General features: G+C 37.1%; 5 protein-coding genes, 1 long non-coding RNA gene and 3 pseudogenes across 10 annotated transcripts; 8 read left to right on the plus strand and 1 right to left on the minus strand.

The window, feature by feature from the left end:
• Nucleotides 1–7,486: 7,486 nt before the first annotated feature.
• LOC126632642 (probable phosphoribosylformylglycinamidine synthase, chloroplastic/mitochondrial) lies at nt 7,487–8,158 on the plus strand. The gene has a single exon (XM_050303087.1). The coding sequence runs from the start codon at nt 7,487–7,489 to the stop codon at nt 8,156–8,158; it is 672 nt and encodes a 223-aa protein (XP_050159044.1).
• Nucleotides 8,159–8,447: 289 nt separating this feature from the next.
• LOC126633195 (uncharacterized) lies at nt 8,448–10,522 on the plus strand. Of its 2 annotated transcripts, XR_007626979.1 has the most exons (4): nt 8,448–9,108; nt 9,742–9,842; nt 9,926–10,022; nt 10,270–10,522. It is a non-coding gene; the product is annotated as an uncharacterized LOC126633195 (long non-coding RNA). The 2 variants fall into 2 exon arrangements; XR_007626978.1 differs by having other exon boundaries at nt 9,742–10,022.
• A 9,567-nt stretch (nt 10,523–20,089) lies between these two features.
• Nucleotides 20,090–27,089, plus strand: LOC126631593 (branched-chain-amino-acid aminotransferase 2, chloroplastic-like). 2 transcript variants are annotated; one of them, XM_050301713.1, is made up of 10 exons: nt 20,090–20,295; nt 20,743–20,808; nt 24,840–24,916; nt 25,218–25,401; nt 25,527–25,703; nt 25,829–25,960; nt 26,047–26,145; nt 26,234–26,446; nt 26,529–26,641; nt 26,747–27,089. In XM_050301713.1, the coding sequence occupies exons 1-10, from the start codon at nt 20,218–20,220 to the stop codon at nt 26,859–26,861; spliced, it is 1,254 nt and encodes a 417-aa protein (XP_050157670.1). In that variant the 5' UTR covers nt 20,090–20,217; the 3' UTR covers nt 26,862–27,089. The 2 variants fall into 2 exon arrangements, with proteins under 2 accessions (XP_050157670.1, XP_050157671.1); XM_050301714.1 differs by lacking the exon at nt 20,743–20,808 and having other exon boundaries at nt 20,091–20,295; nt 26,747–27,088.
• A 1,678-nt stretch (nt 27,090–28,767) lies between these two features.
• On the plus strand, nt 28,768–35,447 carry LOC126631144 (uncharacterized; annotated as a pseudogene).
• A 1,027-nt stretch (nt 35,448–36,474) lies between these two features.
• Nucleotides 36,475–41,301, plus strand: LOC126631145 (uncharacterized; annotated as a pseudogene).
• A 10,975-nt stretch (nt 41,302–52,276) lies between these two features.
• LOC126631292 (transcription factor MYB87-like) lies at nt 52,277–54,028 on the plus strand. The gene is made up of 3 exons (XM_050301469.1): nt 52,277–52,444; nt 52,592–52,721; nt 52,906–54,028. The coding sequence occupies exons 1-3, from the start codon at nt 52,309–52,311 to the stop codon at nt 53,891–53,893; spliced, it is 1,254 nt and encodes a 417-aa protein (XP_050157426.1). The 5' UTR covers nt 52,277–52,308; the 3' UTR covers nt 53,894–54,028.
• A 6,085-nt stretch (nt 54,029–60,113) lies between these two features.
• LOC126632342 (uncharacterized) lies at nt 60,114–61,120 on the plus strand. Its single transcript, XM_050302719.1, has 2 exons — nt 60,114–60,281; nt 60,389–61,120. The coding sequence occupies exons 1-2, from the start codon at nt 60,228–60,230 to the stop codon at nt 61,025–61,027; spliced, it is 693 nt and encodes a 230-aa protein (XP_050158676.1). The 5' UTR covers nt 60,114–60,227; the 3' UTR covers nt 61,028–61,120.
• An 84-nt stretch (nt 61,121–61,204) lies between these two features.
• On the minus strand, nt 61,205–67,128 carry LOC126632341 (CSC1-like protein RXW8). 3 transcript variants are annotated; one of them, XM_050302716.1, is made up of 12 exons: nt 66,815–67,127; nt 66,500–66,531; nt 66,100–66,464; nt 65,862–66,008; nt 65,588–65,651; nt 65,242–65,451; nt 64,799–64,984; nt 63,562–63,860; nt 63,132–63,408; nt 62,486–62,758; nt 62,036–62,269; nt 61,205–61,923 (listed from the first exon to the last, which is right to left on the minus strand). In XM_050302716.1, the coding sequence occupies exons 3-12, from the start codon at nt 66,375–66,377 to the stop codon at nt 61,591–61,593; spliced, it is 2,301 nt and encodes a 766-aa protein (XP_050158673.1). In that variant the 5' UTR covers nt 66,378–66,464; nt 66,500–66,531; nt 66,815–67,127; the 3' UTR covers nt 61,205–61,590. The 3 variants fall into 3 exon arrangements, with proteins under 3 accessions (XP_050158673.1, XP_050158674.1, XP_050158675.1); XM_050302717.1 differs by having other exon boundaries at nt 61,205–61,653; nt 61,746–61,923; nt 66,100–66,531; nt 66,815–67,126; XM_050302718.1 differs by lacking the exon at nt 65,862–66,008 and having other exon boundaries at nt 66,100–66,531; nt 66,815–67,128.
• LOC126632645 (F-box/kelch-repeat protein At3g23880-like) lies at nt 67,069–69,108 on the plus strand (annotated as a pseudogene).
• Nucleotides 69,109–71,271: the final 2,163 nt, after the last annotated feature.

The following is a 71,271-nucleotide window of genomic DNA, read 5'->3' on the forward strand; positions in this document are numbered from 1 at the left end:
TATTACACACCATAAGTCGTGCCCATATACTCTAGAACAAAACGGTTTGGCTGAGATGAAACACAGGCACATTATTGAAACCACTGTCACACTCCTACAATCTGCAAAATTGCCTTCTCATTTCTGGTCATTTGCCTGTCATGTTGCTGTGTATCTTATAAATCGTATGCCTACTCCTATCTTGAAGAATTGTTCACCTTTTGAGGCTCTCTTTGGAACCCCTCCTATCTTAACTCATCTTCGAGTCTTTGGTTGTTCTTGCTTTCCACTATTGAGACCTTACAACAAAACCAAGTTACAACCTAAAACCACAGAATGTGTTTTCCTTGGGTATGCCTCAAAGTACAAGGGTTTTATATGTTGTGATGTCTTAACAGGTAGAGTTTATATATCTCGACATGTTGTCTTCAATGAGTCTAGATTCCCATATCCTCATTTGACTATGAAACCTCTATCTACATATGTCCAAGTACCTATCTCTTAGTCTTTCCCTTTACATCATGTTCTTGATCTGAATAACACATTAGTTCAGCCTCCAATTACACTCTCACCCTCACCATCTCTGTCATTGAATGATGTTGTCTCTTCATCCTCTATTCCCATGTCTTCTTCACCCAATACTTCTCCTTATGTATCAGTACCATCCCCTAGCACACTGTCATCACCAGAGAATGTTGCTTCTCCGTCCATTACTGCACCTGCAAGTTCTTCACCATTACTCCCTGTGGATCCTATGTTCAATTCTGATCACCTTCAAGTGGTCTTGCCTATAGCACCGCTTAATCTACATCCTATGCAAACAAGAAGTAAGGATGGTGTAATAAAAAAGAAAGTGTTGCTCAGTCAGCTCCATGATTCTAGTTCTGTTGATTTAGCTCAAGTGGAACCTGCTACGTATAAGTCTGCTTTGAAAGCCCCAGTTTGGTTGAATGCTATGAAAGAAGAGTTGACTGCCCTTCACAATCAAAACACATGGAGTCTAGTTCCTTTGCCATATAAAAAGAACCTGGTGGGTTGCAAATGGGTGTTTAAGCTCAAAACGAACTCTGATGGTTCTATTGCTCGACATAAGGCCCGCTTGGTTGCCAAAGGGGTTTAATCAAGAACCTGGCTTAGATTATGGGGAGACTTTTAGTCCAGTGGTCAAGCCAACCACCGTGCATCTTGTTCTAGCTTTGGCAGCCCAATTTAATTGGTCCCTGAGGCAATTGGACGTGAAGAATGCCTTCCTACATGGAGTGTTGAATGAAGAGGTCTACATGGCTCAACCTCCTAGTTTTGAAGATCATTCTCATCCTGAGCTCGTGTGCAGACTTCATAAGTCCCTATATGGATTAAAACAGGCTCCTCGAGCCTGGAATGAGAGGTTCACAGGTTTCCATCTTTGGGATTTCAGTCTACATATTCTGATTCTTCCTTGTTTGTTAAGTTTGTTGGAAGTGATATTGTCATCCTCTTACTTTATGTGGATGACATTATTATCTCTGAGAGTTCTTCTTTTGCTATTCAGCAGGTTATTCAATCCTTGACAACTGAATTTGATATCAAGGACTTGGGAGAGTTGCATTACTTTCTGGGGATTCAGGTTACCAAAACTGCTCAAGGCTTATTCTTGTCATAATCAAAGTATATCCAAGATTTATTGGAAAAGGTTGACATGATGGATTGCAAAGCCTGTGACACTCCATGTCTTCCTTATAATCGACTATTAAAGGATGATGGTCTTCCATACAACAATTCAACAGCGTATAGGAGCATTGTTGGAGCGTTACAGTATCTCACTTTCACTAGGCCTGACATTACTTTCTCAGTTCATCAAGTCTGCCAATTTATGCAGTCTCCAATGATGTCCCATTTCACAGCAGTGAAACGTATTCTGCGATATCTCAAGGGTACTTTATTGGTTGGTCTCTCTTATACTCAGGGTGCTTTGTCATTAAAGGCTTTTAGTGATGCATACTGGGCAGGGGACCCTAATGATCGCCGGTCAACTACTGGCATGGTTGTCTTTTTGGGCAATAATCCTATTTCATGGTCCTCCAATAAGCAAAACACGGTTTCCAGGTCCTCTACAGAGGCTGAGTACAGGGCTATGTCCACTACAACTGCTGAGCTTGACTGGATTTAGCAACTGTTACAATTCCTGCATATTCAAATCTATGATGCTCCTGTGCTCTTCTGTGATAATCTTTCTGCCATTGCATTGTCGTTCAATCCTGTTCAGCATCAACCGACCAAGCATATTGAGATTGATGTGCACTTTGTCCGTGAACGCGTTGCTAAGAAGACACTCCTGGTTCAGTTTGTTTCTTCTCGGGAACAATTTACCGATATACTAACTAAAGGCCTCAGTGCTCATCTATTTCGATCTCATTGCTTTAACCTCATGCTTGGTTCCTCCAAGGCATGAGTTTGAGGGGGCATGTAAGGATATAGATAGTGGCTAGGATTATGCCATGTGTTAAAAAAGAGATTGTGAATGTTTAGTTAGTCAGTTAGAAAGGTAGTCTTTTATATAAATAGATCATTGTAATGGCTTAGAGGTTAAGAAAGATTAATACAACAAGTCTTTGCAGCTTCTCTCTCTAAACCTTACTCTCTCTCTCTAGTTCTTGAATCCTTATCTTCTCATTCGTTCTTCCTCTGTCTACATTAACACCCCACATAGACCCGCACTACATAGCAAGTAAGTACATAACCCATATCATATATGTGCAATTTTGTTCCATGTTGCAAGACTTGTCGTGTTCAAATTGAAGAAACTAGTCTTCATGCGCGCATGCACTACATAGCAAGTAAGTACATAACCCATATCATATATGTGCAATTTTGTTCCATATTGCAAGACTTGTTGTGTTCAAATTGAAGATACTAGCCTTCATGCGCATGCTCATGTGCGCATGAAGACATTTTTTGAATCACGGTGTGCTATGTGCGATTTACACGTTTTAAATGTATTATTATGCGTGTGCGAAAGACCTTTTTTCTTATAACCAGTGAGTGCGTGTAGAAGACATTTTTTGAATCACGATGTGCTACACGTGACTTACACGTTTTAAATGTATTATTATGTGCGTGCGAAAGACCTTTTTTATAACCAGTGAGCGCGTGCAGAAGGCATTTTTTGAATCACGGTGTGTTATGAACGACTTTCACGTTTTAAATGTATTATTATGCACGTGCGAAATACTTTTTTTTTATAACCAGCACTACATGCCTCTTAAGATATTTTGAACGTGTTTAAAAATAGAGAAAATAATATTTAATAAACAACAGATTGAATTACATTATTGCTAGCCCATTGTGAGGTACTAATTAAAAAATTTATATATTATGCGCATGCGAAAGACTTTTTTTTTATAATAAGCACTACACACTTCTTAAGATATTTTGAACGTGTTTAAAAATAGAGAAAATAATATTTAATAAACAACTGATTAAATCATATTATTACTTGACACACCCCGACCGGAGTCGAGACGTGCTGGCCGTCAATTTGGTATCATAGCCAATCCTTGGCTAGAAGTGTGCCGACGAGGACGTCGGGCCCCTAAGGGGGGTGGATTGTAACATCCCACATCGCCCAGGGGAGTGATCCTTAAATGTATATTCCCATCCCTACCTAGTATGAGGCCTTTTGGGAGCTCACTGGCTTCGAGTTCCGTTGGAACTCCGAAGTTAAGTGAGAAGGAGGCCAGAGCACTCTCAAGATGGGTGACCTATTGGGAAGTTGCTTGTGAGTTCTCAAAAACAAAACCGTGAGGAAATGGTAAGCCCAAAGCGGACAATATTGTGCTACGGTGGTGGAACGGGCCCGGGATGTGGTGGACCCAGGCCGAGATATGACATTACTAATCTATTGTGAGATACTAATTAAAAAAAATGTACAAAAAGAATTTAAAAACACTATTTATATGACAAAAATATCCCTGCATTATTTTTGATTGCTTTTGAACCTTTTTGTTTGGTGGGTATTTTTGTCCTAAAATCTTTGGTGAAGCCGGTGACTCAAAAAGGGCCTCTTGGCTTTGTATATATAAAGATATATAGATATAGATGAACGTCTTGCAAAAATGGCCAAAAATAGGTTAAATTTGACTCCTAATGCTACCCCAGTAAGGGCTCTCTAGTATTTTTTTTTTAAAACAAACGATATCATCTACACTAAGTGAGGGGGGTGGGCTTAGCCGCACAATGAGCTAGCAATAATGTGGTTTAAATTCTTTTTTTTTTACGAGAATCGAACCTAAGACCTCTTATTTACAAATGAAAATGAATACCTTTAGATCGCAATACTAAATGACCTCTAGTATTAAGTATTAACTAATATAGTATCATATTACTTATTCCATGCAATCAAAATCATTTAAGGGAGAGCGAGAAAGCGAACCAAAATTCAACTTATTTCTCTCCCTCGACTAGCTAAGAGTGACTAACAACTGTTCAGACAGACAAAATGAGTTGCCATATAGCTAGTATCAAGGGCGGATCCACATCCATGGGGACGAATTCAGTGTTAGCTGGGTTGGGAGGCTATAACCCAACATAAATTTTCCTTCACACCACCTTCATCACTGTAACTTCTCTAGCCTTTTTATATTGGAAGTTTTAACGAAACACTCCTGATACTGTTCACTTTTAACGAAAATAACATTTTTACTCTAAAAAGTCACTCATGATACTATTCACTTACAACATATTTTTGTCCCTTTGATTAAAATTACTCAAAATTTTCAAGTCATTTTCATTAGTTTTCCTTTTTATATTCCCTTAGCGCCCTAAACTTTAGCCCACCCAATTTTAAAATCCCGACAAATGATTTAGCTAGTCTGTTGGAGATGCTATCCATATGCTTGTAAGGCATGTCATGTGAAATAATGTTTTTTTTTTTTTGGTAAAATGCATGTGAAATAAAGTTGATATGCCTCTTCATATATCATCATGACCAGATAATCTAGATTTTACAACTTTGAAATGAAATAATAGATGGATGATGGATCCACACAGTTGGGGACTTTGGGCTTCAATGCCAAATCCAATTAACACAAAAAGCAAACATTTAAGGACTCAAACCCAAACATATCAACCCGGTCATTGGGTTTTAATCAGCTGAAGTGCGTGTCTGGCGGGTATTCGGTATGCGTCGGAGCATTTTTCCTCACCACAGTAACTATGTTGTATGCACATCATAAATCATAAACGTATTGATGTAATCATCTGTGTAATTTATGGTGATAAGCAAAAATACGGCTGCAGCCGGGCTTCCCACACCATGACAGCAAAGGTGTCGACTGTATAGCGATCCAAGCGATGTGATGGGAGTGTTTGTCCCGAAAAGCCAAAAGCGATTTCCGATCAAAACTTTCAGAAAAAGCTCCGCAATATGCATGCCTAGGTGAGAAGAAGAAGAGAGATCAGAGATGGCAATTTCCAGTTCTACCCTCTCAGTGGCTTCCCCATTCCCAACAACTCCCAGTTCACGTTCCTCGCCTCAGTCCCTCTAGGCATGCAACTGCAGCAATCGCACTGGTGCACTTCTTGTTTGTGTAACATTTTGTCTTCCTTTTTGCCGCCTTTTTTCCCGCATTATATATACCCATTAATTAATTTGGTGATTAATTACTTAAGTAATTAAATAATAGCTTTTCCTTTGCATGCGTTTGATGCGGAGCAGTATGCGCTTCTACTCGTGCCTTCTTCGCTCCGCCCGGCGGCTCCGATCATCGCCTCCGCCACAAGCCTCAGAGCCATCACTCAATCTGGTGTCGCTCATGGGTACGTAGGGACCACCTTTGATTCATTACGAAAACTTACACTTTCACTGTTTGATTTCATAAGCTGCCCAATTTTGTTTCTAAAAGAACAGCCAAACCACTGAATTGCCTGATACAACTTGTAACTGTTAGAATATGAGCATGAGTATGAATTGGTAAACTTGGTTGTAGGATTAGAGATTGAGTAGGAAGTCTTGTTGGGAATGGATTTGTAAATCCATGTTGTAACTGGACTGCTATTTGGGATGAATTGGTATTCTATATGGATTTTAATAGAGGAATCTTTATAGAATTTGACTAAGATTGTATAGTATATATATGGTGGCCTCTGCTCTCATAGTGAGTACTCAATGAAAGACTAAGACCTATTATTAGTTGAGAGTCTCATTCACTGAAGAGAGGAGAAGGTGCACCACGACTTTGCTGCAGAAATCAAACATGGCAGCAACCTCGAACTCTTATGCAGGTATGTTTTCTCTCTATGCATTGCTTTATGGTTTATGGTTTTGTGTTTTGATCACGGTAACTTGCTTTGCATGATCCTGGTGTTGTGTTTATGCTAACATGTGGTATCAGAGACCTTAGGTTCATAAATTATAAGTTCTGTGATTAAAACCAGTAGGTTCCAAAACATAAATAATTTTGAGGAAAATATATCTTCGTTGCCGCTTTGGGGAATCGAACACAGGTTCTAGTATAATGCCTTGCGAATAACGACAAAACATGTTTGAAAAATATAACTGTTTGAATTTCGAAGGATGTTACGGTTGGATTTTCTGCAAATCCAAGGGAAGGGGTTTTCTTTCCGATTGGGTCTTTTCGATTAAGAACATTAACCAACAAAACATGCTTCTAGGTTATAATTTCATCAATCTTGCAATTGATATGATCAATTTGAATGGTTATTTCGATGCGCTGTTTCATAAAATTGGATATGTGCAAGGTATGTTTGATAAATTGCAAAGTTTTATTCTTGCCTGCTTAAAAGTCCTTCTCCATATTGAGTCGAGGGTTTATGTTAGGTCTTAAAGGATAAGACTTTGAAATAACAAAAACTATATGGATTCAATCGAATTGAAACTATTATGCAGTAATTTAGACTTTGGGTGTTCGATTATGTGTTATCTGCAGTTATTTTGTAATATGCGGAATGCTAATGCACCTTTATGTTTTCTGTTAAACCATGAATGATGGTTATCATGCATGAGACATCTCTTCACTGTCTGTTGTGCACACTTTGATCTAAAGTTTCGTCAAATGGATGTTAAAACGGCTTTCCTCAATGGTGATCTTCGAGAAGACATTTACATGGTTCAACCCCCTGGATTTATTGAAAGGGGGGAAGAAGAATATGGTTTGCAAATTAAGGAAATTATATGCACTAAGGGCGGCCAGATTGATATCCGGGCAATTGTAGTTGGCGATCACACAATGTTTGTCTTGGAGATATGGGGTGCAGAATACCAGGAGCTAGATGGAATCTTGGTGAAGCCTGAAAGTCGCCACCTCTTGCAAACAATATGTGAAAGAGAAAGGGTTTCTATGGCTGTTATTGGAACAATAAATGGTGAGGGACGTGCTGTTTTAATTGATAGCTTAGTTATTAAAAAAAATGCGAATCTAGTGGAATCCATTCCCCTCCCCCTGCCGTTGATTTGGAGCTTGAGAAAGTACTTGGTGATATGCCATAGAAAAGTTTTGAATTCCACAGGATGACTGATGTACAAGAACCACTTGATATTGCTCCAGGAATGACAGTGATGGATTCACTTAAGAGGGTATTGAGACTTCTATCTGTTTGTTCAAAGCGCTTCTTGACATCCAAAGTAGACAGGTGTGTTACAGGCCTTGTAGCACAACAACAAACTGTTGGGCCCTTGCAAATTCCTCTCTCTGTTGTTGCAGTAATAGTGCAGACTTTTACCGACGTGACTGGAGGTGCATATGCCATTGGGGAGCAACCAATCAAAGGTTTGTTGGATCTAAAAGCAATGGTGAGATTGGCTGTTGGAGAAGCACTCACAAATCTTGTTTGGGTAAATGTCACTTCTCTATCTGATGCTAAAAATAGCGGGAATTGGATGTATGCAGCCAAGCTTGATGAGGAAAGAGCAGTTATGTATGATGCTGCTGCAACTCTTTCAGTGGCAATGATTGAACTAGGTATTGCAATTGATGGTGGGAAGGATAGTCTTTCCATGGCAGCCCATGTTGCAGGCAAGGTTGTTAAGGCACCTGGCAATCTTGTAATGAGTGTTTATTGCACTTGTCCTGACATTAGGGATGTTCCTTATCTAAAACGAGTTTTTGATGGAGTTCAGAACCTTTATGACGAATTGATCTCTAGAATGGGTGTGCTTAAGTCTTTTGATCAGTGGGAGTAGTGTTAGTTTATTAGAGACAGTTGCAATAATAAAGTTGAGAAGTGCTGTTATTGTGAAGTTGAAAGAGCTGGTATAGTAGTGAAGTTTTTCTCTTGAGTTAAGTTTTTTTTTTATGAGCTAGTTGTGTTCAGAAATTCAATTTTTGTAGTTGTTTAATCTGATATATATATATATATATATATATATATATATGTGTGTGTGTGTGTGTGTGTGTGTGTGTGTGTGTAATTTTTGAATTCAGTTTGATGCTTTGAGAAGTCTTTGTGATTTGACTCAAGCAGTTGTTTTGAATTCATGAGAATTGCAAGAAGACAGTTTTACTATCTGTGATAAGCTTGATTGATTTCGAATTAAGTTGAGAAATAGTGGGAGTGGATATTTAGGTCCACTAAAATTTTCAATTTGATCATAATGTTATATGTGCGGATTGGACATAAGTATTCTAGAAGCATTGGTTGCATATTGGTTGTGACTAAAAGTTTTTAGATTATGTGTTTTGAAATGCATGGATAGATTGTTTATGATGTTACTCACAAGACTTTGTGATCACCCTATTATAGTCTTAATCGAACTAGTTTTCTTGGTTCATACTTGCTCAAGTGGGAGAATGTTAGAATATGAGCATGAGTATGAATTGGTAAACTTAGTTGTAGGATTAGAGATTGAGTAGGAAGTCTTGTTGGGAATGGATTTGTAAATCCATGTTGTAACTGGACTGCTATTTGGGATGAATTGGTATTCTATATGGATTTTAATAGGGGAATCCTTATAGAATTTAGCTAAGATTGTATAATATATATATATGGTGGCCTCTGCTCTCGCAGTGAGTACTCAATAAAAGACTAAGACCTATTACTAGTTGAGAGTCTCGTTCACTGAAGAGAGGAGAAGGTGCACCACGACTTTGCTGCAGAAATCAAACATGGCAGCAGCTTCGAACTCTTCTGCAGGTATGTTTTCTCTCTGTGCATTGCTTTATAGTTTATGGTTTTGTGTTTTGATCACGGTAACTTGCTTTGCATGATCCTGGTGTTGTGTTTATGCTAACAGTAACAACTTCAGATTCAACGAACTCATGTCGACAGATTACATGTTTGATATGAAAAGTTCCAAAGATGGAAACTTTTCGGATGCATGGCGGGCTACAGTGTTTTGAAAAAATTGAATTTAAGCTAGCTGCCTATGTTTTGAACTATGGACAAGTTAGTCCTCTGTGTAAATGTTATCGAAGGACTTATATGTGAAAAGCCCAAATTTGGCATCATTAGCATCTTGATGTTTATGTGTTTTACATTGTGCATTGTATTAGGGTTTTGTTTTTTCACTGACTATGCATTTATCTTTAAAATCAAAACTTTTGAAGAGAATTTCTCTTTCTTTTAAGTCAAGGTAAACGTTTTGTCTACTTTTTTTTCGAGGTCACATTTTGTGATCTTGCCACTTTTTGTGCTTAATGACCTTTCAAGAAACTTCTCTTTGTTCGGGTTCATATTATTTTCTAAAGTCATGGTCTCGTAGATGTATTTCAACTTGTCAAAGACTGATATGAAACCTGCGATTTCTTTGAATATATTTTGACACAGGTGGACGCTCAAGCAAATGGTATAACTGATGTTTTGTACCTTGATTCTGTTCACAACAAACACATCGAAGAGACTCGACTGCTAACATTTTTCTAATGAAGGTGTTGTTGAAGCTCTAGCTTTTGGTGGTTATCAAGAAATAAATGGTTGTGTGATTGTGAGGCTATGGAAATGTAACTTACAGGATAATGTAATCTCCACTCCGGCACTGCACGAAGGGACAATTTTGCCTGGCATTACCCGTAACTCTAATTGAAATTGCTCGCATCAAAGGGTGCCAGGTGTGTGTTTGGGGTGACAATCTGTGGTGGTGATTAATTTACTTGTCATATTGCTTGCTTTCTTCTACAATCTTTAATTATCATTTGAATAAATTTTCTCCATTCCCAATTGAGAAATGTTCAATTGCAATATAAGAAAGAAGAACTTTTATCTGTATAAATAGAATATATAGAGCTAAATAATCGTTGGCATGCTCCCGTTGCAAACTGGTTTTATACTTGGCAGTAAACCTTGGTGTTTGGGCAGGAAATCTGGCATAACGAGGTCCCTGGCTCGAGCACACAGCTCTCCGATGAGTTGGCACTTTGGTTGATTGTGGGGATCCGGCTAGCCGAGATGCTGCAAGAGGAGGGCAAAGTTAGTTTATAAGGGTGCCTTGTGGGGTCTTAGGTGTAAGCCTTGAGGCTCACAATCAAAACTAACTAATTGCTAAGGCGTGCCACTGTCATCTCTGTATAGCAGATGTAGAACAAGTGTATTTAAGTCGATTACTTGCGCTCCAAGTTATTCTGACTTCTTGTTATCAAAGGATTGTCGTAGATGAGTTAAGTCTACATTAAGTTCTTTTATATGCCTTAAGATCAAGGAATTTTAGTTCTTTATCTTGTATGCTTAAAGGGTGGAGATCCAGATCTAATCAAGTCATCAGTTTTAACTCACTTTTAATCTTCTTATGACAATAAAACCATTAAGTGAAACATATCTGAGAACTGATGGAACTTTGGATCATCAAAAGATTGGAAATGATTTGAAGATATACTAGGGAATACATTATAACACCAGATCTATTAATTGAAAGACAAAACAAAGAGAGGCGAGCAAGATTTCACCTTGTCGGGTAAGGTTAAACGTCTTGCAATCTCTTCTTTGTTGTAGTTCTAAAAGGTTAGGTACTGAAAGAAGGATGAGTAGTAAATGAGTTTACACAAGAGAATTGATACTACATCATTTGGAAAAGGTAGCAGAGCTTTTACATAGACAAAAGATGTCTTTCTAAAGAAAGTTTAAGGCTAAAAGGGTGCAGAATCTGGACAAATCATAGCTTTCTGGATATTTGCTTGACTGAGAGGCAAGTTGTATGTTTGTTTGTTTGATTGGTTGTGTGTCCTTGTCTCTGGGCCCTCTTCCCCTATTTATAGGCGAATTAGCCCGACTGCACCATTTCTGCTCTTGTCCGAAAGCAACTGAATGGTAGTGAGTCATCAACATTTTTACATGTTTTGCCATTCGGAAAAGTGCTTTTAGGCCGAGAGTTGGTTGATTTCCATCGGTTGTCACTTCCCATGTAAGCACCTAACCTTTGCATTTAATGAGGAGCCGTCATATTGTCTAGAGATGGGTATCTGGGCTTGGTGCTGGACTTCGGGTAAAATCTCCTTTATTGAGCTTTTTTGGGTTTTTCTCTGATGAATGATGAAGCCTGGGTTAAGTGGATAAACAAGCTTGAGCTTATCTTCAAAAGGAAATTGATGAACACTGGCTTCTATGAACTGATAATGTTATCAAAGACCACCGTGGTTGCTAAGCCAGAGTTATTGACCACTGCTCTCTTTTCTGGAACTCGGGCACCAACACCTTTGATTTCAAGATGGGCCCTATGTCTCTAACTATCCTGGATATAGCACAAGTCTTCGGACTAAGACCATCGGGCCGAATTATGGATGTGACTCATGACTGGGCTCCCTCTTCTCGTCCGATTGCTGAGTGTTCGGGCACTTCGGCTTCCCCGCTTCAACTGAAATATAATTCCGTAACTTTTAAGAATTATTGGACCTCTTTCAAGGGCTTCATCCCTTTTGTGAAAAAGAATTTTGGTGCAGACCCCTTTAATGCCAACTTGGATCAAGAGCACATGTACTTCCTTCTGTACTGACTCAATAAGCATGTCTTCCCCAATAAATCCAAGGGAGTGAAGGTCGAATGGATCCCTTTAGTATAAGCCCTTCACAATTTTGACGATGTTGCCATGGGCCCTTTCCTTCTTTCTTATCTCTACCATCTTCTCTTTGAGATGACTCGGCGTGAACCATTTGAAACCAACCTTAATGGATCAAACTGGATGGTCCAATTATAGTTACAATGGTATTTTCCAGAGTTTCGGGCAGCTAACTTGGAATTTCCAGAAGGTGTGGCTCCTGCCCGAATTCTAGCCGAAGCTTGTCCCACATACCATTCAACGTTTGCCTGCTTTTATTTTTTTAAAGTCTGCAGGGGCATACTTGGAGTGGGGAGCGTCTGTGTTTATGAGGTATCCTTGGTTTTCTGATCAAGCCTTCCAAGATGCATTTGGAGAAGATGTTAATCCTTTTTACAGGGAGAAATTTATCAGTTGTATTCAACCACAAGACTTAGCTTGGGGAGTCCGCAGCGATCGTTATGATCGTGGGTTGGAGGTTTATCATCCCAACTTCTGTAGTAAGCAATATGGCTTTAGACAAGCCATTCCAATCCCATTCTTTGACTCTATTCATTGTGGCACCTCTTATCGCCTCCAATCTCCTCAAGAAGTCATTTTCCAAGCTGCCCGACGTAGCCTTGAGGTTATGAGTAAGGTTGCCCGAAAGCCTTTAGCCCTTAATTTCGAATGTACATCAACTTTCTCTACTTGGTATGAAGCTAAATGGATCAAGAAGTATGGAGGAGATCTACAAGAAGCTCATGATTGTCTCTTTAACCAAATCTTTCTCAAATCTTATCCTAGCTTGGGCAAACTTGAGAATTGGAAGGAAATAGTTAGTTAAAAGAACCAGCTTCTACTAATAGGTAATTTCTGTTCCCTTACTTTATATTTTATGAAAATCTTGTGAATCCGTCTTTCTTTAGCTCTTTATTCATTTTTCTTTAACATTTGCAGCCCAAGGAATACTGAAACCGCATAAATTGGGTCAGATGAAGAATATGCCAATGCAATGATCATTCAGGAAGCTGCCGCTGAGGCTAAGAGGTGAGAGGCCAGAGAATGTGGGGATATCTCTGAGCTATCTGAAGACTCGGGGGTCAAGGAAGAGCCCGAACATTTGAGCATCCAGGTGGGCATAGATAGTTGTGGTAAAAACTTCTGATTCTGAGCCTGAGAAATAGCCTAAACCCAAGCGGGTAACCCCAACCAGGAAGAGTACAAGAACACAAACTTCTAAATCTTCAAAAGTTGCATCTGCTTCAAAGACATCTATTGTTGCTGTTCCCATAGCGGGTAGGCAGAAACAGAAAGCCTCCAGTAAGCACTTCTCGCTTCAATTTTCCATTTATATTTTACGTCTGAAAGCTAACAATTTTGTTTTATTTTCCTTTTAGGCCCCAGGTATCTAATAAGCCTTCTTTTGTTTCAAGGGATGAATCAATGAGCATAGAAATGTAGCGGAAGGCCGAAAAACATCAAAATGCTGCCCTTAAAAAGATAGAGGTATAGCCTACCATTTCTTTGATTTTTTTTCTTTTCCTTTTCTTTTCTTTAATTCTCAGCCTATCTATCTGCAACAGGATCTTCGGGCAAAAAAGATCTCACCGCTCGAGGCTTTTTCTCCTTCATCCCGATTAAGGCAAGCTCCTCCCTCTCGAGCAAAATCAATTCATCTAGAGGTGACTCCCATTTGGCAGTTTGATCTGGGAAGATGATGCATTATGTTAAGGATGACAGTAACCCAGTAAGTGCCTACCTCTAACACTTTCATACTAAGAATCCATTTTCTTTGTATTCATCATCTTTTACTCTTCCCAGCCTTCTCCAGCACAGAAACCCCATCAAACACCAGTTTTCATTTTTGGGGAGCCCATAGTCATTGAGATTCCTGTGGTTTTAGGGGTAACTAACCCATAGGCCTCTCGGACAGCTCCTACTGATGCACCTGAAGCCTCTAAAGTGCATGTTCCTCAACCTCATATTCCCCCTCAGGTACATCATAACTTTAGACATTCTGTTTTTCTTTTCCATAAGTTAATTACTGACTTTGGCCTCTACTTCTGCTATTCGTAGGTTTCTGTTGAAGGTTTGAGCACTGTCTCTCATTCCTTGGTAAGCCATGACAGTCCCTTCCGGCAATCAGAGAAAGTAACTCCCTCTCCATCTCCTTCCAAGGTTCCGGGTTTAACTCAGGTAGATTTACCTTGTCTTCTTTTAACACTTAAATTTTCCTTTTAACACGTCTGTCTTGGTTGCAATAAGGTTCTGGAGAAGGTTCAGGCAAATCTCCACCGCACATAGTGCGCAAGAAAGATCTTCCTCGCCCCCCTCATGGTTCTGGTATCATAGAAATCTTTGTCCCTGAGCCTATGAGTAAGCGAGCCAAGACTTATACAACAGCTACTTTCATTCCTGCTCCTGCAACCCTTCCTATTCCTTTAGCTGAGGCTGCCCCCACTTCTACGGTTGAAGGTGCAAAAGGTGCACCTTCTGCTTCTTCAGCATCATCTTTGCCCGACCTGGTAAAGAAACTCGAGTAAATCAGAACTAAACTGTAGTGACCTCCAACATCTTCCGAGTCTCATTCTTTTCAAAATACTCGTCAAATCTTTAAAGATTGGATGAAACGGAACTTCACAGTTTTTTTCAGCCTTAAGATTTTCCATGACGCGGGCTCAGTACAAGTTTTTTCTGAGTTTCTTAGAGAATTTGCGGGCATTAAGGGATTAGCATCAGAAGGCGGAGTGGGCAGCGCTTAGAGGAACATTTGTCTTTACTCAAAGCCAAGAAGGTGACCCTCACCAACCACTTCTCCCAAAAAGATTTCGCACGAGGTTGAGGATTCCAAAACCCAACTTGTGAACAACAACATGTATTTAGGAGAACCAGGCCGAATTTTTACCATCATGCAAACTTACTTTTCTAGAATAGTTGATCTGGCCGAAGATGTAAAGTTGTTGGACTAAGATTTCTGTAATCCCTTCATGAAATGAAATCTTCTTCTATTTAACTTTCTAGACTTTTAATAGTATAAATCTATCTCCACATTTACCCGATTTTGTTAAGAAAAACTTCTGAACATCTTGGACACGCCCTTTTAGTTGAAAATCCCCTCCCAACCTTGGGAGGACCTTCCCTGAGGTTTCTTTTTTTGGGTGTCCACAAAACACTTATGCAAGCTTCTAGCTTTTTTTCTTTCTTTTCTTGTCTTGATCATCTTCTGATTAAGGATGTCTCTTATTGCTGGTATTTCTAGCTCATACTTATATTGGCGTTAACTGTATAAAGCTACCCCATATATTATGGCTGCTTTGGATTTTTCGGGCATCTTGAGAGTTTCCTTTATGGATCTTTCATTCTGCTTTTACCTCCCAAGTGGCTCTTTCTTTCCCCTTCTTGGCCCATGTTAAGTTGATCATGTTTATTGGGGTTTCAGGGAAGGGATCCGTATCAATCATCATGTTAGCCTGAAGTTTTTCTAATAACAACTTTCCCTTAATGATGAGATCTTGCACCTAGTCTCTAAATTGGACACGGTTGGTGATGAAGTGGTTGAAGGTGTAGTGCAGCTTGCAATACTTTTTCCCTTTTAATTTCTTGGGCTTATGTAGTTTTTTAGTGTTATCGAGCAAAATTACCCTTGCCCGTACCAATTCCTCATAGATTTATGTGACCTTGGTTAAGTCAAAGGAATAGTTATGGTATTTTGGGGGTTTTATGGGAACAAATCCTCCGTCGTTCATCATCACCTTTTGATCTTTGACCGGTTGGACTAATCATTTCACCATCAAAGGTTTAAAGGGAGGGGTCATCTCTACTGTACACATGTCTATTGCTTCTCTTCTATGACCATCATTTTCTTTTAGCTCTCCCTCAAACTCCACTTGGTGGATGGCTGCCTTACTTTTGTAGAAATGTGACGTTTTAGAGAAATGCTTCAATTGCTGCTCTTCGAGCAACAGCTTCTCATACTTAGTGGCCGCAATCACCAGCTCTTGTAACTCATTAAACTGTACGTCATAAAATTTCTTCCTCAAGAGTAGTCTCAAGGCCTTCTGAGTAATAGTTATAAGCTGGACATGGTTGATAGGAAACTAGCATCTTATCATTGTCCTCATAAACCTCATAATGAAGTATTCGGTATATTCATGCTCGTATTGTTTTACCTCGACTAGATTGTTAATGGTCATATCTGGCTCCATTCTGTAAAACTGTTCGTGGAAAGCCATTTCCATTTGCCCCCAGTTAGCGATGGAATTTGGGGGCAACAGAGAATACCATTGAGACGCTAAACCCACCAACGAGTTCTCAAATAACCTCAACTTATAGTTAGGATTGTCTTCAAATGCCACACAATGGTTGAAGAACTTGAAGATGTGATCTCTAGAGGACACATTGTTATCTTCTCCGCTGAATGTTGCGAATACGAGCATTTTAAAGTTAAGAGGAAATGGATTCTGCTCATCAATGAACTCCGAATAGGGATTTTGATAGGCGATTCTAAACAGCGGGCGAGCTTGTGGCTGGGCATTCCTCACCACCATCCTTCTTAACTCAGTTAACTTATCTCTGAGTTGTTGATTAGCTGTATTATTTGGCAGGGTATGATGAAGTGGTTCCCACTCCGGGCTATGATCATTGCCTGAGTTAATCTTTTTTTTTGCATTGGGCTTCCTCTACTTGAACTCTCCTCCTTTATTAGTCATTGGTGGTGACCTATAAAGAGAAGGCTTGTCAGTGTTGGTACGCTGCAATTTCCTACTAGATTCCCCGATCTACTGGGGCATCCTATAGTTTGTTATTTCTTGCCCGCTTTGCCCCCTACTGTTTAATGAAAATAGGGGGTCGGGCAACTCTGCTTCCAGAATTTCTTCTAATACTGGCTGACTAGCTCCAGATTCTTTCTTGTTCTTTCCTTTTTCCCTCTTTTCCTCAAGTGAAGGAAACAGAGGAATAACTGGCTTCTCCACAGGGCTGGCTTCTCTCATCATTTCTCTAGCATGATCATTTCCTGGGGTACAGTATTCTAGATCTAACCTTTTTTGTAGATTTCCTATTAAGAAACGGAGTCTGCTAATTTCCTCTCTTGTCTCTAGAAAGTTTCTCTCCAAGCTTTTAGAGTTTTTCTCCATGCTTTTCAAGACATCTATCATGGTAGCATGCAGGTCTTCATTAATGACCTTCCCTTCTGATTTCTCAGAAGAAGTCGGGCTTTCCGTCAAGATAGGTCCTTGTAAGTCTTCGGGGAGATCTGTTATGCCAGATCTCGGTATATATTGGGGTGGTTTCTGTTTTGCTCCCCTTCTGAAAGTTTGTTCTTTCCTTTGTCTTCTTGGCATACAAGATTTGTGGTCCCATCGAGCATGCTAAAATTATGTTCAGGTAGGAAATCTGGTTGAACGAGGTCTTTGGCTTGAGCACACAACTCCCCGAGGAGTTGGCACTTTGGTTGATTGTCGGGCTCCGGCTTGCCGAGATGCTGCAAGAGGAGAGCAAAGTTAGTTTTGAAAGGTGTCTTTGTAGGGCCTTAAGTATAAGCCTTAAAGCTCGCAATAAAAACTAAGTGCTAAGGCATGCCACTGCCATTTCTATATGGCAAATGTAGAATAAGTGTTTTTAATTCGATTACTTGCGCCCTAAGTTATTATGACTTCTTGTTATCAAAGGATTGTTGTAGATGGGTTAAGTCTACATTAAGTTCTTTTCTATGCCTTGAGATCAAGGACTTTTAGTTCTTTATCTTGTATGCTTAAAGGGTGGAGATCCAAATCTAATCAAGTCATCAGTTTTAACTCACTTTTAATCTTCTTATGACAATAAAACCATTAAGTGAAACAAATCTGAGAACTGATGGAACTTTGGATCATCAAAAGAATGGAAATGACTTGAATATATACTAGGGAATACATTACAACAACATATTTATTAATTGAAAGACAAAACAAAGAGAGGTGGGCAAGATTTCACCTTGTCGGGCAAGGTTAAACGTCTTGCAATCTCTTTGTTGTAGTTCTAAAAGGTTAAGTACTGAAAAATGGATGAGTGGTAAATGAGTTTACACAAGAGAATCGATACTACAACATTTGGAGAAGGTAACATAGCTTTTACATAGACAAAAGATACCTTTTTAAATGAAGCCTAAGGCTAAAAGGGTGCAGAATCTGAACAAAGCACAGCTTTCTGGATATTTGCTTGACTGAGAGGCAAGTTATATGTTTGTTTGTTTGATTGGTTGAGTGTCCTTGTCTCTGGGCCCTCTTCCCCTATTTATAGGCGAATTAGCCCGGCTGCACCATTTCTACTCTTATCCGAAAACAACTGAAGAGTAGTGAGTCATCAACATTTTTACATTTTCTGCCATTCGGAAAAGTGCTTTTGGGCCGATAGTTGGTTGATTTCCATCGGTTGTCACTTCTCTTGCAAGCACCTAACCTTTGCATTTAATGGGGAGCCATCATATTGTTTAGAGATGGGTATTTGGGCTTGGTGCTGGGCTTTGGGCAAAACCTCATTTATTGAGCTTTTTTGGGTTTTTCTTCCCTTGAAGTTTTAAGTTAAATATTAACCCAAACACTTGGTAAATCAGATTACTAGTTGAGGTCCTAATATTGATTATATGACAGGTTGAGGAATGCCTTGTGTCGGTTGAGGAATTTTTTGAAGCCGATGAAGTCCTTTCTACTAGAAATGATGTCTTATTACCTGTGCGCAGCATAACTTATCTATGTGAAAAGTGATTTACTTACTTCTTTTGTCTTACGATCAGTGTAATGTGCTCATAATTTACATATCTTTGACTTGCTACTAGAGTAGAGTTATTACTTCTTCTTTTTAGGGTGTCTTACCTTGAAACTGGACCCGGTGGCGTCGTGTCTTAGAAGATGCACCGGGCGCTTTCAAATATATAGATGGGTCTTATAATTCGGTGGGACAGTAACCTTGAAGTATGAAGGATCCATCATCGACGCAGAAACTTGACAGATTTGTAGAACAAATAGACGCGTAGTTTGTTCACCAAATGTATAAGTCCAACATAATACCTCGTCAATTTGATCTCCGAGCCTCTTCTAACATAATAAATAACGATATTACCAGACGAATAGCTATTCGGTAATGCCTTTCGAGTTTGATAATTTTTGTAATAAGTTACATACATGTGTGACACATATGAGGTGCAATCTTTCATGTTTCATTTTCTGTGCAACTTCTCTCCTCATCTATCCTCTCCCAAGATGAAATCTTCATCTTTCATCTTATGTGGTGGGCATTTTTGGCCATGGACCATGATTGACGAGTTCAAATCTTATGCATCTAAAACTATTTGTGGCCACTCTACGTATCACGAATTGATTTCTATTCACTCTAATTAAATTAGGTTTACTTTTTTCTCATGGTCTAACCTGGCATCCTGAACGTTTCAAACTTTTTTGTCATACATGGTAATTTTAAGTTTTATCAACCTTGTCATGTCCATTTCATTTTAAGTGTGGTTTTCTATTTCAAAACACTAGGGACAACTTTTCTTATTAAAAACATTTTAAATATTGTAAGGAGAAAAACAAAAATAAAACCACACTTAAATTCAAACAAAAAAATTTAATAATAAAAAAATGTCCTCAATAATGACACAAGTTGCTTTTTTTTAATTAAAAAAAATTAATAATAAAAAAATGTCCTCAATAGTGACACAAGTTGCTTTTTTTTAATTAAAAAAATTTAATAATAAAAAAATGTAGACAAAATAATGATAAAGAAAAATATAGTGTCACCCTTATTTTGCATCTCACATATTTCTTGTTAATTTTTGTCGTTTTCAAAAAAAAAAAAAAATTCATGCATTTTATTTTTATTAAGGAGAGGGGAAGGTTTGAACTATAATAATTTAAAAGAGGAAAATTTCTAATATGAGATACATAAATGAAAACCTAAATTCATTCACTCAACTGTTAAAAATTAAATAAGATAATAGATATGAACAATAAAAAAAAAATGTGTAGATAGGGTATAATAGTTTGTTGGTGCGAGTATTTTTTTATTAACTTTTTAGTGTAATAAGTAAGTCAACGGGCACTATGCTGGGATCCCTCCCCCGTCCTTAGCAATTTGGCGTTATATAAATGTCACCCCATCACCCATCCTTCTCTGCACTTTTGGTACTCTGTCTTTGTATAACAATCCCACCTCTCTCTCTCTCTCTCTCTCTCTCTCTCTCTCTCTCTCTCTCAGATTTCTCTCTCTTGCTTAAATTCTGGGTTGTCCGAGATTTCGAGGCAGGCATACAGACAACATCAACCATGATTCAAAAGACAATAGGCTTTCATAAGTTGGTTCGGTCTCTTGGAGTGGGTTCTTCTTTATCTCCATCATTCAAGGTTAATCTTTAGTTAAATTTCTCTGTTTTTTATTTCCTCTGTTTTCGATTTCCCTTGTTTTAGATTCCATGTTTTATTACATTGTTTTAATATCAATTATATATCTTATTAATATTTCATTCAAAAAATATCATCTCTTCTCCTTCCAATCTTTACGTCTTCTCTCATCCCCTTGCCCCATCCCACCCAACTGTTTGAGGAGAAATTTTTAGTTGTGACCGGAAGTACACCACATAGTTTAATAGGAATAATGAGAAATTTTATTTTTTATATTATTAATTTTTTAACACACATATTTCATTATTTATGTAATAACACGTAATATATTATCCGTGTACCGTTCACATTAAAAAATCTCTCATGTTTGAGAGCATAGCAATTGGGTTGATTTGCCTTTTTGCTCAGAAAAATCAGCTTCAGCAGTGAAAATATGAACGGCAATTGCAGGGCTTTGGCAGCTGCCCTGCCAGTTCTTGCAAGGGCATGCGCCTGCTTGGAGAAGCATCAGACAAGGTGGAGGCCCATCCCACTTGAAGGGCCAGAGCAAAAAAATTCCTGTTATTTTTTTATTTTTATTTTTTAAACAAACAATATTATTTATACCAACTGAAAATGAAATAAGTTTAACCTCATAATGGGTTGATAAAAATGTAGTTCAAATTAGATTTTGGTGAAAATCATACTTAAGATTTCTCACTTACAAGTGAAGAGAAATATCACTAAACTGTAGTACTAAATGGTCTCTTAATTTTTTTAGTTGGACTTCCATTGTTAATTTAATAGGAAAACTAATGAAAAGAGCTTGAAAACTTTGAGTTTTAATAATAAGGACAAAATAAAGGGTAAAGTGAATAGTACCAGGATTGACTTTTTAGTGTAAAAATGTGGTTTTTCGTTAAAGTGAACAGTACCGAATGTTTTTCGTTAAATTTCTCTAATTTAATTTGGTGGACAAAAGGTTATAAATATATTATTAAATCGAATATTTTAATCTACAACTTGCATCTTTATCAACGGCCATAATTATTCTAAAAGTATAAAATTTTAAAAAATTACTAAAAAATGTTAATTTAATGTGGTTTACAACTAAATGTAATATAACAGAATATTTTAACGTACGATGTTATATTACATTTAGTTGTATTAGTGAATTCTAATTCTGTTAGACAAGTGGTATACAATGTGGTACTAACTAAGAATGTCCAAAGGAGTTGACAAATTTTTCTTTAAAATTTTTCTTTAAAAATGTATCACTCTTCAACAAACTCTTTAAATTTTTCTTCAAAAATGTATCACACTTCAACAAACTCTTTAAATTTTATGTTTCAACTTAAAATATTAATATTCTAACTTTATTTAATCTTGTGGGGCTGAAATTTTATTTCCAAACTCTTCACTAGATAATAATTTTAAATAAAATATATTGCAGAGCTCAAATTTCAATAGATGTCTTTTATATCTAACCAAAAAACCTTTTTAACTTTTTAATGGCAGTCCCAAAACAGTTTAAAATGTATTTTTCCTACCCGGCGTAACAAAGTTAACTTTACTATCTAAATGCTATTTCTCTTAAATATGCTATAAGACGATCTCCTTAGGATTACTCTTCATTTCATGATTGCCGACACAAGTGTATTTTATTTTGAGTAATGCTAAAGATATTATATTTGTAAATAAAACTTTACAAACAGAATGATATGTCACCATGAATAAAAAATGAACACATTTATTAGTATTTTAGTAATAATTTAATTATTAACTTTCATGTCATGTAACTTATAAATTTCGTTTAAAAATTTAGTTTTCCAAATCACTCATTTGATTAGTCAGAATCACATCGAGTCGTTTCTTTGGTTAAAATACACTTGGTCAGCCGTCCCTTCTGTATCATTAGCTGTCAAAGATGATTATTTTTCTACTTTTAATCCTTTTTTATTCTAATTATTTGTCTTGTCTATAATTAGAAGTCATGGTTCTTATCAAGAATAAAATAAAACAGCTTCCAAAAATAAAAAATAAAAAAAAATAAAACAGAAGCCATTGCATTCCTGCTGTACTTTTTTTTTATAGGATTCTCTTGAACAAGAAAAAAACTATTGTTTTCCAAACGTAAACTCATCTATCTTTAAGCATCCAAATAAAAACAAAAATTGAAATTGTTAGCCCATAATTTTAAATTATTTACAACTTATTTCACATCCCGACTCGGGTCCACCACATTCCGGGCTCGTTCTACCGTCGTAGCACGATATTGTCCGCTTTGGGCCCCGACTACGTCCTCATGGTTTTGTTTCTGGAACTCACACGAGAACTTCTCAGTGGGTCACCCATCATAGGATTGCTTTCGCGCGCTACTCGCTTAACTTCGTAATTCCAATGGAACCCAGCCAGTGAGCTCTCAAAATGCCTCATGCTAGATAGGGATGAGAATATACATTTAAGGATCACTCCCCTGGGCGATGTGAGATGTTATAATCCACCTCCTTAGGGGCCTGACGTCCTCGTCGGCACACTTCCGGCCAGGGATTGGCTCTGATACCAATTTTCACATCCCGACCCGGGTCCACCACATCCCGGGCTCGTTCCACCACCGTAACACGATATTGTCCGCTTTGAGCCGCAACTACGCCCTCACGGTTTTGTTTCTAGGAACTCACACGAGAACTTCCCAGTTGGTCACCCATCATGGGATTGCTCTCGCGCGCTACTTGCTTAACTTCGGAGTTCCGATGGAACCCGAAGCTAGTGAGTTTTCAAAAGACCTCGTGCTAGATAAGGATGAGAATATACATTTAAGGACCACTCCCCTGGGCGATGTGGGATGTTACAACTTATGCCATAATAACCTAATTATGTTAATCAATCATATTATTACCTACAATAATAGTGAATCTGGTTGAATTTTAATAGGCATGATTTCAGGTTTTTTTATTCTTAGAAAATTCTTATTTCCGTCTAGCTTTTTACCTTTTTAAGCAATCTAACTTTTAAAATTCAAATGGTAGGTGCACTATTTGTGGGAGTGAAAATTCTTATTACGAATATTTTTGTATTAATTAATTTACCTTTATAATTTTTTTACGATTACCTAATATGCCTAATATATATACATGTTTTTTATTTTATTTTTTTTATAAAAAATAAAACATGCCTAATATATGTAATGATACATGCTAAATAAGTTACCTACAAAATGAATGAACGTTAAGGAAACATGCCTCTAAATAATACAAGCAGATTATGAAAATTATAAGTTACATATAAATGCAGATAAACACACACACACACATATATATATATATATATTGATTAAAAAAATAAAGCATGCCTAATATATGTAAAAACTTATGCAAAATAATTTAACTACAAAATAAAGAAATGTTATTTGACTTAAAATTAATTTACTTATATTTTACATAAAAATCTAAGTCAACTATTTGCACATAAATTAATAGGCCAATTTTTTTTTGTGATCCTTGTGATGATACCCTACTTTTAAATAGACCCCTGTGGTGAAAAAGCTATTAATTGTAATTTTGTGGTGAAATTCGTTATCAATCATAGTCCAAATTGGATTTTTCCTCATTCTTCTGTCATTTGTAGGGGCAAAATTGTTATTTTCGTTTTTATTGATTCCACTAACCAATCATAAAGCGTCATATGAACATTTTTTTTTTAACTTTTAGAACTACAATAAAAGAATAAATAAATAAAATTACAAGGTTTATATTATCAAACTTTCTCATTTCAAGAGAGCCAAGAGTTCAAATTCAAGATTTAAAAAATCATAAAGCACCTTGTTGCGTTTAGGTTAGAATATAAGTTATTATGCAAACATTGAATTTAGTTTCATTTTGTTATTATGCAAACATTGAATTTAGTTTCATTTTAAGAACAATGGTGGATGGGATGGCTAGGGTTATGTGAGAGAGAGGGGGGAAGGTGGTGGGTGGGCTGTGGCTTACAAGGGTGGGGATTGGGGAGGGATTTCTTCTTTGTTTTTTTTTTCTTCTATGTTTGTTGATTATAAAAAAGTAGAATTACCAAAAAGAAAAGAAAAAAAATGGAATGACATTTTTACCCCTGCATGTGGATGAGATTTTGACATAAATTTCATTTTGGACTACGATTGATAACAAACTTCACTACAGAGTTAAGATTAACACTTTTTTCACCACATGGGTCGATTTAAAAGTAGTGTCTCACCATATTTAGCCAAATTAATAATGCATGCTAAACATGCTTAATATATCTAATAAAGTTATTAGGCATATTAGGCTAAGCCAATTGTTAGGCATATTGAGCATCTCCAAAAGAGATGTCAAAAAGTTCACATCAGGAATAACGATAAAAAAAGACATCACTAGTGTTTTCCAAACGAAATGTCAATTCTTATGTGGAATGACACGGAAGGGCAGCAGAGAAAGTTGTTGTCAAATTTGACGCTCACATTGTAACACAGTATCAAAACAGTCTTATCGATTACAATTGCATGTATCAAGTGTTTAATGTTTTCCTGATATCTATTTTCTCGTGTTAATTAGAATCTTGGAGTTTACCGTTGCTTCGGATCTGTAGCTAAATCGAATGCAGAACAAGCATGTGATCCATTTGAATACAGGTATGATTAGTAATGCCTCAAAATTTGGCCGCTTTAAAATTTCTTGTATACCAAGTTATCGTTCATATATAAATGCTTGAAGTAATTCTGCGATATTATAAAAAGCAACTAGCTACTGGTTACCTTGGTAGGTCGACCCAACATTATATGAACACAAATATGGTTGACGAAAACAATGAACTAAAGAATTGAAGATTACATGCTCGAACACATGGCGGCTTTCGTGTTTTTCTTCAGAACATTTGGTTGTCTATGCAATCTAATTTGTATGTTTTTTTATGTCTCTGCATTATTTGTGCAGCTATGATCTTGACAAGCATGAGTATGCTGATGTAGATTGGGACAATCTCGGATTTGGTTTAGTGCGAACTGATTACATGTACATTATCAAAACTTCCAACGACGGGAAATTTGAAGAAGGCCAACTTAGTCGTTATGGAAATATCGAACTTAACCCTGCTGCAGCAGTTTTAAATTATGGACAGGTAAGATTTTCAATCGAAATTGGTTAAAACACGCTTGAGATATAGGCTTATAAGATGGATTTTTGTTTTGGGGAAAACATAATTAGATTTCGAGAAGTTGAATAAGGCTGACTTAATGTAAACAGGCAATATATGAAGGCACAAAAGCATACAGGAAGAGAGATGGGAAACTCCTCCTCTTTCGTCTAGACCAGAATGCGATGCGGATGAAGATTAGCGCGGAAAGAATGTGCATGCCTTCACTGTCAGTTGATCAATTCATTGATGCTGTAAAGCAAACAGCTCAAGCAAACAAGTGTTGGGTAATTTCCATTTTCATTTTGCATCGGAAACTTTACTTGTTTTCGAGTTAAATCTCTTCTTGGAGAATGGAAATTGTGTATAAATTATTTACAAGTTTACAAATCTGTGCGGTGACTGAAAACAGGTTCCTCCTCCAGGCAAAGGGTCTTTGTATATTAGGCCTCTACTTATAGGAAGTGGCCCCATATTAGGCTTGGCACCATCACCTGAGTACACATTCCTTGTATATGCTTCCCCGGTCAGAAATTATTTCAAGGTTAGTAATACGCTACTTTCATGCAAAAGCGAGCGTTATATTTGTCAATTATAGTAAGATTTATATGCTTGCTATTGTTTTAATAGGAGGGCTCTGCACCCTTGAACGTATTTGTCGAGGAGGAGTATGATCGTGCCTCTCGTGGCGGAGCTGGAGGTGTCAAAAGCAGTACCAATTATGCCCCGGTAGGCAGAATAATTACGACCGTTTTGCATTAGGGTTTTCATGTGTTACTACCTGTTGTAACTTATAACCTGTACTGGATATACGTAGGTTTTGAAGGCACTAACCAGAGCAAAAAGCAGGGGATTTTCGGATGTTCTATATCTCGATTCGGTACACAAGAAAAATCTGGAGGAGGTCTCTTCTTGCAACATTTTTATTGTGAAAGGCAATGTAATTTCAACTCCTGCCACGTCGGGGACTATTCTTTCGGGAGTTACTCGAAAAAGCGTTATTGAAATAGCTCGTGATCATGGTTACCAGGTGACTTTCCGTGCCAGTTGATTACACCATTGCTCATCTCCCTTATGGACTGATTCTAACACTGCCCTCCAAATGCGTTTAGGTCGAGGAACGCGTTATTCCGGTGGACGAATTGAGTGAAGCCGATGAAGTGTTCTGCACTGGAACTGCTGTTGGTGTTGCTCCAGTGGGCAGCATTACTTACAAAGGCCAAAGGTGCTAGTAGACCTACCCTCCGCACCTAAGTTTAAATTCTCATCTCTGTATTTGGATTAGATTAGAATATCGCTCGAAGAAAAATATACTTATACTCATGTGCAGGATGGAGTACAAAACGGGTGCTGAGACTGTATGTCCACAACTTTACTCAACCCTAGTAGGAATTCAAACGGGACAGATTGAGGATAAGAAAGGCTGGGTTATGGAAATCGACTGAGCTCTTTTTTACCCACCACAACATTTCAGATTAAAAATTACCGTGGATCCGTTGTAAAAAGAAAAAATTGCTGTCATGATCCACACTTTGCCAATTGTACAGACTGCAGAACTCTTTTTTTTTTTTGGTTTGCCAGTTTATCAGTTTTTTGTGTTCAATTTATCTTAGATTATCATCTCAATTTTTTTTTTATTATTCATTAAACAAAACCCCATTTGAATAATCTAATTAGGCATTTTTTTTCATCATTCTATGCCATATATTGTATTATTGATAGACTCATATTATAATGTTGTCATATGGTATTATCAATTTATATAGGGAGCTGTTATTAGCATTTTAAAAAATTTATTTTACACTCCGTGCAAGTGTAATTTTTTTACTAATTATAGAACATTTAGAGTGTAAAATGAGATTTTTGGTGTGCCAATAACAATTCCCTTTATATATTATAACTCGCAAATTTATAAATTAATACTATGAGGTCTAGGTTGAGGGATTTGATTGGAACTTATCTCAAACCAATCACTCGACACAATGCGAGAAACTTAAAACACATGAGTAGTGTTGTTGGTTCATAATGCCAGAATACTGTCTCAAAGAATGTATATAAGTCATTATCTAAATCTGTCATCTCAACCTTGTTGTTCACTCATATTGTAACAAGTCAATTATTAGCCTCACGTGATGGTGTTGTTATCAATCACATTCAAAAACTTAAAAACACAAAGTGTCTGGACTCTCAAAGAAACGTTTAACCAAATTGTGTGTTAGTCATATTATATTTAGGTCATCATCTCCATGTTCATATCATATTAACGGTATCGTTCACATGTATTATAATAAGTGGCATGGATTGAGACGAGTCACTCTTAAAAGTGAAATGCTAGGTAAACCATATTTTTGTGAAAAAGATGAATTCAATCATCAAATGTCATCATATGAAATATACTCTAAAAAGATATTATCTCTTGCATAACTCTTTGAGGAAATTGTAGAAATGGTCCATCAACTTTAATCTAATTGGAGTAATGATCCATAAACTAAAAATCCATGACCATTGGTCTTTTAATTCATCAACACGTGCATCTATGGTTTTTTTCGTCAATTCCGTCAGAATTCCGTCAAAATGAGTCATGTTTGAAGGATCGTTGCTACAATTGGGTTAAAGTTGAGGGAGTATTTCTCTAATTAGGTTAAAGTTGAGTGACCACTGCTTAAAAAAAATTCATTTGGTTTTTCATATTTACCCTTTGACTCAACCTCGTGCATAGCATGTGACTTATTTTGAAGGAAGTTTTAAAGGAGTTGGAGAAAAGGACTATAACTACATGTTTTGATGAGTTAAGGGATCAATGATCATGAAATTTTAGTTAGGAGACCATTGCTCCAATTAAGTTAAAATTGAAGGACTGTTGCTACAATTTTCTCCAACTATTTCTTATAAACTTGCTTGCATAGCACACAAGGGGGCTCCAGATTTGTTGTCCCCAAAAGTGTGTCTCGTTTGTGTTTCCTTGCTGATATGTTGACATATGTCATTTAACGTAACTTAAAACTAACTCTGTTAACTTTATTTATTTAACATTTAAATTAAAAAAATCCCAAATAATAAAAAAAAACTGTTGGGTTAACGAGGTGAGCAAACCCAAATCTGGAGCCCAGCCCAGCACTCGCTCCTCCCTCCAAAACCCCATAATCGGCCGTTATTCATATTCTTCGTCCGCCATTAAAACCCATATTCCGAAACGCCGCCAAGACCCACGGCGGCGACGCCCCACAAGTATACTTTATCCTGACCCAATTACCCAATTCGCAGAATCTGCAAGTATGTTTAAAAGTTCATGCCTTTTTTTTTCTTTCTGGAATACGAAATGCATGTTTGATTGTGTAATTAGCTTGAATTGTATGTTGCAGGAGACCCAGCAGTTCAGGGCTGAGCATTCCAGGAGGCTGTTGAAGGAGAAAGAGACTTTTGGGTCTGACCTCCACGGTGTGATAGGCCTTTAACTCTAGGAAAAAACCTGTGATTTTTACAAGGATCAAGACGCCGTTTCGTTTCGAATTTTTACCGCGAGAGTCCAAATAAAACTGTGATTCTTGAAGTTTTACATACATCGTCTTCTTCCTTCTCTCAAAATTTGCCGCCACTTTCTCTCATAAAGGTACCTCCTTTTCTCATCACACAACTCTCTTCCGCTTTGTAAATTGCTAAAAGCCTTTTCCTTTTTCTCAACTTTTTTTTTCAGGCGTTTTCTCTCTCTCCTCCCTGCAGTGTTGAGCGCGCCATTGCAGAGAAGCCATGAAACCCTCCGCTGCAGAAAAAGCCTTGCACTCTGCCAAACTTCACATAGAAGAAATTAGAACCAAAAAGTTCTCCATCGGAAAAACAAGGATAAACCCCTTAACTCTCGACCTCCACCACGCCGTCACTAGCCTCTCTGCTGAGCTCTACCAGAAAGACATCCACTTTCTAATGGAGCTCATACAGGTATATTGCTTAGTTTCTCAGAAAAAAAAAGTGAAAAAGTTTCGATCTTTACGATACTAGCATCGATGAAACTTGACAACAACTTGTGGGTTTCTTATTTTGTCGATTTTAATTTGTGGGTTTGTCTTTTGGTGGATTTTTATTTGTGGGTTTTCGATTTTCAGAATGCGGAAGATAATCAATACAAAAAAGGGGTTGAACCGACGCTGGAATTTGTCCTGACAAAGAAGGACATAACTGGCAGTGGAGCTCCGGCTACTCTGCTTGTTTTTAACAATGAGGTCGGATTTTCCCGGAGCAACATTGATTCCATATGCAGTGTAGGCCGTTCTACTAAGAAGGGGAAAAGACATCTCGGGTTTATTGGAGAAAAAGGTAAATTTATGAGCAAACTAAATGTGGAGATTCTTGATGATGAGATTATAGGGTAGTGTAGTGATTTTCGCACTTCTTGTGTTCTCTTTCTACGCTCCTCCCTTGTTTCCGTCCTTGATTCTCGTTTGATTGAGGGAGGAGTGCAGGGGGAGAAAAGGGGAATGCGAAAATCACTTCCCAAATTCTTAGGGAGGATGGATTTTCTGCAGATACTTTCTACGTTAGAAAATAATTTATGAATTTCATTCATGTTTTTATAAGAGCTTAGTCTTCGATACCTTTGTGAACTGTTGATTATCATATTAGAGTTGTAATGCCGTGGTTGCTTGCTGCAGGAATTGGGTTTAAAAGTGTGTTTCTTGTAAGTTCACAACCTCACATATTCAGCAATGGATATTGAATCAAACTCAGGGAAGAACCGAACAAAGATTGCAGTATTGGATACATTGTTCCTGAATGGGTTAGTGGGGAGCCTACTCTTTCGAGCATACTTGATGTATATGGTGCCACCAAGGTCGTGCCGGCAACTACAATTGTCCTTCCTTTAAAGCCTGAGAAGGTTGAAACAGTGAGGGCACAACTATTGGGTTTGCATCCTGAGCTTCTTCTTTTCTTATCCAAGGTAAACCGGGTATATGTACGTGGGTGTGATCCCAAAGCAGCCAATGGTGTCTCCACAATTTCTATATGCACCGGGACTGATCTTACGAATGTCCGTGATAAAACTGCCAATGCACGTGTTGTTGAACTTTCGGTTAAAGAAAAAATGGGTGCCAGTGAGGAGAAGTGCAAGTATTACTTATGGAGACAGGCATTTCCAGTAAAACCTGCTAATAGAGTTAATACTAGGATGAATGTCGAGGAATGGGTGATCACTCTTGCTTTCCCATTTGGAAACAGACTGAGAAGAGGTACTTCTTTTGTCGGTGTATTTGCTTTCCTGCCTACAGCCATGGTCACAAGCTTTCCCTTTGTAATTCAAGCTGACTTCATCCTTGCTTCTTCAAGAGAATCAATACTTTTGGATAATGTATGGAATCTGGGAATTCTTGAATGTGTTCCATCGGCGTTTGTTAATGCTTTTGAGTCTTGTGTGAAAGAGCTCTCCCTGTTTCCTTCAGTGGGCCAGGCATTTCAGTTCATACCAACTCAAGCATCACCAATTCCGGTGTTTAATAAATTAACAGAGTCCATCAAAACTAGATTGCAAGGTCTCCAGATAGTACCCTGTGAAATATTTTCTGGTGAGAGGTTGTTTTTCCAGCCTAAAGAAGCAGTTAGAATCCTACATACATTCAGAGACCTCTTAGTTCAAATTAGAAGCGAAGGGGTTGTTTTAAGTGGTTTATCTTCTTTGATGAAGGTCTCACATTCATCTCTGAACTTTCAAGAAACCAGCGGAGTTATGGACTATCTAGGTGTGGTATATGCTTCTTATAATTGGTATGCACAATGCATTAAATCCTGCAATATTGTGTCGCAAGTATCTGATGATGTCTACATTCAACTGCTTGGTTTTATTACTAATACTTATAAGGATTCATCGTCCATACAATCATTAAGTACCATGCCTCTTCTTAAATACATCAATCGTGAAGGGAATATGGAATTGCGTACAATTCCTAATACAACGCCCAAGATTGTATATAGTGTGGAGCTGGAGATTCACACATGGCTGAGTAAGTGCTATATGGAGTTTGGATGTCTCGGTAATTTTTATTTCTTGCCCAATAGCACTTGGGAAGCACTTTTAACTCACAAAAGAAGTTCATTTCTCCTCGAATGGCTTTCCAGTAATGCAGGTTTAAGTCCTTGTTCGGCAACAGAATTTGTTTCCTGGCTTTATCCTTATGTATCAAATAAGGAACCACTTCTTCCAGTTGCCTTGGTCCATTTCCTTTATCATGCCCACATGAAAAACATCATTGATGATTCTCAATTGTATTCCCTTCTCACGGTGATCCCACTTATTGATGGGACTAACCAAGTCAGAATGCAAAGAACTGCAACTCTGGTCTCGGCATCAAGGAGCAAATGGGTGAAGTTGTTGGGACCTCTAAATCCATTCGTGGGACAATATTACATTGATATAGGAGATGTTTATGCTAAAAGTAGTATGCTTCTTGGAGAATTTGTGCCTCGGGATGAGCTTCTTCACTTTGTTGTTAAGTTCAGTAAAGCTGTGGACATTCCTGAGTTATGTCCTCCAGATGTGGTGTTACAGATAGCATCTCATGAACTATCAAGTGAGAAAGCCTTTCTGTTGCTCGACTGGATCAGATTACTTCGAACCAAGGGTTCTTTACCTACAAGATTCCTTGAAAGCATTCGAAATGGAAAATGGATGAAGACATACTTGGGTTATTGCACTCCAAGACAGGCCATTCTTACAAACGAAACAGGGGAAGGTATTTTTGATATGATGAAGCATATTCTGGAGGATATCTCGATTTTGGACCTGGAATTTTACAGTCATCAAATCATGCTTTATCAAGATGAATTGGAATTCCTTGGTGTGGGGATTAGATCAGTAGATGTGCGGAGATTGGTTACCAATCGCTTTATATCTCTTGCTTCTCCTGGAATGAGCAAAGAGTATACATTTTCTTTGCTGACTTTCATTACCTTCTCTAAGGCGAGGGGTATGCTTGATATGAATTGGTTGGCTGTTATGAAGGAGAAGAAGTGGCTGAAGACTCATAAGGGCTATAATGCTCCCGAGGTATCTATCATCTTGCCTTCTGAGATAGACACTCAATCATGCTTGAAAGTTACAGATCTTCCTATTGTTGACGATGCTTTTTATGGGACAAAATTAAGCTGTTTGTTATCTGAATTAAGGCTACTTGGGGTAATACATGGTATGAAAAAGGTGCTAATACTGATTGCAGAGAATCTGACTTTACCTGCAGATCCATCTTCCAGGACGAGTGATTGCTTTTTCTTGATTCTTAAATGTATCAGATCTTTGGGCTCTGAAGCTGATGGATTGATTAAGAGAATTATACATCAGCCTTGGATTAAAACAAATTTTGGTTTTAGATGCCCTGCAGAGACTGTTCTTCTCCCTGACGCTATATGGGGTTCTTTGTTGAGTACTCTTGAGGTTCCTGTGATAGATGAATTGTATTACAGGAATGAAATTAAGCATTTTGTTGATGAATTGAACGCAATGGGAGTGGGAGTTGATACTGCAAGAGCAACTGACTTGGTAGCTACTCAGTTTAATTCTCTCTTGCATTCTTCTAGCGGCTTGGCTCCTGAGAAAGTGATGGCACTGTTAGGTTGCATTCGAGAACTGAGTCAAACAATGCCTTTACCATGTCCTGAACTGACTTGGTTGTCGTCTGAGCAGTGGTTGAAGACACGACATGGTTATAGAAGTCCTAGCGAATCAATTATTTTCAGCTCAAAATGGGGGTCAATCTCGTGGTTTGTCGATCTTCCTATCATCGATGATACAAACTATGGCATCGGAATATATAAGTTCAGGGATGAACTTCAGAAGTTAGGTGTCATCACAGATTTTGAAGGGGGAGCTCTGTTTGTAGCTAAAGGTCTCCGTATCCCCTTCGAAGCTGAGCTAGTTGGTGCAGATGGTATGGTATCATTGCTAGAATGCATCAAGTCTCTGATGTCAAGGCCTCCTGATGAGCTTTTACTGACTGACTTTCTCAACAACATTGCAAAAAGCAGGTGTTTGAAGACTGGGGATGGTTACAAAACGCCGGAAGAGTGCATTCTGTTTGATCCAGCTTGGGAGAGTATTTTGAAGAGGTCTGATGCACCAAAAATTACAATTGATGAAAAGTTTTACGGAACTGATATTTTGGCATACAAGGATCAGTTAAGAGGTATTGGTGCGAATGTGGATCCCTTAGGTGTTTCTTCTCTCATTTCGGGGCTTCTATTTTCACTCACAGATACATCTTCAATTACAAGAATTTATAGCTTTCTCAGTAAGTTCCACTGGCACCCGGAAGCAGTGAGCAATTTGCAGGTGTGGATACCTAATCCAAATGGTACAGGTGTATGGGTTAATTCTCAGGATTGCGTACTTTATGATAGGAACAACCGGTTTGGCTCCTGATTGTTTTGTCTTGAAAACGTTTACAGCAAAGAGATCCTACCCATTTTTTCTTCAGCCTTTGGAGTGGCTGAAAATCCATCAACCAAAGATGTGGAACAGCTGGGCATTGAGGGTAATGGGCAAGTGACTATGGAAGAATGCAGCTTCTTTTGGGAATATGTTTTCGATAACTGGAATCCTGAATTGGAGGATACTCTAAAGGGGAGCTTGACCAAATTACCTGCTACAATGTCCGTGGCTGAGGAAATATTTCTGATCAGCACAGGGGAAGTTTTCATTGGTGATGACTTGCAACTCAAGAAAAAATTCTCTAGTTTTGATAAGGCTCCTCTGTTTGTGTGGTTTCCACATAGCAACTGCTTGCCATCGGTTCCTCCGATAAGACTTTATGAGTTTTATGAGTCACTCGGAGTTAGAAAGCTTTCTGAATCTGTTGAGTGCAACGTGAGTCATACACTATCATTGGAGCACTGGGAAAAGGTTGATCCAAGCGAGAGGTTAATAAGGAGGGGTTTAATGAAGATTATTCTGGGTTTTCTTGCTCGTCCTCATGTAAACATGCCCTTGAAGAGGAGACACGAGGCTGCAAAATCTATACTTGAAATGTCAGTGTACAAAGGTGACAAGCCGATTCAAGTCTGCTATCGGCTAATGCAATCTGCAGGTACAGTAGTGGAAGTAGAGAAACTAAAGCTGGTTCTTTGGGAGAAAAATTCGCAGCGCTTGCTCATTAAAAAATCAGCCTATGAAAGCGGAAAAACTGATATAGAATTTGTCACTTGTTTTGCTGATGAATTGGCGCAAGGGATGTTAGCGCAGACAACACACACTGCTGCAGAAACCTTGAGCAGGATTATCCAAATGGGATTAATGTTTGATTTCAATGAGAATGATGTGGACTTTTTGCTGATGGAAGAAAATTTAGAGTTATTTGTTGAAGATGCACTGTTTCTTGATGCTGCATTCCTCCCGTCAGGAGGAGGTACTGGTCGTGTTTATCTAAAGCGTTCATGTAAGAAGTCAGAGCTATTAGAACCTCTCACGCCGATGGAGCCATGCAAGAAGCAGCGTCAGGGATGAAGGGGCAATGATCCTAATCACCAGGTGAGTTTAACTTGGACATTAAGCCAGAGCAATTGTGTGATGCGGTCACCAGCCTATCTGCCGAGCTTGACCAGAAAGATATCCATTTTCTCATGGAGCTCATACAGGTATCCAATTTCTTGCTGTGTTTTTCAAAAAATTAGTGAAAAAGTTTCAATCTTTTCCTTACCAATGTCAATGAAACTCGAAATAATTTGTGGGTTTTTTTTTGTGAAATTTTGTTTGCTGGGTTTGTTTCTTCGTTGATTTTTATTCGAAAATCAAAACAATTTCTGGGTCTTTTGCTCTGTCTCTGAAAAAAGGTGAAAAGGTTTCAATTTTTCGATACTAGCATCAATGGAACTTGAAAACAAATTGTGGGTTTGTTCTTTTGGTGGAATTTTTTAATTGTGGGTTTTTGATTTGCAGAACGCGGAAGACAATGAATACGAAGAAGGGGTTGAACCAACGCTGGAATTTGTGATGACAAAGAAGGACATAACTGGGAGTGGAGCTCCGGCTACTCTACTGGTTTTTAATAATGAGGTTGGATTTTCCAGGAAGAATATGGACTCCATCTGCAGTGTTGGATGTTCTACAAAGAAGGGGAAGAGACAGCAGGGCTTTATTGGAGAAAAAGGTAAATTAAAAGGTTATATATAAACTTATTGAACTTGGAACTCCTATCCCTAATAGCCTTCCCTTCCCATTAGGATGTGTTTTACGGAGAATGCAACTAAGAATTAAGTAGTTAAGCGCGCTTTCGGTTGATGACCATTTCGTACCACCATATCTTAAGCACAAAAAAAGCGAAAACGAAGGGCGAAATGGTTATTAAACTAGCACCAAGGGTTTGAGCTTTGCAGTTTTTTGCTTTTCCATGAACCTGATGTTGAATATATTTTTTGTGATTAACTTTGCTTTCAATCAAATCTGCTGTTGGAATTATATTTCATCCCATTAAATGTCTCTGCACCACCTTTTTTTTTTTTTGAGATCCTGTATTGGTTTTCCTTTTAGCAAGTTATTTTTGTATGTTCTGCTTTAGGAACTTTTTTGGCATTTCTTAGGCTAACTTGGCCTTGGATTTTATGCCTTCTTCGTTTCCGGCTGAATAGTTGGGCTCTGTGAAATTCCCATCACTAGGGGATTACTTTTGGCAAGTTTTTATTTAATTCATTTTTTTTCTCTACTATTACTTTGGATACACGCTTGTTTTGAATGCATAATAGTAGTGTTCCCAGTATATTCAACTCATTTTACTTTTTTGAGTTGCATGCATTCTGTATAAGAATCCAGTTACCTCTTGAACTATAAATTATCAAGTTGAACTTACAATACCAATTTTTTCTTGCAGGAATTGGATTTAAGAGCGTGTTTCTTGTGAGTTCACAGCCATGGATATTTAGCAACGGGTATCGTGTCAGATTCACGGAAGAATCAAACCAATATTGTGGTATTGGGTATGTTGTTCCTGAATTTGTTACTCGATTTGTCAAGAATATGCAATGCGTACGGGTCAAACAAGATCTTGCCCACAACTATATTTGTCCTTCCTCTAAAGCCTGACAAGGTTGAAGCAGTGAGAGCTCAACTGTCTGATCTGCACCCGGAGATTCTCCTGTTCTTATCCAAGATAAAACGATTATATGTACGTGGGTTTGATTCTGGAAAGGCTGATGATGTCTCCACAATTTCGATATTTAGTGAGACAGAACATATGGACTTGGGTGATGAAAGAGCCAATTCTCGCGTTGTTCAGCTTTCTGTTAAAGAAACAGAGTGTGAAACTGAGGATTTGTGTAAGTATTACTTGTGGAGAGAGTCGTTTCCAGTAAAACCTGGAAATAGAGTTAGTGTAAGGATGGATGTGGAGGAATGGGTTATTACCCTTGCTTTCCCATTTGGAGAAAGGCTGAGAAGGGGAACGTCGTCTGTTGGTATATTTGCTTTCCTGCCAACAGCAATGGTTACAAATTTCCCCTTTGTGATTCAAGCTGACTTCATCCTTTCTTCCTCACGAGAATCTATAATGTTGGATAACCTATGGAACTTGGGAATTCTTGAATGCGTACCATCAGCGTTTGTGAATGCTTTTCAGTCGTATGTGAAAGATCTTTCCCTCTTTACTTAAGTGGATCAGGCATTTCAGTTTTTACCTGCTCAAGTTTCACCTATTCCTGCATTTGACAACTTAAGAGAGTCCATCAGAACCAGGCTGCGATGTTTACTGATAGTGCCTTGCGAAATGATTTCCAGTGAGAGGTTTTCATTCAAGTGCCCTCAAAATACAGTTCGTGTCCTGCCAAAATTTAGGGACATTGTTGTTCGAATTCGGAGTCAAGGGGCTGTTTTATGCGAGTTGTCTTCATTTCTCATGCACTCATCACTTGACCTTGACAAATACAATGAAGTTCTGGACTTTCTACGTGTGGAATCTGCTGGTGGTAGCTGGTATGGAAAATATATCAAGTCCTGCAATCTTGTGCTTTTATCCGATGAGGTCTACATTGACATACTTGATTTTATTGCTGACAACAAGAAGTTCTCAAAGTCTATTAAGACCATACCTCTGCTTAAGTACATCAACCGGGAAGGAAATATGGAATTATGTACTGTTGCCAAAGGTACAGTAGAGGCTCCCCAGCTTCGATATGCTACGAAGCTGGAGCTTCACACATGGCTGAGTAAGTGCAATATGGAGTTTGGATGTCCTGATAATGTGTATTTCTTGCCCAGTAGCACTCAGAAAGCTCTCGTAAATCACTGTATCAAAATGAAAAAGCCAAACCTCACTGGAACTTCATCTCTCAGCAATTGGCTTCACGACCATGCAGGAGTGAAATCTTGTTCAGCATATGATTATGCTATCTTGCTTAGCAATCATGTATTCGAGAAGGAACAAAATCTGGCATTTCCACTGGCCATTTTCCTACATCATTCCCACAAGAAATGCTTCCTTACTGATTATAACATATCTGATCTTGGTTCATGGATCCCAATTATCGATGGAGCAGGCCATGTTAGTAGAGAAAGAACTGAAACTCTTGTCCCTGCGTCGGGTAGCAAATGGGTGAAGTTGTTTGGTCCTAAAAATCCATTTGTGGAACAGAAGTATGTTGATATAGGTGATGTTTATGCTAAAAGTAGTATGTTTCTTGGAGAATCTACGACTGAGAAAGAGCTTCTTGATTTTGTTGTCAAGATAAGTAAAGCTGTGGACTTACCAGAATTGTGTCCTCCAGACGCCGTGTTACAGGTAGCATCTCATGAGCTGTCAAGTGAGCAGGCCTTTTTGCTGCTTGATTGGATCAGATTACATCGTACAAAGGGTTCATCTTTACCTACAAAATTCATTGAAAGCATTCAGAATGGAAAATGGATGAAGACGTACTCAGGTTATAAATCTCCAAGGCAGGCCATTCTTCCAGATGAAATAGGCAAAGATATTTTTGGTATAATGAATTATGTTTTGAATGATATCTTCATTTTAGACCTGGGATTTTATATGAATCGGATTTATCTGTATCAAGATGAATTGAAATTTCTTGGTGTAGCTCTTGGTTCATATGATGTGGGGAGGCTGCTTACTAATTGCTTTGCATCTCTTGCTTCTCCTGGAATGAGCAAGGAGTGCGCATATTCTTTACTGACTTTCATTAATTTCTCTAGAGGGAGGAGTGTGGTTGATGACGAGTGGTTGGCTGTTATGAAGGGGAAGAAGTGGCTAAAGACTCATCGAGGTTATAGTTCTTCCGGGAGTTCTATCCTCTTGCAATCTGAGATAGAAGCTGAAATCTGTCTAAAACTTACAAATCTTCCTATAGTTGATGAAGCATTCTATGGAAGCAGATTAGGTTCTTTCTTACCGGAACTAAGGTTACTTGGAGTTACATATGGCGTAGATGAGGTGCAAATATTAGTTGCAAAGAAAGTGACTTTACCTTCAAATTTGTCAACCATGACTGGTGGTTGTGGTTTGTTCATTCTTAAATGTATCAGATGCTTGGGATCTGAAGCTTCTGGCTTGATTAAGCAAATTCAATGTCAACCTTGGATAAAGACAACTGTGGGTTTTAAATGCCCTTTGGAAACTGTTCTTCCTGATCCTAGATGGGGTTGTTTGTTCAGTATCCTTCAGGTCCCTGCGATTGATGTATTGTATTATGGGAATGCAATTTGGAACTTCGATAAGGAATTGAATGCAATGGGAGTGGTTGTTGATTCCCCTGGAACGATTAAGATGTTTGCTGATCAGTTTAATTCCCTACTATCTTCTTCTGGCTTGGCTGCTGCTAATGTGATGTCGTTGCTAGGTTGCATTAGAGAACTGAGGCAAACTATGCAGTTACAGTGCTCTGAACTGGAATGGTTGTTGTCTGAGAAGTGGTTGAAAACACGGCATGGTTACAAGACTCCTGCTGAATCAATTATTTTCAACTCTAAATGGGGATCAATCTCTTCGTTTATTGACCTTCCTCTGATTGATGATGTCTATTATGGTATTGGCATATATAAGTTCAAGGACGAACTCCAGATGTTGGGTGTCATCTCGGATTTTGAACGAGGAGCTCCATTAGTTGCCAAAGGTCTCCACAGTCCTATTGATGCTGAACTACTTACCACAGATGGTATTCTGTCACTATTAGAATGCATCAAGTATCTGATGTTATTTTCTCTTGATGACCGTCAACTGGGTGAATTTCTCATGACTGTTGGGAAAAGCCAGTGGTTGAAGACCATGAACGGTTACAATACTCCAGAAGACTGTATTCTGTTTGATTGAAGCTGGGAAAGTATTCTGAACAGGTCAGATGGGCCAATCATTGATAAAACTTTTTATGGAACTAAAATTTCTGTTTACAAGGATCAGTTAGAGTTTATTGGCGTGAAGGTTGATCTGTTGGATGTTTGTGATCTTCTTTCTGAGAATGTTTTGTCACTGACTGACACAGCTGCAATTACAAGGGTTTATAGCTTCCTCAACAAGTTCCGTTGGAGGCCAAAAGTTATAGATAAATGCAACTCTCAGTTGTGGATACCTAATCCGAAGAGCACAGGTTTATGGGCTAAATCTCAGGATTGTGTGCTCCATGACACGAAAAATCTCTTCAGCTCCTGTTTGTTTTCTCTTGATAAGTTTTACAATAAAGAGCTCCTCCCCCTTTTTTCATCAGCCTATGGAGTTGCACTAAATCCATCCTTCAGCCATTACTTACAGCTATGGAGCACGTGGGCGTTGAGGGGTAACTCCCAAGTGACTGTTGTAGAATGTAGCTCTTTCTGGGAATACGTTGCAGCCAACTGGAATCAACAATTACGAGATACTCTCAAGCAAAAATTGACCAAAGTACCTGCCACAATGTCCGGGTTGGAGAAAATACATCTTATCCGCAGAGAGGAAGTATTCATTGCTGATGACTTGCGACTCAAGAAAATTTTCTCGGGCTGTGATAAGGTTCCTCTGTTTGTTTGGTTTCCCAAGAGTTACAGCTTGTCTTATATTTACCCTGGAAGACTACAAGCAATCTATGAATCGCTTGGAGTTAGAAAGATTTCTGATTCAGTTAAGTGCAAAGTGAACGGCGTTGAGTCGTTAGAGCATTGGGAAAAGATTGATGCGAGAAATGGATTGATCGGGAGGGGTTTAGTCAAGATTATTCTGGCTTTTCTTGCTGGTCCTGAGGTAAATATGTCACTATATAACAGACACGAGGCTGCAAATTCGGTAATTATGCTGTCAGTGTACAAGAGTGAGAAACCAATTCAAGTCTGCTATCGACTAATGCCATCTGCAGCTACAACCGTGGAAGTGAAAAAACAAAAGCTGGTTCTTTGGGAGAAGGATTCACAGCGGCTGCTCATTGATAAATCAGGTTACGGAGGACGGAGAAACGATCTAGAGTTTGTTACTTCTTTTGCTATCGAACTTGCGCAAGAACTGTTGGCAGCAGCAAAACCTACTGCAGCAGATAAACTGAGCAAGCTTATCCAAATGGGATTTATGTTTGATTTTAGCGAGGGTGAAGTGGATTTTCTGCTGATGAATGAAAACTTGGAGTTATTTGTGGAGGATGAGCAGTTTCTTAATGCTGCATTCGACACTTCCGGAGAACTTGGTCGGGTTTATGAAAAGCGTTCAGGTACCAAGTTAGAGCAATTAGGCCCTTCCACGTCCATGCCTTTATGCAAGAAACAGCGTCAGTGAAAAGGAGGGAATCGAGTTAGAGCGATCATGGCCTGAATTATGACCAGGATTCGGGACCATGATGTTTTATTTTGTTGTATTTTGGTTTAATCCTCAATGTATATATGAACCTGAAGAGCCAGAGATGCATGATCTTTTGGAATGCTTTGTACTGTAAAATGAATACATCTGAGCAGCTTGGGCCTGTTTTGTACTGCTCCTCTTGTATATTGTGTCTTCTCTGTTGCTAAAATTTCACTTTTCGTTCCTTTGTTTTTTTTTTTTTTTTTAAGGAGACCAGCTAGTGACTTCGTCACGGCAGTCCAACCAGGGCCGAGACATCCTCTGTTGTTAATTAGGTGGTAGTTTTAGTACTCATGATCAAGTATGAAAACATGGTAACCTGAAGAAGTAGAGAAATCTTAGTTGAATGAATTTTCAACTAGGAACACAACATAAAAACGAGGTTTATGAAAGAATCGAGCCCGTTAGTTTACGAATTACTTACAACCCGTTTGATAATAATTTTGGTTTTAATTTTTAGTTTTGTGTTAGTGACATGGAAAAAATATATGGGAGAAACAAGGGAGTAGGGCTCTATTTTATTTATAATTAAAATTAGGGGTGAGCATTCGGTGGGTTGGTTGGTTTGACATTGTTGAAACCCATTTCAACCCAACAAAAATAGACAAATCAACCCACCTAAACTATTCTAATGCGGGTTCAACATGCTGGGTTATTTACTTTTTTTTATTGTGCCTAAAATGGGTATGCGTGACAAATAAAATAATCCAAAATACATGTAATATTAAACTTAAATCTTGTGAAATTGGTGTCGTAGAATCACTATTTTTTACTTAATATTTAAATTTATCATTTAACTAAAGTATAAATTAATAAGTGTGTTTTAATAACTATTAAACTTTATGTATATATGTATGTAATACACATGTCTGTTTAAGAATTGTTGATATTTGGGTGGGTCGGTTTCAATCGGGTTAATAATACTTCAACCCAACCCGCCTATTGAGGTACCCGAAAATAAAATTTTAAAGATTACAACCCAACGAATTTCAGTTACGACTGTCGGGTTGGTTAGTAAACCCATTAAAGTGCCCGCCCCTAATTAAAATGGGATAAGATCAAAGGAGAAACATTTTTACACTTCTTTGTAACCTTTAGATTTTATAACATTTAACGGTCTTGATTAAGAGAGATGTGGAAACTCTAAACATAAATGACTAGGATAAGAATGTGGATTATAACTAACAATAAATAAAAATTAAAACTAAGAAAAGAATAAAAACTGAGAGGAATTAAAAAAAATATAAAAGAAAAAACCCTGAGGAAGCATGACCATCTTAATTGCTTCATCCAACCGCAACACCTCGATTTTTTTATCACTCACGCTGTCAAACTCAGCGCTGTTAAAGCAGCCTAGCAATTTCAGGTTCAAGAAGAATGTTTTGAGATTGCAAATAAGGGGAAAATGGCATGCTGTGTTTGCATCAAACTATAACCCTAGTTTCGGATGAAAATTCGATCAAAGATAAATCATGTGGGCTGAAACCAATGATGCTGTCAAATGCTTTCCTATGCTAGTGCTAACCATTTCTAGTCCCTTTTCTTATGTTTTGGGTTCTTTAATCAATTCTAATGTGGTTGATTAGGGTTTAAGGTCTGATTTTTTTTACCAAATCAAATGGTAGCTTAATAAATAATATGGTTATGGAATTTTGTATTAATCGAAACAAAGAAGCATGTACTGGAATTGGTTGAAATTTTCTCTCCGCCTCCTTCTCGCGTTCTTGCACAGTTCCTCGCTTGGTTTCATGTCAAATTGATATTTTTTTTTCTTCCAGTTTTATTGTATTAGTTGCTTCTTATTCATTAATATTATTGTTTTTTTATTAGTTATAATCCACATCATCATACAAGTCTTAATAGTCTCTACATCACTATTAATCAAGATCGTAAGATATTATAAAACCTAATGGCTAAAAACAAATGTAAAAATATTTTTTCCTTGATCTTATCCCAATTAAAATATATAACATATAAGATATACAAATAAAAATGCAAAATTATAAATTTAGATGTTGGGTTTATTTTTAACGATCTTTAAATTTTAACAGACCAAAGTAGATTTCCTCCTAATTTTAATCAGATAACAACTTACATGATACGAACAAATAGATAGTCAAATCTATTTTGATAAGCCACTTTAACAAAAAACTCGTTCCAATGACGTAAGCTGCGGCCAATATTAATAGGATGCATATAATTTTATATTTAAAATAAAAAATTATATATATTTCGGTTAGGTTCGGTCTTACCAAACAAACCTGTAACATCCTACATCGTCCAGGGGAGTGGATCATGTAAGCCTTATATGTATATTCACATCTCTACCTAGCACGAGACCTTTTGGGAGCTCATTGGTTTCGGGTTCCATTGGAACTCTGAGGTTAAGCGAGTTTGCGCGAGAACAATCTCAGGATGTGTGACGCATTGGGAAGTTCTCGTGTGAGTTCCCAAAAACAATATTGCATGCTGATTCCGTACCTAAATTTTCGGTATCAATTTGGTTTCGGGTACAAATTTTTCAGTGTTCTGGGTTCGATATTTTTTTCGGCTCAATTTCGGTACAGCTTCGGTCAGTTTCGATCTTTACCAGAAAGACATCCATTTGTCATGGAGCTCATACATGTATTTAGATGTTTGCTGTGTTTTTCAAATAATTAGTGAAAAAGTTCCAATCTTTTCCTTACCAGCGTCAATGAAACTCGAAATAATTTGTGGGTTTCTTTCTTCGTTGATTCTTATTTGTGGGGTTTTTATTTGAAAATCAAAACAATTTTTGGGTCTTTTGCTTTGTCTCTGAAAAAAAAAAGTGAAACTTTGCATCAAATTAAAATATACATACTTTTATGTTCTTGTCAAAAACAGAGAAAAGATGATAAAGCCTTGAGCTTTAAAGAATATAATTTAAATGAGAACCACAAGATTGTCAAGAAAATAATACCATCTTAATATAGAGAATTGTTATTGGTATTAAAAAATTTCTTTTGTGCATTTCTAATTTTCTACATTAAAAAAGAAAACTAAACTTGTGAAGAGCGTACAATAAGATTTTAATATATTGATCGACTTAAAAAACATGTAGGTCCGTTCAAGATTGAAAATATGCGGAAGATAGTGATTTTTTCACATTCTACATTTATTTCTTTGTTTTAAATTTTATTTATTTATTCAGTTCTAAGACCGGAAAAAGAAAAATGAATGCATGAAGAGAAAAATGGCGAAAATATTTCCCTAATAAGTAAATAGTTGGAGGAAATTAATATATAGACTTGATGTGTAGAATCCGATGATGAGAGATACCGCTTCGTTGCCATGTTGCATGGCTGCGGGTCTGTCACGCACTAACATAACATTACATAACAAAACCGGCAGAGAAGAGAGAGAGAGAGAGAGAGAGAGAGAGAGAGAGAGAAGGAAAAAGAGAGAGCTGACTACTAAGCCAAAGAAGAAAGGTCAAGAAAATGACGCCAGAGATTTGACACTAGCTACCAACTCTCATTATACATTGAATTTGATGTTTGCTTTGGCCTCCAATTACACTGGCAATTAACCACCATTGCAGTTCTTCTCCTTTCTAACATAATTAGGGGATTATGTTTTTTTGTTAATTTATATCTTTTGTAGTTTTTATGAGGATATAATATCCAAGATCTAAGGATTTTTTTATTTTTTTTTGTATTTTTATTCTTGTGGATCTAGGTAAATTTGTAATTTTTTTAGTTAATATTGTTTTATTTTTGCATGTCATGTCAGTTAGAGTCGAAGTGTTTACTTGTATAATTTTGAATTCCTATCCTTGCAATTTAAATTAATTTAAGGTGAAATATCACTTGTATATATAGTCTTATTTCTAGTTTTTAGTTAATAGTGTATCTTGTTTAATTTCTTATAATTGTTCTCTTATGGAGAAGAATAGAGCATTTTGAAATTTGCCCTAAATTTCATTTTTAACAATTTTTGCCGTGAAATTTATTTTACATTTGAATTCACTTTTGAGAAAGTATGAATAGCATTTCTCAGGTGATTTTGCCATATATTATCAGTTGACTTGGAATTTGTATGTCTAATTATACTTTTATTTTTGTTGGAGAGTATGTCATTAAAATTACAGTCTGGAAAGTTTATCCCCATTTAATTTGACTGGCTTAAAAAGTGTTATTGTCAAAATAACAACAAATGGAAAATCATTAGCATACATTTTGCAGTCAAATAATACATAATTTCACCAAACTTGTTTAATAGTCTAAACCCTAATAACATTAATTAGTGACTGTTTGAGAAGGGTAAGTTGGTAACAAATCCCTTTCTAAGGAGGGAGACTACAACTCACAAAAGCATATTAAAGAAAGGATAATCATGCTTCATGCGCATCATAGAAAATTAGAAATGTAATATTATCGTATTACCAGTTTGATTTGCTATCAAGCAATCACATGAATTATCATGTTCATGCTTCGCTTTTTTTATTCCACCACGGCCGAGGGAGACTACAACTTACAAGAGCATATTAAATAAAGGGATATTTTGGATGCGGTCCATAATCTTTAATATTCTTTGACTAAAACCTTAATGATATTCAAAGTTTGATCAAAGTCCCTTGACTTTGTACACCTCATTATATTACAATTAATATTTATATTTTTATAGTTTTGACATTAATTGTTTGATATTTTATGAGATTTATAATCCTATTAATTGTTTGATATTTTATGAGATTTATAATCCTATAAATTTAAAATCCCTCATTATAATACTATCAGAAACGGTTACAATAAAAAAAATTAAAACATTTTGATTGAATAAATGGATAAAAACCATGTAAAAATAAGAAATAATAAATGGCAAAAGAATGTATCCATAGTGTTAAAAAAATGGTACATTTCACATATAACAAAGTGGTACATTAATAAAGAAGAATGGGTACATTATAAATAAATTAGGGTACAAATAAAAGATTAAAAAATTATGAGTACAAATGAATTTTTTAAAAATATAGGCGCTAAAAGAAATTAATATATGGGTACGAAATAAAACTAAAAATAAAAGATTACAAATTTAAAAAAAATTTGCAAATTAAAAGTGGGTACAAACTAAAAATATAAATATATGATACAAAGTTTAGGCATAAAACATAAATATACCATATGTAATTTTTCTATCATTAATTAAATATACAATGTTACGTGATGGTATACACATGGGTACAAACACAAATAAAACTTTAAAAAATATGGGCACAAAAAGAAATTAATATATGGGTACAAATTAAAAATGAAAAAAAAAATTGGTACAAATTAAAAATAGGCACAAACTAAAAATAAAAATAAATGAAAAAAAATTTAGCCATAAATATAAATATACTAATTGTAACATTTTTAACACTAAAGGAATATATTTAAAAATAAAAATATTTTATTATTCAAATAATTAATGATGTTATTAATATCCAAGGACATATATCAAAAATTGAAAATGAATAACATTTTAATCAATGAAGTAGCAAAAAGAAGGACGTGAACCTAATTTCTCATTAAAGAAAGGATAATCAAGCAATCACGTATATATAGTTGCTGCATGGTTGCGGGAACTGGTAGTAAAAACTTTGTAATATCCTCTAGGATGTAAGGCAGCCCTAAATTAGGCCGCCCTATGCAATGCATATTCCTGGGATAAGATTTATTCTAAAAAAGGTCTCTTATGTAGACAAATTTTTAAATCTAACATGTGAACAACACAAATAGAGTGATGTAGAGCTCGTGTGGACATTGGATTTCACACATGGGACAATTTGCTCTAGTATCATGAAGAAAATTGAGATTCTACCATAAAACCGGCCAATTGAAAAATGAGAAGTAGCTCAACTTATTTATAAGTCCATGCAACACCTCTCATTCTATCAATATGAAATTCATTCTCAACATAAATATTAAGGGAGCACTACCTCAACATACATGCTTCACTCTCAAAGATTCAACATACAAGCTTCAACAAAAAAAAAAAATTCAAAGAACTTAGTGAAGAAGGCCTTGGTGTATTTAACACAATACGTTGAAATGAAGCAAAGCTTGTTTATTAATATCTCCTATAAGTTACAAATATGTACATATACATGAATCAAAATAAACAAACAAGAGGGAACCTTCACAAAGGTTGCTCATGAGAATTCTCAGCAATCGGCAGAGCCCCAGAAAGACTAGGCACTGAAGGGTGATCATTCGGAGTCTCAGTACTGGGCAGAACCCCAAAAGGAGGAGGCACCGAAGGTTGATCATTTGGAGCTTCATTACGCGGTACAACCCTAGAAGACGAAGGCAATAAATGTTTTTGGAACAAACCCACAAACTTCTGATGATCAAGCAAAATCTGACCATCAGATTCTTGCAATTGGTCAAGCTTCCTCTTCATGTTTGTAGCATAGTCATGTGCGAGCCTGTGCAACTGTTTATTCTCATGCTTGAGCCCTCTGATCTCCTGTTTGAGACTTATCACTTCAGCAGCCAATGATTCAACTTGGCGAGTTCGAGCAAATAGGCGTTGGGCCATATTAGACACATAACCTGCACACTGAACACTGAGAGCCAGAGAATCCTTAACAACCAACTCATCAGACCGTTTGGAAAGTAGTCTATTATCTTTGGGAGTGAGAAGGTTCCTAGCCACCACCGCAGCTGTCATATCATTTTTCATCATAGAGTTCCTAACGGTAAGATGACCAGTAGGGGATAAGAAAGATGGGCGCCATATGTTGTCTTGAAAAGGCATAACTGCCTATTCACCAAAGTTCAAGTCAAAACGACGGTCGGATGGGCCAGACATTCTCAGAAATGATGAAGGAGAAATGAGGTGCAATAAATCTCAAAAGTAAGGGGAAAATTCATACAAGCAATAACTTTCTGAATGTACTTCTTGCACACAATTGGTGCCCTTATAAAAGAAAGGGCAACAGGGTCGTTGGTTCAAGAATCAAAGAGGCACCACTCTCTGGATTCCGAAGAGGCACCACTTTTCACACGCAACATCAACTCATCAGGTACCACATATAACTTTGCCAAAGATCTCTGACAAAGTTTAGACACATAAATTTTGAAGGTCCAGCTACCCTACTATTACCCACAAGGGTAAAGGAACATCACCACTGCTTGATAACTAGAAAGTCCCAATGTATGTCAACCTCCGTGCTCCGTGGCAAGGCAGACTGGCAAAAATGCCCAACCTTTACTCACATTCGAGAAAACACTCCCAACAAGATTGCTTGCTCAAAAATCGAAGAGGCCCCACTCTCCGAATCTCGAGAGCCAGACTCCCAACAGGATTACTTTCTCAAAAATCGAAGAGACACTACTCTCCGAATCTCAAGAGTTAGACTCCCAACATGATTTCTTTCTCAAAAATTGAAGAGGCACCGTTATTTGAATCTCGAGAGTCAGATCCCCGATAGGATTGCTTGTTCGAAAACCGAAGAGGCACCACTCTTCGAACTTCGAGAGCCAGATTTCCTTTGATAAAGCTTGACTACAATCTTCACACGCAACATCAGCTTTCCAGATACCACAGACCACTTTTTCAAAACGCTTTGACAAAGTTAAAACATGCGAAGCTTGTAGCTTCCACTACATTGCTATGACCAAGAATGGTAAAAGAATAGCATTATTACTTGCTTAAAAATCGAAGAGGCACCGCCCTCCGAATTTAGAAAGCCAGACTCCTAACAGGATTACTTTCTCAAAAATCGAAGAGGCACCGGTCTTCAAATCTCAAAAGCCAGACTCCCAACATGATTGCTTTCTCAAAAATCGAAGAGGCACCATTCTCCGAATCTCGAGAGCCAGATCCCCGACATGATTGCTTGTTCAAAAACCGAAGAGGCATCGCTCTCCGAACTTCGAGAATCAGATTTCCTTGGATAAAGCTTATCTGCAATCTTCACACGCAACATCAGCTTTCCAGATACCGCATACCACTTTTTCAAAGTGTTCTGACAAAGATAAAACACGTGAAGCTTGCAGCTCCCACTACATTGCTACGACCAAGAAGGGTAAAGGAATAGCATTACTACTTGTTGTTAAGGAGACTTTTATATATGTCGACCTCTATCCTCCACGGACAGGCAGACCTGCAAAAATGCTCAACCCTTCCTCATATATGAGAGGGCACTCCCAACGAAGGCTCTCGAAATACTTAGCTTTCTTCCCCCTAATAATACCTATGCAAACTAGCCATACTAGAGCAAGAGTATCTCATATCATCAGGGTCAAAGCAAGAGTATCTCATATCATGCTTTTTCCCTATCTTTTCCTTTGCCCTTGTTCTTACCTGCAAGACAAGGAGAAAGAGAACAATCAGTCAGCACTTGGAATCAAACTTCCAGTCAGGAACTAATTGCCTGGAAACCCTTGCCTGACTACTTACTGGGCATTGCTCTCGAGTACTCATCTTCAACATCTTATGCTTCCAGAAAAGATACCACATTTGCCTGAGGAATAGATAGTGCAAGTGAGAAGGATACAAGGAAGCATGTGGAGACAAGCGCAACAGAACACGTGTCGATTAATCCACTACTTCGTTAACAGAAAAAGTATCCCATATCATCAAGGTCGAACGCACTCTTGATTTGATGAACTTGTTTTGACCCTCAAATTCTTGAGTCAGCCTTATACTCTGGAGGAAACCAGAAAACCATCCAGCCCAGTTCAAGAATAAGCCTGTGGAAAGTTACTTCTTCAAAAGAAAAAGTATCTCATATCATCTTTTCTCCATTTGCTTCTCCTTATCCTTGTTGCTGTTTACAACACAAGGAGAAGGAGAACAATCAACCGGAAGCCGAAGTCGAACCTCCGATCCAGGTTGCTTGCTTGGAAGTCTGATTGCTTACCTTGTCTGTTACCTCTTTCGGCAAATCTTCTAGCTCGGCGACTTGGGGGACTCCTACTATAGGGTTTTGTATTGCACTTGACCAAGCCCGAAACTACAAGTAAGCTTCAAGTAAAATTGATACATTACTTTGTGCATCTTCATCGGTTAAAGATACCACCCCTAGATGGAGGAAAAGTACTTCCAGAGAAGATGTCACATCTACGTATGAGACAGATAAGGCAAGTGAAAATGATACCACACTTCGGTACTTAGAAGTTTCGTGATTACTCAATGGCTTGGATCTTGCAAGTCCCCAACCGAGGAGCTTCTCTCACTCGGGAACTTAGGGGAGCACTGTTTGTACCATACTTGACCAATCCCGAAACTACTGAGTGCCGGTCAACGTTATACCATCAAGGACCCAGAAGAGTTTCCCTCCAACCAGGAGGCCAATCACAGTGCGACACGTGTCGATATCAGAAGCCAATCATAGCGCGACACGTGTCAACATCATAAACCAATCACAACACGACACGTATCAATGTCAGAATGAAACTAGAAACTCTCTTCTATAAATAGAGATCATTCTCTCACAATATTTTCTAATGTGATTTGTACTAAATCATTCGCTATTACTCACTAAAGGAGAGTTTGAACCTATGTACTTGTATAAACCCTTCACAATTAATGAGAACTCTTCTACTCCGTGGACGTAGCCAATCTGGGTGAACCACGTACATCTTGTGTTTGCTTCCCTGTCCCTATCCATTTACTTACTTATCCACACTAGTGACCGGAGCAATCTAGCGAAGGTCACAAACTTAACATTTTCTATTGTACCAAAGTCCTCACTGATTTTACCAAAGTCCCCACTGATTTTATGCATCAACAAAAGTCATCAATGTCATCAATTTTTTTTTTTTGGTCTGAATCACTGTCATCAAATTGGTTTTCTCTTTGTCTTGCACTCTTCTCCTGTTGTTGGTCATTTGGTCACCTACCAAACGATCATGTCCACCTGGTTTCAAATTTTTACTAACGGTTTGTCATTTTCCTTACAGAACATTGCTAGCTAAGCTAGGTGATACAAATGTAGTTTTTTTCCGTGTCTCGGGTAAAACCTTAAGGGTGACTTTTATTGATGGAACTGGAAGTTAAGTTACAATATGCCAAAATAAGAAGAATGACTTTTATGGCAAGAGTATATAATTATTTTGACATTTCGTATTAATATATGTGTAAGTTTTTTTTTCACACAATGTTATATCATAGCATAAAATGTCAAATATATCCATAAAATATAAGGAAAACTAATGAAAATGGCTTGAAAACTTTGAGTTTTAACGAAAATGACAAATAAAAGGGTAAAGTGAATAATACCAAGATTGACCTTTTAGTGTAAAAATATGATTTTTTGTTAAAATGAATGGTACTAGGAGTTTTTCGTTAAAATTTCGTAAAATATAAACGAAAGAGGGAGAAAAAAAGCTAACAATTCAATTGGCAGCGAAATAAACAAAAAATGTAGGCGGGGAGGTCAATTAGAAATATGTTAATATATACGTGTGCATTTTGTATGCCCGTACTAGACGGTGAGGATCTTATTAGAATTGTAGTTCCAAGAAAAAGCAGCAATCATACAAATAAAGTTGATTCTAGACTAAGAAAGACAAGCAGAAAATCCTTGCTTCCGTTCTGGCACACTCATTTTCCTCAAATTTTCTATTCAAGCACACTTCTTTTTCCAGACCCTTTTTAAATTGGGTTTTTGATATGAGATCAAAGTAACTAAAAATTAAACATATTTTAAAAGTCAAAAATCACAAAAAATTAGACATATTTCAAAATTTCCCTTTTAAATTCCAATTGCCCCCTTCCGGGAACCATGCTTCTCCCCTTTTCATCACACTTTACAATTAATTTACTCTCATTTACCCTCTTGTTCAGAAAATTTTGTGTATCGGGAACACTTAATCTGTGAAAGTACAATTCTACATATTATTATATGGCTAGAAGACGATTGATATGTTTTTTTTCTTTTCTTTTTCTAGTATTCATTACTAAAAAAATATACGTGTTATAATTTGGATAGAATGATAACAATATATAACGGTGTTTCAGACACACTAGAAATTTCTCAAAAACTTATGCCCCTAAAAAGTTGTTACTATTACTATATAAGTATAATATTAATGAGGGAATAATTGTTTATGATATATATATATATAGTATATCAAGGTAGCTATCTTAGCTCAATTAATTAGGTTCCAAGAAGAAAGTAAAGATGGGGAGAGCTCCTTGCTGTGACAAAGCCAACGTGAAGAGAGGTCCATGGTCACCTGAAGAAGATGCCAAGCTCAAGTCTTACATCGAGCAACATGGCACCGGCGGTAACTGGATCGCTTTGCCCCAAAAGATCGGTAAGCATCTCTACCTTCTTCTTCCTCTTCCTCAAATTAGTTAGTGTCCTGGTTACTATATATCAAATTAATTAATTAGAAGTTACCGGCTGTATTAATTAGATGAAATTAGGTTTTTACTAATTAAATTCTCTGATGGATAATTAGGGCTTAAGAGGTGTGGGAAGAGCTGCCGGCTTAGATGGTTAAATTATCTCCGCCCAAACATCAGGCATGGAGGGTTTTCTGAAGAAGAAGACAACATAATTTGCAGCCTCTACATAAGTATTGGAAGCAGGTAGGCACATATATGAATTTAGTATTGAATCTCACCTTTTCATAAAAAAATACACATCTATATAAATATCACAATATCAATTACATATCGACATGTAAATTAGAGTAATTTATTTCCTAGCTAGGGTAATCAATTTTGTGATTAATTTCACAACTATGGATGATGTATGTATGTGTATATGTAGGTGGTCTATAATTGCAGCACAACTGCCAGGAAGAACTGACAATGATATAAAGAACTACTGGAACACAAGGCTTAAGAAAAAGCTTCTTGGTAGGCAGCGCAAAGAACATCAGCTGGCTCGTAAATCAGGCCTAGTTAAACAAGACATCATCAAAAGATCAGGCGACGTTGGTGGAAACAGTACTAACTCCCATTCTGCCGTTCCTGCCACAGACGATCAAAACCCTTACTGGCCGGAGCTTCCAGTGCTTGCAGCACCCACAGTACTACCACAACAACAGCAGCAGCCTTCTTTTAATGACCATGCTTCTCTCAGAAAGTTGCTCATCAAGCTTGGAGGGAGGTTTAGTTCAGATATTAATCATAATCATGAGACTAATCAAGTTATCCAAGGTAGGCCCACCAATATTCAACCAACCTATCAAGTTCTTGATGATGATAATAACAGTTCATACGCCGCTGCTGCTGCTACTACTCAGCAAATGGATGAGCACTATTCTGGTAAGAACATGCAAAGTCTCTTAATTCCTCGATGTGGGATTCATGCTCTCAACAATTCTTCTCCTTCCTTAAGCAACAGTGATGTTATCAGCCCTCATCAATTTGCACAAACACATTACATAGTGAATACAGATAACATTGATGGACCTGGTAATGGTATAATGAACAACATGTTTCAAGGGCAAGGTGGTGATTATGAGACCGATCAGCTGAAGGAGATGGCGGTGTATAACAACAATGACAACCAACAGAGATTTGATGGGTTGGAGTTCTTCTGCGGCGAAGATATGATGGTTATGAATAATAGCATTACTAGTAGTTATGGAGAAAGTATTGGGTGGGGTGAGATACTGGGATGTCCTCCTGTGGCCTCCTCCTCAGACGACTATCATGACAGCATGGACCGACTGATGCCGGCCACACCCAGCCAAGAATGTGGTTTCGCCAACGACCAGTTGATGAGTGGTTACCCTGGGGAGGCATTATAATGTGATGATCATTGTGTACATTCAATTAATGTAATGTTAAAATTTGGTAGCAATAGGGGGAGGTGGTATTGCTTTGCGCCAAAGAGGGAAACCCTAATAATAAACTCATTAAATGATATGTTTTTTTTTCTTCTATGATTTTCCTGTTAATTTTTGGACTGAATTTCGTCATTAAGGTGGAATTAGCAGAGTCTGAAGCCCTATATATAGCAATACTAGCTACTTGTTCAAATTTGATTCGTTACTGTGAAGCTTTTTTTTTTCTCCGACTGAAAGAACATGCATGTTTCAGTGTGTTGTTCCTGTTGATTTTAGATGGTGGAGATTAGCATTTCTTCAAGAAATTTACGAATTGGGAAAATGGGTATGTATTATTTTCGCAGCGTGGCCATTAATATTTCATATTTGTATGTGGGTGAAAATGCATGTTCACTGGAAACCAAGATAAAAACAGTTTCTTGGAACAAGTTTCATGAGTTAGCTTTCCAGGATTAAGTAATCAAGATAGTAAGGCTCGAAATTTAATGTCTTCAGTTCAGGAAGAGAGAGAGAGAGAGAGATGAAACTTAAAATTGTGAAAATTAACCAGTTCTGAATGACACACATGCTTTGCAATATGTGTCTTTCAGACTTTCATACCTTTTTTTTTTCGACAGACTTTCATACCTTTAATTCATAACTTTTTGTTTGATTTAAACTTTTAAACTGTGCCGACTTAGTATTACAAATTAGAATGCGCATTCAAACCAAATTTTTATGCTAGCTTTTTGTGAGGCTTTGTCATTTTCTTACTCTTATGGTGTAGATAATGTCATATGTATTAAAAAACTTTTAAACTGTCAGCCTTATTCTTATATTTTATATAACAAGTTCTAATTTTCAAGTATTAGATCTGATAAAAAAAGTTTGATGAATAACACTAAAAAGGTATGGTGCTTTTTGTAAGATTATCATGCATGTATGAATCCTCTCTCTCTCCCTCTCTGAACGCATAAAACATTTGGTTTAAATGTTGATCTAGATGATGATTCACAGAATATAGATGTGTGAACATATATCTGTATATATATATATATATATATATATATATATATATATATATATATATATATATATAAATTGCATATTCTGGTTTGAGTTTCTATTTAGTATTTATTAGCTAGTCTGTGGGAAAAATATATACAGAGATATGCATGATTCCCCCAATATATAAGTGCATGCAATACTCAGCCATAACTAGATACACAAAATGAAAATGTATATAAATATAGCCAACAATGTTGACTGAGATCTAGAGAACAATTCATTATCTTCTTCCGAAAGGTACAGAAAAACAATTCATCTGCTGCTTACATATGAATATATACATCCATAGATAGCTTGGGCAAAGTTTTTGTTATGCTGCTAGCTAGGCAAAGCAATGCCGTTGGTTTTTTTAATAATCTTTTTACTGTGACTATACTGGGATTCGTCCGGTGATGAGAGTGGGTAGGGTATTGAGTAGGAGACTACGAGTAGACTAGAGATACAGGGTTCGAAACCCTTTGTGTAAACAAAAACTTCCACGGAAATTGCAGAAAACAAAGGAAACTTCTGAGTGAGCTTTAAATTCCACATAATCTGATATATGTGCATATTTATATATGAGTTACATATAAAAGAGGATGAAATAACAAAGGCTCATATATGACATTGGTCTTTTTTGAGTACTTTAAATTTTGAAATGCCATGTATCAGTAAGCTGTCGATATCGATTGTTACCTAACAAGCTCCAATGATATATGGTATGCAATAACTATCAATTCATCAGTCGAAACAGTCAATATCAGTAACGGTAGTTTCTTCTAGATCAACAAAGCAGCTGGCAGATGTTAATTAAATGAATAAGTTGCTTAATTTTGGTCTTCGTCAATTAGCTTATTGTTTAACTACCACATTGATTTATTAATTAGTTCCAGCTTAACTATATTCATACCAAAATTTAGAATCGGATTAATTTGATGATCATTTATACAAATTCTAGGTAGCTAGATATCATGAATAACATGTAGTTTAGCAGTCTTCTCCCTGTAAGACTCAAACCTAGGGTAGGGTTCTTTTGCATGGTCATATAAAATTAATTATTATTCATCGATGGATCTCATTTCATAAATTAGAATATTTAAGTCTCTTTTTTTTATTGCAAGCGAGAGTTTTAATCTAAACGACACTATAAGGAGATGAGGGAGGATTCGAACCTGGGTGCATTGAAAATAATACAAAAACCCTAACCACTAAGGCAGTCGACTACATGCTTAGAATCCTTAAATCTAACACAACATCTATCTAGCTATGCCTAACATAATTGAAATGGCCTTTACTCAGGGTAATGTTATGGAGACCAAAATTTCTAAACCAAACTTGTAATTAAATCAAAATGATATGGTGGTTGATCATTGGATTATTACTTAAACATTGATTAATGTGCTTATTTCTTATTGGTGACACATTATTTGGTTTGAAAATTTGGTTTAAAAATATGGTCTTCCTAATCGTATTTGTTTACTTATGTAGTCAGCTTATATGTACGTAGCTCTGGCCAGGAAGGTCAAAGAATTACATTCTCACATATATAGACTCAAATTATCTCTTAGGTCTTGGCTGAAAGCTACAAGGGGTAAAAGTTGATTGCAGTTGTAATTTGCAATCTTTGGATTAAAATATTTACTTTCTGTTGACATGCAAATTTTGCAATTAATGTTTGGTACGCCATGTTCACGATTTGTTAGAATTGGTTGACATATTTTGAAACTGGTGGCAACTGCCTCTACAAGCTAGCGATTTAAAATAGTTGGCCCCATTATCTTGACCAACTCTTAAATTCAAAGTTTAAAAAAAAAAGTTCTTAATTAAGTTGATTCCACTAGCATTTTCATATAGTTGCTTAATTATCATGAGCTCAATCATGAAAACTAGGTCAATATTTGAAAGGACATATATCCCACCCAGGGTATGCTAAGAAAGCCAAATTTTAAGACCAAATTTGTTAGACTATATGAAGTGGTTATTGACGATTAGATTATTACATAAGTAGTGATGCTTATTTTCTATTAGTTACATATCATATGATTTGTAAATTTGGTGTAAAAATTTGATTTACCTCACATTACCTATCCAAAAAATTACGGTTTTAAAAGGTAACCAATTCATGCATCTATATAATAGGAGTATTACATCATAAAGTATAAAGTAAACAAGGACGGATTACGAGATTTTCTCAAAACTAAAAACTGGAGATCTTAGGTTCGAAACTCACTGCTGGTGTGGAAGCCAAACTTGTGGCAAGGGGGAGGCTGAAATGCCTCTGTAAGTCTTCCCGGCTTCCGGAATGACTGTATAACTGTAGCTTGCCACCAGTTGTCTCTCTTTAAAAATAAATTTAAAAAAAAAATAAAAAGTTGCTCAACTCATATTATAACATCTAGATAAAATATACTATACAATTGTGTTTCAATACCATATAATAATTTTTTTTATAAAAAAATTAAATGTAAAATAATGAGCGATTAATTAGTTTATTTTTTAGAATAATGTAAGCTCATAAGTGGGATATCTAGGTAAAACATATCCCATAAGATATACAGTCTGTCTGGCTTTCAGTATAGTATAGTATATACTGGAATTATAAGCATACATAAAGCGGACATACACAAACTCCAGCAAGCAAATTAAGGAGACATTAACAGTTCTGAGGGCTTATACAATTTTAAAACAATCCCTAATTATTCATCTAATTTCTTTCTGTAAAGTTTAAGGGAATATCCCAAACAAAGAAGAAACAGAACAGAAAAGTCCTCAAAGAAAAACCAACATCTCAAAATTTGACTTCTTGTGGATTGCCATATAAATTCCCGTCAACTTGGTGACGATAATAAACACCACAAAATTAATTAAACATGTTATATTACGAATATGTGAAAGAAGCATAGAAGTGACAATAGCAAAAGGACGACTTGTGTCACTGCCTTTTAATTGTTTAATCAATTAAATCAACCCTAATCAACCCCCCACTGGATATTTAAATCTAAACATTGATCCTTAATTCATAATTAATAATCTGCAAGAGATATTATAATTGATTAATTTTGAATATTATAGAATGATAATGACACTCACTAACATGAAAATTCTTGCATGTTTGTCGTGCTGTTCAGCTGTTGGACCAAAATAAAGTGGGTTTGTATATAAAAAACAGAAGGGAAATACTAAGAATTCTTTTAAAAGTGGGGTTCTCCATAAACATTCTGTCACTCCATATTTTTAGCACAATCTTTTATATAATATTAACACAATAATTGACGTTAAATTGTAGAGTAGCAGAAAATTCATAAAATGTCTCACATTAAAAGAATCCTCTTAGCATTTATGTGAATAAAAAAAAAGGAATTTATTAGAGAATTATATAGGCTAAAACGACTGCAGAGCTATAGCACTGCAGCCTGGATGTCATATTCAAAATTATGTACCATTTACGAGGTGAAGGATTTAGAATTAAGATAGAGCCGCCTAGGGTTGTGTTAATTTGATTGCTTTAGGGTTTCAAAATGGTATAAGGAGAGGATATGATAGTTCTTATAATATACAATTCACTTGTCCGCCTAGGGTTTTGTTTATTATTTTTGCTTTTGGATTTTGGTCTTGGCTTAATGCTTATGCGTTTGATGACAGTTTTTTTTTTTAAGGGATTCATTGGTGTCTTCGTCACAGCAATCTTTCTGTCGAGAAAGCTCATAGAGGTATTTTAGTCTCATCTGTGTCACTATGATGTGATTCATTAGCACCAGGAATCGAACTCAGGATGTGTCATGTGAAATTCGTTTCCCACAATGAACCACCCCATAATAGTTGTGTTTGATGGTTGTTAAATGTTACAAATGTTGAAATATGATGTTAGGTTATATATCTTTGAGTAAATTGTAGCAATAGTCCCTGAACTTTAATCAAATTGGAGCAATGGTCCTTCAATTAAAAATTCATTACCATTGGTCCCTCAACTTATCAAAATGTGTAGCTATAATCCTTTTCATCAATTTCTTCAAAATTTTGTCAAAATAAGTTATGTTGGAATAACCATTTATATAATTAGGGTCCCTCAACTTATCAAAGTGTGTAATTATGGTCATTTTCGTCAACTACGTCAAAATTTTTGTCAAAACGAGTTATGTTGGAATGACCATTGCTACAATTGGGTTAAAGTTAAGGGACCATTTCTCTAGTTGAATTAAAATTGAGGGACTAAAGGTAATGAATTTTTAGTTGATGGACCATAACTGCATGTTTTGATGAGTTGAAGGACCAATAGTAATGGATTTTTAGTTGAAGGACTATTGCTTTAATTGAGTTAAAGTTAAGGGACCATGGCTATAATTGATTCTATATCTTTTATCCACTTCCATACACAAGAAAAAAAAAAAACAGAGGATCCTCATTAAAAATAACACATGCCTATTGAAGATCTATTCGTCCAATAACATATCATTGAGTGCACTAATTTGATCTCCTTAATATTACTCTTAATATTTCGTATAATTTTATTTGTCTTTCAATTGTACGCACACAAAATTGATTTGTACTAGTAACAGTCGTCTGCCCTTGTATACCGTTGATCTATATTATTGAGTTGGCATTAAGAATTTTGGGGCACCCCAAAAAAGTTATTGTGCAATTTTATTTTTCAAAAGTTAGCTTAATAATTTTTTTTGTATATTTAGATACAAAGATACATTTATAAAGAGTACATAATGATTTTTTTGAAGTGCCAATATCCCCTTTCTAATATAATTTTACATGAATTTTAGAATTTTATAAACCAATTACATAGAGCCCATGGAGGCTAGGGGAACATGGCAACCTCTAGTCTGCATGTAGCAATATTTGGGTTTGCTTTTAAAATGTTAAAAACGGCTTCTGGCAATTAAGATACTTCTAACTACGTTTGAGAAAATAAACTTGAAAATGTTTGCGGGTAGTAGAAGCAATAACAGGAGAAGCACGTAGCATATGCTTCTTCAGAAAACACTTTGAAGCTTTCATACAAAAGTTTCAAACATTTTTCGAATAAAAACTTCTAACAAAAGCGTTTATGGACAAAATTGTTTCCCACCTAAAACAAGCTGTGTGACTCAGAATAAGGCCCATAATAATATTTTAGATAAGGCCCAGTATATTTGTGTTGAGCCCAATTTAGGTTAAGAACATTGGGAAATTGGAATCCCCAAACTTGTCATCAGCTGATGAACCCTAGAAAATGAGGAGAAAACTCAGGAGATAAAACAGGACCAACCAGACACCATCAATGGCGATTCCGGCGTCCATTCTGTCGCCGCCGTCCGCAACCCCCAAATTTTCGGTACCACTCTCTCACTCTCCCAAATTCCCGATTACTTAAAAATGTGAAATTTACAGGTTTTCGATGAATTAATTATGATTGATTCCAATTTTCCTTGTTTATTTCAGATTAATCTCTTTAAGCAGAACCAATTTCGATTTCGAACCAGCTTCCCGCCAAGTCGTGTAAAAGCAGTTTCATCCACGGCACAATTTGGAGAACCCAACAAAGAAAATAAGCAGAAGCTGCAAATCAAAAGCACTTTTGTGAAGGAGAAGTTGTGGGAAGCCGTACCTGCCCCGGTGAAGGAGCTCCCATGGAGAAAAGCAGCAGATACAGCACTGGAGCAGCTGCTTCTGCTTGGGAAAAAAGCACTCATATGGTCATTTGTTACTTTTGGCACCCTCAGCTTCTTATCAGACATCATATTTTCCATCTCCAGAAACTATGAATTGGTGATACCATTTGGTCTCTTTGTTGGGTGCTTCTTAACTGATGTTTTGAAGGAGACATTGCAGCAAGTGCTTCCCAGGTCGGAGGCGAATGCCAATGAGATTGAAAAGCACTTACTTGGTATAAGCTGCTTTTTGGCTGCTGTTAAGTTCGTCTCTACTGGTCTCCCAATGCAGGCACGGGTGTCTCTTCTGCACGTTGCAAATGGCGGGTTCCTGCAAGTTTTATGGCTGTGGAGAGGTTTGTTCAAGGAAAGAGAAGATGATGGTGTCGATGATTCCAATTCTTCATTGGTCATGGATGTGAAATCTTAATACGACTCAATGTCTGTTTAGCGTTTTTCAGTTACGTTTTTTGTTAAACGTTTGTAACCAGTTTTATTTGTGCATACTTTACCAGTTTTGATCCGCGTCGTTTGCAGAAACTGATCCGTTTTCGTGGTCGTATGAGTTGAGTATCTATGCAATTCAAAATGTGCTTGGAGAATGAAATAATCGAACTTTGCATCAACATATCGTAAAACTTTTCAACTGTTTTTGATACATTTAGTTTAAGATGCAAACAATATACACAACTATTTGCTTTGCTCAAATCACAAGTGTACAAAAAATAGTGTTGCTTTGCTTTGGGATTTTTCCCCCACTCAAAACTGTATAAATTGGGAAGTCCAGTAAACAAAATTAAAGAAGGCCTATGGAGCTCGGAATTTTGTAAAATGTTTGCTTGTATGTATCAGTATCTGTACAACGCTTCCGATGGTATTTCTGGCCAAGAAGAGAACCTGCTTCTTAAGATGCAAGAATCTCGTTCCAGCCGGCACCATAAACTTGAACTTGCATAAAAAACAAGTCAATTACGTCCTAGAAGAAAGCTCATTTTAGATCTGCCTCACCGTCGAAGGTGACATTCCATGACGGATTAGTTTGGCTGGGTTCCTCCCCTGAAAAGAGAAAAGCACAAAGAACCAAGCGATTACATCACTGATGCCGCGCACAGGAACAGGAACCCTCGTGAGTACTGGATGAATCAAACCTGGTGGCTTGACATTCTCTGGATCCGGAATGATGGCACCCACATGGCGAGTTGAGCATCCAAAACTGCACGAGTCATCAGGAGTTAATGGGGACTGGCAGTAAGCTGTATGCAGCTGTTGATAAACCTCTTCCATCCTCCCCGCTTCCTCATCCTTCTGGTCCATATCAATAAGAATCTGCAAACAATCCCCTCATCAAGTTTTGGAGATAGAGAGGCATGGTCTCAAATACCACATACATGCACACGCACGTGCACGCGCGCAAATACAGTTCATTTTCAATCACTACCTCTGCAACTTGGTTCTTGAACAATGGATGAAACTGCTGTCGACAGTACTCGTTAAACAAAATAGTGAAGATAAGCAGTGGAATAGTGAAACCTGATGCAATTGGTGATTTTCTTAATCCAAAGACACCGAGGGCAATTATTTGCATGATAACCAATGAAATTATGACTGTATTGTGAATCATAGGCCAGTACTGTCCCCCACTTTCGTATTCTGCTATATACACATTAAGAATCTGAAATAGGCATCGTAAAGTTTAGCAACAGATTAATTATTCGAATGCCCCCCAAAAAAAAAGAAAAAAGAAAGAAAAAGAGAATAATGATGGCCAGAATGAGAGAGGAACTTACCTACAACGGGGATACTACAGTGGGATCCCCGTTGCAGGGTAGTTCTTCTCCCCGAAAGATACCTAACAAAATAAGGAACAATAGATAGGAGGAGTCCTCACCTGGTTTCGATATATAAAGTAAGCAAGTACAAAGTAAACCAACAAGAATGGCAATATTAGGGGAACCAAGATAGAACAGGTGAAGCCGATGAACCCAAACAGCAGGACTCTAGGAATTTCTGTATGATATGGAAATGACAGTGAGTCATTATACCGTCCTTTCCGTAATATGAACCGTCGGAAATAGTTGCAGAGAAGAGGATAAATTTGCATGAGTTCACATGCCAAGCTTGCCCAACCAGATGATAAAACATAAGTCATGAAGAACTTAGCCTGAAAATTCAAGACCACAACCATAAATAAAAATCAATAATAAAGCTTTCAGCTTTCATAAGCATCACATTACTGATGTAATGTCTCGAAAGTCGAAACAATTATCACTCACAAAACTCTAAGTCACTATGTTAACCATTATGACCATCTGGAATTCGAACTAAAAATGAGTAGACAATTTCTAATGGACAATTTAATATCTATGAGTACTAGTAGTGGACTTGACCCATCTCAATTACAAAGTAACCCGTTTCAAACATGACAAGGAAAAACAGTGGTCACACGTAAGTGATGTAACAGTCCAAATGGACTAGCATAACTGGAACACAACTATTGATCTTCTAAACATATTTAAAGATCAAGGGCATATCACCTGTGCTGGAATCGCGTTGGCAAGTTGCGCAGGTATGTCTTTCACACTAGAAAATACACTCAATTGGCTGATAACAGAGCCGGTAAAAACATTAACAAAAAAGACATTCCAGATTGTGAAGTATAAGACTTTGAAGCATGCACTCTTTTTCCTCTGACTGCGAGAGATCCACCCCTCCACTGTTGAAAACAGCATCATGACAGGTGGAACGATGTAAAAAGCCACAATTAAAACCACACTTGGCAGGTACCCCGTTATCACCTGGCTTACATAGTTCCTGCATATGCGCATAAGTAATCATGAAAATGAGTCAAAGCCATTGCAAAACTTTATCCCCGTACACACAGAAAGTCCATGTTTATTATCCATCATACACAGCATAACAAAAAAATTAAGGTAACAAGGAGACTGTGTCTGTCAATTGACTTACTTTTTGAGCAATCCTTTCAAAGCTGGAAACTTTTTTTCTAGGCTTTTTAGTGCAGTCATGCCCTGAACAAATGTGACAGGAATAAGAAACACAAGCATAAAGGCAATAGTAGCCAGAAGCGTAGCTAACTTTCGGATCCACAGTTGTCCATATGGTATCCAAAGGTTTGACCAATACACATCATTTGGTTCCGGGGCCATATCTGTCACCCAATGCATGGGATTTGAAGAATGAAGAACCTTTGATGTAACAAGAGCAGCACAGCGAGTCTTGAAAAAGACAAAAGCAGCAGCACACACCTGTATGTAAGACCAAATACATTTTAGGCTATAATATCGAAATTTCCACAAAAGTTCACTCACTCATAGACATCAACTTATATCTAAATGATGGCAACAAAGTCAAAGTAACAGAACCACAAAACAAAAATGTCACTCATTACAGGAAGAGACTACTCAAGATTCATGTCTTTGACACTGCCATGTGGGATTTTTTGTTTACAAGCTAGTACTCTGCAGATTGAGGTTCATAATTTCCTACAGATAAATGGGCTGATCATGGGAAGAATGGATGGACATGTGTACTTGTGTGCATGTATGTTTTTATTTTAAAATATACATATTAACTAACATAAATACATACATACACACAGATATAAATATTACTTAACCATTCAACAACTTTTATTTCTACTTTTCTTTTATTCAAACTATAGTAACTAAATAAGGAAACGTCCAATATAAAACTGAAAACTGAAAAAAAAAATCCAAAATAAAAACTAAAGGAGCCTAAACAAGTTAATCACGCCAAACACAATTCTATTCCAAACATTTCAAGTCCAACTTTCGGCTTAAGGTTTTATAACCACCACAATAATACTTGACCAACTGTCTAACAAAACCTGGGGGCAACTGAAGCAAGAATACATGACGATACTAGGAACACTTAGGTAAAATTTGGCTCAAAGGGGTTATGTGTAAGTGAATTAAAACCTCAAGGGATGTTAGTGTAATGTCTCAAACATGAGGGGGTTTTGTGAAAACTCGATAAACGTCAGGGGGCTTTAGTGTAATTAACCCCTGCTTACAAAATTTTCAAGAACTCCATAGTCGGAAAACCATTCTAAAAGAACCAAATCAGATTCGAAAGATTAAAGCCATACATATCACTAGTTGTGTGTGAATACGTGATGAAAACCAGAGCTAATTAAATTAACTGGGGCCACAGCTTGCATGACCTTTTTTCTTCCACCCAAACTATTGTCGATAAGGGATGACTTCCCCTTAACACTCTCTGAATCGTTCGCGAGTATCTTAAAAGAATCAGTAGCTCCTCCAGACATACCACAATGAAATAGATCTGGTCTATGACTCTGTTCCACAGAAACATCCTTAAGAATCTTGCACATCTTCCCTGCATCGGTCTGCAAAGTTTGATATATCATAAAGTTGCATTAAAAAATATATGGGACATAATTGAACAGATGCATATGAGTGGAGGAAAAACCCAGTGATCCTATATTCAATTCTTAAAGAAACCCATCACATAGTTTATATGGCTATCTTAAACCACATATTGGTCTAAGTGCAGCTCATGCTAACAGTTATGACAATATAAGCCAATGATAAAACAATGTGATTGCTCAGGAAACAGCTGAAATAATTCAAGCCACATACATACCATCAGTTTCTGAACTTTACCAGATCGATACACCATTTGGTGTGACAAGTAGCTTGATGCATGATATTTTGTGAAGAATTTTCTTACTGAATCACTATATGATTCTTCCGGTGACCATGGAATAGCACGAACAACAATTGTAAAATGACTTGGATTTGAAGAAGATCCAATAATATATGCCAGCCTCAGTCTAGTGACGTGATTATATTCCTACAGAAGATCCACAACAAAAACACAAAACGAATGTCTTCGGATGTTTATAGTTGCATGAACTAAATGCAAAGATCAAGAACTTTTTACAATATATACAATATTGTACAAGAGGAGATGGGTTTTAAATCCTTACAAAGTATAGGAGAATACAAGCTGAAGTAGTGATAATGTACAATGCGAGACAATGGGTCCAAAGCCTGACATGAATTAAAACAGAAAGCAAATGACCAGTTAGAAACTAGTTTCCTGGTGTATATAACGAGAAAAAGTTAAATCAATATTGAAACTTCATAAAGATTGAGAAAAAAACAGAAGAAAAGGCGGATTAACAGGACTTGCTCTGCACTTTCATAAAAGATACAATTTTTAAGAAACTGTTTTAATAATCAAGAATATATGTCTCATACCACTTTGAACCTTCTTGAACGTTCAAGATGGTAAAGACTTCCAAGGATTCATCATGGATTCCCGGGTGATCCTTCGTTTGCCCATGATAATTCACCGGAAGCACTATAAAGACGCAGATGACAGCAGCAATGGAAAAGATTCGAAGACTGTGAATGGACAAAATATTAGGCTACAGTATTAGGTAGAATTATTATTCTGCAGGCATAAACCATAAAGATCTAGGCAGGGTTTAATTACCTAAAAATAAGCATCCTGATAAAAACAACTGAATCCAAGCCACCGACAGTCAAAAAATCTTCTTCTTTCGTTCTCCATGCTTTCACCAGCCAACTAGCAGAAGGAACAAACCTTTCCAAATTGAAAGGATCGCTTCTTCTTTTGGATATCGTAAGCATTCGTCCAAAGTAGACATTCACATTGCTCGGTTGTTTCCTCAATATAGAATATAGCAAAAAGAGTACCACGCACACTGCTATATTAATACCAGCAGAAGTCAAAAGAGCTGCCAGATTCATCTCTACCCACAAAATCTACAATATTCAAAGTATCTCATCACCCAAGAAAGCGAATGCAAGACACCCCGATTACACCACAAGCCGAATTCAACTAGTAATCCGAAGTTCCGGACACACACAACTCAGCTGCTGCAATACTTATCCGTCAATTTGCCTACCAATTCGAAATTTCGACAACTCAGAATTAAAAAAGCAGAATCCAAACGTCCTCATTCAATGCTTGATATCCCAAATTCCAAAATTCAACTTCAATTCTCATTCTCACAAAACCAAAGCTATTCACATTGCTTCAACTCAAATTATTCGCAACAAATATATCAAAATTAATCACAAATAATCAGTAATTAACAATCAGATCAACGATTCAGAGTCCAAGCAAATAGAAAACAAAGTAGAAATCAAATCAAAGAAATCAAAAACTGGAAAAATTCGAGTACCTGAATCAACAATTCGAGTAATTCGCAGAGAACCCCAAGTGAAGGAAGCGAATTAATTAACCGGAATTCCAAGGGCAGAGTGGGGATTAAGGCTCGCACGCCATTAATTGCCGCGCTTTTGCTTCGACTTCACAGAAACTCCAACGGTAAAAAAAAATATCCACGAACGAAAATTTACAAAAATAAAAGAGAAAGAAAAAAAAAAGCGCAAAACCAAGAAAAGAAACCCTGGATAATATTTCAGGCAATTTTCAATGATTGGGAGACATTCGGGAGAAGAAAGAAGAGAGGTGAAAGCGAAGAAGAAGAACCAACTTTTTGCGGAATGCCACGTGGCGTCAGGTGCTTTTGTACTTTCACTCAAAAATCCGCGGGGTCATCGGGAGGGACACGTGAAGGACAGCCACTCTACAAAAGATTTTTCAATGTGTTCGGTATATGAAATAGTACATAATGTATTATTATACAAATTATAAGATATGTGTGTCAAAAAGTTAATGACTTAAAAAATAAAATTTCTCATCACTCCTATAAAAATACATGATGTACCACTCTTATTTCTGTCACAATGAAAATTTTCTTGACTTGGACAATCCAAGCCTAACTGTCGAGCACTATCATATAAGGCATTTTCAATAGAGATAGCTAAAAGTTCAAAAGCTAAAAAATGATTTGATTTGTTAGAAAAATCATCTTCAACTAATGATTGGTCTATAATTCTTTAGAGCACATCATGTCATTATTTGGCCAGGCATTAGGCTGGCCAAATGTAACTCTTCTTTCAACTCTTTTTATGAGACGTTTAAATTTGAAAATATCTAACTATAATTTAATTAAAATAATAAATAAATATAAAATATAAACTTAAAATTAATAAATTATCTAGAAAGTTATGTTTAACTTTTTCGATTAAAAATAATATATATAAGTATGACATAAGACCGTTCATTTAAATATAATTTTTTATAAAACTATTCAACCATTTTGATGGGAGAGATAACCTAATTGCCTTGCCTTTTGGATTATTATTTAATTTGTTTTATCCTTTTTCGCGGTGGTGTTACGCTACGCCACGATTTATTGTACTTGAATGCGCTAGGCCCCTAGGCTATTCTGTCCCGCGTGATTGGTTCGAGTTTCGTTATCTTGTACAACACAACACAACACAACTATTTTTACTCTTCACAGATTGCTGTGACTGGGCTCTTAAATATTGGATCAAGCCCAATAAGAATGGCCCATTGTTTTTACGAGGGGAAACTTAGGGCTCTTTTCGTAGCTCCATGGGATTAAAACCCCTAACCCTAAGGAGGGAAAAGTCCTACCAAAACTATTCTCGCTCTTACGAAACCATTTCTTGTGCATATTGTAAGGAGTAATGTTATTCATACTATATTTTATGTCATATTTTTATACTATTTTAGGTGACATCGGATGTGAACAGTCACACCATTTGAAAAATTTACAAAACTCAAGGAAATGAAAGAGAAAGACTCCTCGTATACCACAATTATAATTTAATTAACTAGTTTTTCTTAATTATTAATTTATTAAATAATTAACTAAATTTAAAAATCTGATTAATTCAAATGATATGGCTGTCTACATCAAATGTCACCTAAAATGGTATGAAAATGTGCAAAAACATGATATAAATAACATTACTTTATTCTAAACAAAAAAAACCCTAACCCTAAGGGGAGGACTGGTTTTGCTTACCTGAAGATTATATGGTAACGAATATCCTCACCAGGTTGCCCGTGCAATCTCTACTCCGATTCAAGTGCGTCGCGAAACGGTGGCTTTCGACATTATCCGATCAAGAGTTCGCCAAATCCCAGTTCAAATTTGCATCTGAGCATCAAACCCTAAGACCTAGACAGCTAGACTCCTCTACAACACACCCTCCTCCTCGGGATCCCAATCCATTGACTTGGATCCGTCCCCGCCGTCACGGTTTGGAGATGTTTCTTCTGTCAGACACCTCACCTTCCCAGTAGAACTCCAGCAACATCCTGTCAGACTACTATCGGCGTGCAATGGTTTGGTCTGTTTAACTGTAAGTTTGCCTTCTAATTTTGATCAGTATATACGAAGCTATTATCTTTGGAACCCATCGTCTGGATTGTCACGTAAATTACCATCGTCTGTAAGTTTGCCTTCGAATTTGTGGTTTTGGTTACGTTTCGGCCACTGACGATTACAAATTTCTAATCAAGTTTGGTGGTGAGGTTGACGTCCATATGTTCTCGTCGAGGGCCAACTCATGGAAAATGATTGCGCGCGGCCCCTGACGAGGGTTTCTCACATCATTATGGGGGTGATGAAACTGGGCTCTGTTAGTTTTTGAATTGTTCGTTGAAGAGTTCCGGGTAGTACCATTGGGTTCTTTTGACATGTTAAATACATTTCGTTTAAGGGGTCCGTTTTATGTGACTGTTGTTGGAGGATGTTTGTGTATCGTATTCTGAGATAATGAACGATCACGATGGCCATGTTAATGTATGGGTCTTGAAAGAATATGATGTGAGTGACTCTTGGGCTAAGCTCTATAGGTTGAAGATTAATAATGACAATCTCCCCTACTCCTATGTGATATGTTTTCAACGAATCTTCATCACGGAAAAGAGTATAGTTGTATGCAGCAGTACTAGCGGAGGCGGAATGGAGTTGATCAAGTGTGAAAGAAAAGAAGAGAAGCTAGTCAATGGCATGCTTTACAAGTTTGTGGATGTAATTGACCCATACACTCTAAATCAATACTCTGCATCTTTTGGTGATAACCTGCAGGTTATTACACATAATGAGAGTCTACTTTGGCGTTAATGATAAACCCTCAACAGCACATGCCATGAACACAAGCCGTAAGCCGAAAGCTGAAAGGAGTGACCGCGCGCATGCTCTCGGCAGCACATGATAAACCCTCAACAGCGTACATGCCATGAACACAAGCCGTAAGCCGAAAGCTGAAAGGAGTGACCACGCGCATGCTCTCGGCAGCACATGATAAACCCTCAACAGCGTACATGCCATGAACACAATCTTTTGGTGCTAGCCTGCTGGTTTGTTTTGTTTACTCTTCGTTACGACTTTAGCGTTTATTTTCTTTAGTCTCCATGTTCTTGATTTATGTTCTTCTTATGGTTTTTCATACAGCTACAATATTAGAGACACTCTCAAGATTAGTCTCGTATTATTTTAATTGTCGTACTCGTAAGCTGGTTTTCAGAAATTTGCTGGATCCTGTATCGTATCCTATACATGTTGTACATGTGCCCCCTGCATCCTAACTGATGTGAACTCTACTCTCTTCCAAGGCCAGTGAATGGAAAAATATGTACATTCACACACCGATGAGTACCTTATATACTCACCTTTTTATTTTCCCAACCAAAAAATGCCATGTATTTTTTATACATATTTTCTAAATCCTAAACCCAAAAAAAAAAAAATATGTCCAATCACGCACGAGGTAATAAATTTGGCACTGTTGCAGTTCTATTCATAATAGGAATTTGATTGTGTAAATCCTAGAGAATATGGGAAAGTATTATATATTCATATTAGGATTAGATTACCTATTAAATGTTGTAATCATAAAGGGAAAGGTATTTACCCTTCCAATTACTATAAATAAAGGCACAATGAGGTGAATCAAACACACCTCACAATTAAATCAATCTCTCTTATCTCTAAAGTGGCCGGCCTCCCTCTCTCTCTTTAAACCTTAGATCGCTCAATTAAATAGGCCTACAACACGTTATCAGCACGCTCTTGCCAGAAGCTGAGGAACTGAAGCATCATAGGAGGAGGCTATCATCCACCACATTCAAAGGCTTATTTGTTTTCTGCTGCTCATGTACGCTTAAAATAAAGGAAAATATTTGAAACGACCCATGAAGCATGAAAACATTCCCCATGATGCATGAACCCCCTATGTTTATATTTTCCTTCTGATATATATATTGTATATGTTCATATATTTGTCACTATATATATTTGTTTCATGCATCGCACAATTAAATTGTTATGTGGAATTTGTGAGTCAATGTATAAAATTAAATTAGAAGCATATTAGGTTTTTCCTAAAACCTAAAGGGAATTGAAAAAAAAAAAGGGAATGGGATTTGGTGCATCGCACCATCCCTGTGCCAAAAAGGAAAACAATCTTCGGCCTGATTTTGGTTTCTTTGCTGGGCCTGCAGCTCATGGCTTCTCTCGGCCTACATCAAAAACCTGCCAACCCTCGGCTGGGCGCCTTATGCACACAAGGCACACAAAGCTAGCCCTCGGGCTGGGCCTCTTGCGCCACAAAATCAAGGCCCCAGCTTCGCTAGGCTCCCTGCGTGACCAACCCGCAAGCCTTGGGCTTGCCCCCATGACCCTTTAGACCAAAACACCTAAACCAGCTACGGCTGGGGGTTTTGTCCCTCTCGTGGCCTGCAGCCATACCCTAG

Source organism: Malus sylvestris, chromosome 8 (assembly GCF_916048215.2).
Source record: "Malus sylvestris chromosome 8, drMalSylv7.2, whole genome shotgun sequence".
Classification (NCBI taxonomy): domain Eukaryota; kingdom Viridiplantae; phylum Streptophyta; class Magnoliopsida; order Rosales; family Rosaceae; genus Malus; species Malus sylvestris.

Bases quoted from the DNA above. Each gene is read 5' to 3' on its own strand.
- LOC126632341 (XM_050302716.1), bottom strand. From the start codon at position 66,377: ATGAATCTGGCAGCTCTTTTGACTTCTGCTGGTATTAATATAGCAGTG. The intron at 64,985-65,241 runs GTATGTATGTGG...CAAACTTTGCAG, and splicing joins GTAAAGTTCAGAAACTGATG to ACCGATGCAGGGAAGATGTG. The intron at 62,759-63,131 runs GTGATATGCCCT...TTGAATTTTCAG, and splicing joins CCAACGCGATTCCAGCACAG to GCTAAGTTCTTCATGACTTA.
- LOC126631292 (XM_050301469.1), top strand. From the start codon at position 52,309: ATGGGGAGAGCTCCTTGCTGTGACAAAGCCAACGTGAAGAGAGGTCCA. The intron at 52,445-52,591 runs GTAAGCATCTCT...ATGGATAATTAG, and splicing joins CGCTTTGCCCCAAAAGATCG to GGCTTAAGAGGTGTGGGAAG. The intron at 52,722-52,905 runs GTAGGCACATAT...GTGTATATGTAG, and splicing joins TACATAAGTATTGGAAGCAG to GTGGTCTATAATTGCAGCAC.
- LOC126632342 (XM_050302719.1), top strand. From the start codon at position 60,228: ATGGCGATTCCGGCGTCCATTCTGTCGCCGCCGTCCGCAACCCCCAAA. The intron at 60,282-60,388 runs GTACCACTCTCT...TGTTTATTTCAG, and splicing joins CCGCAACCCCCAAATTTTCG to ATTAATCTCTTTAAGCAGAA.
- LOC126631593 (XM_050301713.1), top strand. From the start codon at position 20,218: ATGATTCAAAAGACAATAGGCTTTCATAAGTTGGTTCGGTCTCTTGGA. The intron at 20,296-20,742 runs GTTAATCTTTAG...CGGCAATTGCAG, and splicing joins CTTTATCTCCATCATTCAAG to GGCTTTGGCAGCTGCCCTGC. The intron at 26,146-26,233 runs GTAGGCAGAATA...GGATATACGTAG, and splicing joins GCAGTACCAATTATGCCCCG to GTTTTGAAGGCACTAACCAG.
- LOC126632642 (XM_050303087.1), top strand. From the start codon at position 7,487: ATGACTGATGTACAAGAACCACTTGATATTGCTCCAGGAATGACAGTG.